General features: G+C 29.6%; 6 protein-coding genes and 1 long non-coding RNA gene across 9 annotated transcripts; 5 read left to right on the plus strand and 2 right to left on the minus strand.

Annotated features, from left to right (window-relative positions):
* Nucleotides 1-14,719: 14,719 nt before the first annotated feature.
* On the plus strand, nucleotides 14,720-16,690 carry LOC126265109 (uncharacterized). Its single transcript, XR_007547654.1, has 3 exons — nucleotides 14,720-14,891; nucleotides 16,247-16,300; nucleotides 16,356-16,690. It is a non-coding gene; the product is annotated as an uncharacterized LOC126265109 (long non-coding RNA).
* A 7,121-nt stretch (nucleotides 16,691-23,811) lies between these two features.
* Nucleotides 23,812-25,559, plus strand: LOC109599878 (transient receptor potential cation channel protein painless-like). Its single transcript, XM_049965760.1, has 3 exons — nucleotides 23,812-23,855; nucleotides 24,035-24,079; nucleotides 24,131-25,559. The coding sequence occupies exons 1-3, from the start codon at nucleotides 23,819-23,821 to the stop codon at nucleotides 25,492-25,494; spliced, it is 1,446 nt and encodes a 481-aa protein (XP_049821717.1). The 5' UTR covers nucleotides 23,812-23,818; the 3' UTR covers nucleotides 25,495-25,559.
* A 525-nt stretch (nucleotides 25,560-26,084) lies between these two features.
* LOC126265105 (transient receptor potential cation channel protein painless-like) lies at nucleotides 26,085-27,371 on the plus strand. The gene is made up of 2 exons (XM_049965761.1): nucleotides 26,085-26,118; nucleotides 26,174-27,371. The coding sequence occupies exon 2, from the start codon at nucleotides 26,176-26,178 to the stop codon at nucleotides 27,361-27,363; it is 1,188 nt and encodes a 395-aa protein (XP_049821718.1). The 5' UTR covers nucleotides 26,085-26,118; nucleotides 26,174-26,175; the 3' UTR covers nucleotides 27,364-27,371.
* A 3,821-nt stretch (nucleotides 27,372-31,192) lies between these two features.
* On the plus strand, nucleotides 31,193-33,442 carry LOC109599877 (fructose-1,6-bisphosphatase 1). The gene is made up of 5 exons (XM_020015927.2): nucleotides 31,193-31,485; nucleotides 32,141-32,285; nucleotides 32,337-32,664; nucleotides 32,728-32,906; nucleotides 33,196-33,442. Exons 1-5 carry the CDS (start codon nucleotides 31,316-31,318, stop codon nucleotides 33,382-33,384), a joined length of 1,011 nt encoding a protein of 336 aa, XP_019871486.1. The 5' UTR covers nucleotides 31,193-31,315; the 3' UTR covers nucleotides 33,385-33,442.
* A 513-nt stretch (nucleotides 33,443-33,955) lies between these two features.
* On the minus strand, nucleotides 33,956-35,417 carry LOC126265106 (uncharacterized). The gene is made up of 2 exons (XM_049965762.1): nucleotides 35,264-35,417; nucleotides 33,956-35,210 (listed from the first exon to the last, which is right to left on the minus strand). The coding sequence occupies exon 2, from the start codon at nucleotides 35,189-35,191 to the stop codon at nucleotides 34,100-34,102; it is 1,092 nt and encodes a 363-aa protein (XP_049821719.1). The 5' UTR covers nucleotides 35,192-35,210; nucleotides 35,264-35,417; the 3' UTR covers nucleotides 33,956-34,099.
* A 223-nt stretch (nucleotides 35,418-35,640) lies between these two features.
* On the plus strand, nucleotides 35,641-36,845 carry LOC109599882 (coatomer subunit epsilon). The gene is made up of 4 exons (XM_020015931.2): nucleotides 35,641-35,794; nucleotides 35,853-36,302; nucleotides 36,366-36,590; nucleotides 36,650-36,845. The coding sequence occupies exons 1-4, from the start codon at nucleotides 35,690-35,692 to the stop codon at nucleotides 36,785-36,787; spliced, it is 918 nt and encodes a 305-aa protein (XP_019871490.2). The 5' UTR covers nucleotides 35,641-35,689; the 3' UTR covers nucleotides 36,788-36,845.
* Nucleotides 36,846-45,262: 8,417 nt separating this feature from the next.
* LOC109599880 (trans-1,2-dihydrobenzene-1,2-diol dehydrogenase) lies at nucleotides 45,263-47,307 on the minus strand. Of its 3 annotated transcripts, none has more exons than XM_049965765.1 (4): nucleotides 46,732-47,307; nucleotides 46,086-46,661; nucleotides 45,630-45,739; nucleotides 45,263-45,569 (listed from the first exon to the last, which is right to left on the minus strand). In XM_049965765.1, the coding sequence occupies exons 1-2, from the start codon at nucleotides 47,182-47,184 to the stop codon at nucleotides 46,119-46,121; spliced, it is 996 nt and encodes a 331-aa protein (XP_049821722.1). In that variant the 5' UTR covers nucleotides 47,185-47,307; the 3' UTR covers nucleotides 45,263-45,569; nucleotides 45,630-45,739; nucleotides 46,086-46,118. The 3 variants fall into 3 exon arrangements, with proteins under 3 accessions (XP_049821722.1, XP_049821721.1, XP_049821720.1); XM_049965764.1 differs by having other exon boundaries at nucleotides 45,802-46,661; XM_049965763.1 differs by having other exon boundaries at nucleotides 45,791-46,661.
* Between the last annotated feature and the right edge of the window lie 6,507 nt (nucleotides 47,308-53,814).

The raw sequence follows: 53,814 nt of genomic DNA on the forward strand, positions 1-53,814 counted from the left end.
TAAATTAACATAAAATTATTCTTTTTATTTAATTTATTGTCTGTTTTTTTTCGATTCAGTATAAAACGATAATAAATATTGTATGGTACTAACATCATTTTAGAATTATCAAAAACAATTGTTGAACATAAAATATTAATTTGCTTTAACATTTTATTTAAAATCCTTGAAGTTCTTATTTAATCACATGCAGGCTTAGAAGTTTTATTTAGTATAATATAAAATTGATATAATATTTGTGGTTCTGACTAGTTTGTGAATTTTTCTCAAGTCAGTAAATATTCTTAATTAGAACTGTTAATTGTAATTAATTACAAATATTATATAATTGTGATATAAATTATCACGATTAAAAAACATGCATTTAAGTTAGTTTAGTTTAAAATTTGTCTCTTCAAAACTTCTTTTGGACTCATTACAAAAGATAAATATTATTTAAATATTTTTAGTTACACCCTTAATTTATTGCATATATTATTATTTATTATTCTAACATCAATTTAAACATAAAATAGTAATTTGCTTTAACATCTATTATATTTTAAAAACTTGTAATCATTGGTTACTAAATAACCAAACAGTTATTACCTTCTGATGAATTAGAAGCAGGCTTAGAAGTTTTATTTAGTATAATATTAAATTTATATTTTATTATAGTATGATTTATTGTCTCTTTCAGTTTTTTTTTCGGGTCAGTACTAAACCATAAATCCAAATATTTTTAGCTGAAACCATTAATTTTAATCGCCTATAAATATTGAGATATTCTAACATCAATTTAGAATTATTAGGAATAAATGTTGAACATAAAATACTAATTTGCGTTAAAATTTAATTTAAAAACTCGTTATTGCTTAGTAATTAGAAGCATACTCAGAAAATTTATATAATATTTTATATACCAAATAATAATATTTTTTAATACCAAATTAACATTATTATTATCATTCTATTTGACGAATTATCTTACGAATTCAATAAAAAATAACGCATACAATAAATTGAAACACTAAGCTACAATTCGGTAAAAATAAAATTGGCGGAGATTACTCCTAATACCTGCCTGCTCAATTTAAAACCGGCAGAGGAAATTAGTGGCTATAAATAAAATGCATTAGAGGTTGGATTAAAAATTTATCAATGCTAAACAATCCGTCGACGTTGGCGAACCTTCAATTTCATGGCAACCAAATCGAATTTCCTGAAAGGTCAATTTATGGACATCCGATATTGGATAAAGGGGAAAAAAGGGACACTTAATTCAATCTCGATGTTTTAAAATCAAATCTAATAATGTCCAGTCTGATAAACTGGTAGATATTCTGAGAGATAGCTAAATATACTGTCAATTACCAAACAAAGGCCTTCTTTAATATATTTACAACGTTTCAACTTCCTCTTTTGTGTGTTTAACTTTTTAATATCTGGGGCTCGTAATTTTAACAGTTATGTAAAAGAGTCTGGCGCTTCTGCTGAAGTAATTATTAATTTTGTAACTAATTTAATAATACTTCTTTTCAAATGAGAAACTTGAAATTAATTCGCCGCCCACAGTTTTAATAAAATATGGTGCATGGAATGGGATGCGATTGCATGACCCCACAAGATAAATTTCTTTAGAAATAAATATTAATAATATCACGTAGAAGGTTTACTTGGCGTTTTAGGTTCGGGGCGACGGACGACCGTCCTTTAATCTTTCCCCTCGGAACGGCAAAAGGCGCATTATTTAATTAATGTTATTTCCAGATTTCGTCATGGAGTTGCTTGATGTATGTCGTACTGGGAAATTGATTGATTTATTCGGTCAATCAGATTAAGTGATATGTTTGGAGATGTTTATTGCTCTTTTGGTATAGAGTCATTCTAATTTTATTTGTGTATGTTAAGAAACTATTTTCCTATATTTTTGTTATTATTTCAGAAAGATAAACTAATTTATGGTTAAAAATCCAAATTAAAATTTATTAGTTATTTAAAATTGGTGGATGCGCAGCATTCACCATAATTTGAACAGAAATATTTTATAATGAATACATTATGGTAACTAAAAATAAATGGAATCTGGTAATTTAATTTTTTAAATTTTTTAAATAATAAATCTGATACTGACATTTTTTATGGTAAATTTTAATCACATTTTCACATTCGTGTATTTCAGGGTGCTTTTACATATTTTACTACTTTTTATAAAATTCCCAAAAGTAAAAAATTGTTGATAAAATATATGAAACAAAATAAAATTGTAGTTGTATATTTAAACGTTCTTCTCTTTTTGAGGATAATCATGGATACTAAATATTTTTAAAATTATTATATGTATACATCAATATTTATAGACAATTAAAAAGTTAATTTCAGTTAATTTCCCTAAGATATTGTGAAACAACGAAGCACCTTTAAATAGAATTTAGCTCAGCAATAGCTGTGAGCAAAAATGTACTTTATACTACTAAACGAATTTCATCTCATTCCTGCGAGAAGCACCGCTAATAAAACCCCGAACAATCCAGGGGACCGAGATGCCGACGTCGTGTCCTGCCCGGCCTCCGGATTCCTGCAACGGTGTGTGTGAACCCGGCATGTCGAATGCGGCAACGTCGCCGGTCGGGCCGTCTTATCGACCGGGTGCCGTATCGGCATTACGACGTTCCTGCTCTCCGCGGCGTACTATGCAGGAATCAGGCCTTGACACCAAGTAACCGACTAAACCTAGCCCGCTGCTCTAGCTCTAGGACGTAACTAAATAAAAACTTCGTTCTCCCGGAGGAGAACCACTTCCTCCGTTCTACATTTTCTTTGTGTATCTATTAAAAAATAATGAGCGACTTTGCACCACTGTTCTCCTTAATTGAATTGTTCGTCCTGTCTTTTCTTCAACTCTACGTTTAACTGAATATGTAGGACTTTAGTCTGTGAATAGCCACCCATATCTTAAAAATTTATCTTTTTGTCTTGTTACACATTGTATATCAAAACAAGCAAAAACAATGTAAATAATTAATTCAGTGAACTAGAGAATCAGTTAACGAATTGATAATGGAAGTAAGAAAAAGTATTTTATGAAATTTCATATGTAATTGATCATATCTTTAAACCGGCGCATTCGCCAAAATTTGCTTTAGTAAAAATATTTTCAATTTATAAAAAAGATAAACTAAAACTTGATTTCGTGAATTAAAAGAAATATTCATTAATCATGATGACTCAGATCTTTTAAAAGTTCTGCTTATTTAAGACAAATGAACGAAATCTAATTCGCTTTAATTGTTTTTAACCCTCTCTTCATTTTGTGTGAGCCTCGCTATTATTACGCTTTGACTTTGTAATGGGAGTTCTGAACAGAAACGTATTTTCGAAATGTTACGACTCTTTAACTGTCATCTCATTAGAATTTATGTTGAATATTTAATTTTATCACAAATGTATAATTTTTCAACAACCACTTTAATCATCTGAATATAAGTAGGAAAAAGCAACAAACATACATGTCAAATCGAGACTTTTTTAATTCAACCTGAAAATTGCTGATGGACCGATGTATTATCGCAGTAAACAAGCGTGGTGATAAATATGAAAGCCAGTAGTTTTCGCATTGCATACAGATAGTGTATTATTGATCTGTCTGACCTGTAAAATTAGCTGTTACTATTCCTAGTTCCGCCGCCCTGTCCGCGCATCCCCCGCCGTCTGCTCCCGGAGATGTAGTTTCTGTATGACAGAGGCGTACTACAAATTACACAGTGGATAATCTAATTGGGAAACACAAACCGTATTATATCATTTCAATATAAGCCAAGCGGAGTCATGAATTATTCATGCATTGTCACCAAAAGGATTAATATTTATCTAGTAACATAGGACTTTTAGTGCAAAAGTCACGATATACAATAATTTAATTTACTCTAGTGTCAAAAGTTAATAAATTAACGAGGAAAGCTCTCTAATAACTTTAATAAAACAAAAATTAATAGGGCACCAAATTTAAGAACGCTAATAATTTATAAATATTTTACTAATTTAATAATTTTTTATTGACAAGTTTAATTAATCATTTGTAATTAATTAATTTTTATATGTTCCGAATACTGTGAACTTCTTTTGAAGTAAAAATTAATATTGTTCATTATGATGATAATAAAGCATCACCTGTTTGTGAATTAAATTGTGGATTAATAATAATAAAATATGCAACCAAACAATTACTTAAATTGGTAAACAAGAAGAAAATTACCAAATTATTAATATCTATCCAATATCTCATGTCATTATCAATTTGAGCACCTCATCGTAAGCTGCAGGCAGTTTGAATTATAATGGTTTATTGCTCCATTAGATTCCACCATAGGATCATCCATCTCTGTGCGCTTCTGTTTACACATTCCTAGATAGAAAGCGGAATTCTGTCTACGTAAACACATTGCTTGTTCTGTTGCAGCTTTGGAACAGTACATGCAGCTATGCAAAAGATCTGTGCCGACTGTGACATTTGTCTCTTAAGATGTTGCCTATTGTGTTTTGTGTTTGTTTACTTTTTGCTTGTCAGGAGAAACAAAATTTACACCCTTTATTTAATTAAAGTTACCGAATGCTACCTTATAGTTACATTGTGTTTAGTTTCACTTCACATAAACCTAAAAAAAGTCTGGCGCAATTAAGTTAAAAGTGTTGAAGTTAATAAAATTTTTACGCAGGAAAAGTTATCTACAAAAAAAGACATTTAGTAAATTATATAAAATACAAACTTTTAAATAAGAATGGTTTTAAACTTAATAATGCATCATTTTTTAAACAGGCTATATCATTTCAGATTGACATGTTGGCTAAAGTTGGCGGAAGTTTTGGCTAAGCCATTGGCAATTCTCATTTTTCAAACGACGCCATCATGTTAAATGCGATTTTAAAAAGCCATCATAAAACTTTTTCCTGAAATTTTTTCCGGGAGTAAAGTTTTAAATTGACGTGGTCTCATCTCGCATTTATTTTAAATTCTTAAAGTATAAAAATATGTAAAAAATATCTATCTAAAAATAACAATGGTAGTTTATTAGTCAAACTAATTAAAAAAGATTATTTAATTTTTTAACAAGAAGTTAAAGTTGAAGTTTGAAGTTTTATTAAAATAAATATTTTGCAATAAGTGTAGTGTTTTCTTTACCAAGTGAAGAACACTTACTGACTAAATGTGAATATACCCTTCGAGCATTTCAAACGGACGATGACCCTTCAGAAGGGGAAGTTCACCCTCAAATACGAAGGATGGAATGGTCACTACTTGATCTACGTATTTCCAATAACAAAGTCAAATACATTGAGAGTGCAATTAGAAATTTATACAAAAGGGAACATCGACGGGTCACTTACTTTTATTAATATGTCTTTCTGGATAAATAAATTACTTTTATAGTGAGTCATTTTTGAAATATTTTTTATTTTTAAAGGAGAATCGCCACATTTAATGAAATTTGAAAAAATGTTTTTTATTGTCATTTCTGATCTTCATTTGTGATATTATGATGTTATGCTATATCAGTTTATATTAATATTTATTATTTAATACTAATTCGATAGATATTAAAATCTATATGTTAAAAATCAGGTTTCTATTCGCTCTTTATGTAAATATATTTTTGATGAGACCACAATCTTTCCTCCTTTAACTTTAGTTTCTCGTAATGCGTTTGAAGTTTCCCAAAACGATTTACTTTTATACGGTGTGAAATGCTTCTTCTGTAGCAGGGAGTTTATACGAGTTTGGAATTACAAATGCCTATTATGTCGTTCCACCCTAGTTGGTTTTTTTTGTTTTTTCTCCAGACAGGATCAGGACCCTTCCAGAGTTGATTTACCCTTAACGCAGCGACGCTCGCACTAATATGATGGAAGGGCCTCCCTCTTCTTGCTTATTGCCGCTGTATTTATTTGTGGAGGAAAATAAAAGCGACTCATGGTGATAACAGATAAATAAATAAACGACTTTTAAACAAGACAAATGTCAAGCCCTCGCCGACAATATTGGTGTCTGGCTGTCCCGTATATCTACGTAGTGGTTGCACATGGCTGAAGGTCAACGGAGGCAAGTTTAAGGTCAGGAAACTTTCAACAACTTTAAAGCTGAATTGTAAAACATTGGAAAAGTTTTATCATTTTATCATCACTTAACGCTTTAATATTTAATTGAAGTATTCAGTGAACAATTAAAAAATCAGTTTAACGTTTATGTTCGTACTTAATAAACATTAACCTCGTTTGCAACAGAGGGGTTCTCTTGATCTATTTATCACCACAGAGCATTATTTTACAATAATTTGGTATAGTAGTACGTCGGTTTGGAGGAATTTCATTAGAGTAAAGGTCTAATTATATTCCATATGCTTAAGATTCCTTGGGAGCCTCCCTAACAATGTGTTTGGGACCCTTGCAGGATGCTGATGTAATTTCTTTAATGCCATTAAACTGTTAACTCGCTTTATGCTCCGACAGCAACCATTGTTTTTGTTGAATATCGACAACATTAATTATCCATTAATACAATAAAAACTAGGTCACAGATTTATTATTAAAGAGAGAAAGCTTATTTAAAAAATTATGGTAGTTCTCCTCCTCCAAAAATTTCTCTTTATTTTTTGGTCGGAAAAAGTTTTATGTGAATGTATTCCGTATTTTTTTTAACGGAATTTTATTCTAGAGGCCATAAATATTAATTTTGTATTTATGCACCACAACCTAGGTTAACGTTCAAATAATGACACAAGCATAAAATAAATTACAAAATCGATAAAGCCATCAATTTTATCGTTGCATGTTGGTCATAATTGACAATTCTAAAAATAATATTAGAAGGACTATTTCCGTTCAGTACATTGTACTCGTGTTTATTTACACAATACAAAAAGAACTAGTACATAGTCATAATTTTTAGCTCTGTAAATAATTTAGTAAGTCTGCTGCTCATGGAATAATGGGAGGTACGGAAACACCTGCGGTACATTTTACATTGTTAGGGCTAAATAAAGTATAGATACAAAATCATACGAATATAATATTTATTCACTGTCTTGGGGTAGTACAATTTCAATTTGTTTATTTTATATGACAAGAAAAAAACTATATAAACTAACAATATTTATACTAACATTATAAAATGATCTACTGAAATCAATATCAGCTGGCCTCCGTGAGGCTATACTACTTGCATCAAAAGTTGTCTTCCTGACAAACTTGATGTGATTTTGGATTTTGTCAAAAAGTTCTATCCCAGCCTGTATATGAACTCTGCAATAAATATTAGCACACATCAGATATAGCGTTGCAAATATTTAAAACCTTTTTATAACAATACATTTACACTCTTGCTTATTTTACTTTGTAAAACTATAATAAAGTATTATATTTATTACAACAGACAAGATTTGGCACTCTGTAATTATATCATATTTTCATTTATGAAATAACATGTATACTGTTTTGAAGGGTTGAAGTCATATATTTTTAAGGGTAACGCAAAAGACCGAAAAAAAAACGCTATTTTTAGATTGCATAACTTTTTTCTCAGAACTTCGATTTGCTTCAAATATTTTTCAGATATTTATTATATTACATACATATATATAATATGAGTTTATATTTATTATTTTTTTCTATATTTAACAGTTTTTATTAGTACATTTTTAAATTAAAATGATATCATTTATGTCACCATACATAAGTGTGCAGTTATCTTCAATATAAAAAGTAATAAATTAATAAAATAATTTATTTATGAGATACCACTGATCCATTAACAATAACGTCACAATCAATAATAGCTCGTTCAATGTGTTAATCTTATCCAGTCTGGTGCACATGAAATTGAGAATTAATTATTTACACCATGCTGTCTGTTGTCGTCTGATTTCAAATCGAATTAGCATCTCAAGGACGGTTGTGTCGATTCGGAAAATAATGGAACCCCTCAAAGATTTTCAGAGAGAATCAGTGGAGTAAAATAATTAATGAACAATATTCTAGTTAACGTCCCAAGGGATATCACAAATTTTAAAAAGAAATTCATATCGTTTCTCGTACAAAAATTAATTAAATTAAATATAAGAAATAATTTAATAAAATTTAATTTTGTCTGTTTCTGATTAGAAAATCCTCTTAAAGTCCGGACCTGATACAATTTGTAAGAAACGTAACAAGATAACGTCCAACCAAACAGTCGTCTCAAAATTCACACAAAGTATTACCTTTTTATTCATGGATTGTAGCCGTATTTGCGTGGTTATTCCAGCGTCTTGAAATACATTTACTGGCATGCTACCCTACTTTTATTTGAAATGAAACAGTCAAAGTAAATCTCATACACAAATGTGTACAGCTATTATTAGACTATGTTTATATATTATTTCACTTGCAAAATCAGGAAAATTTAAAAAAATAAAATAGCTTTAAAGGAAACACAGTTCAGTGCATATAGGTTTAAAAGTTGTATTCGTCCCTGTAAACAATCGAGCTATATCAAAGGAACTGAAAAAAATCCAATCCAAACACGACGAAATATCCTGCTGATTCGGACTATTGTTTCAATAAAATATGCCATAATGGAAAGCAGGTATTTGAAACTTGCAAAGAAATTTGAAATTCAAATTTGCAGTGGCTTATTCAAAACACGTTTCCAATTTAACTTCTTTTTCTGCTTTTCATTGGAAGAGGAAACTTCAATTCACTAGCGGGTTGTTAACGTTACTCGCAAATTTACGAATGCTCATTGTCATCACTGATTGAGATTTTCAAATTCTGTTTTAGTTTAAAAAGGAAAACAATTTGATCATTCGAATCCTAAATAATTTTTATTAACGCCAAACGTTCTGTGGATAAAGATCGTAATTTAATGGGACCATGTTCCATTGAGTTATTGATCGTAGCAAAACTAAGCACAACTTCCAACAACGTACATTTTTCTTTTTATGACTGCAGTATATTTGTATCGCAGCGTTTCTCCCTTCATTTCCTAATGTTACATTTACGTGAGTCCAGGTAGAGACAACAACAGTGTAGTCACATTTAATATTAATGTTTCAGTTCCTAGACGAGTTATTCTATTGTTTCAGATGAAATTGTTGAAATGTATTTTGAACAATAATTTATAAGCAATGCTTATTAAATAATAAAATAAGGTCGACATGACAAATTTAATGACTTATTTAAACATTGATAAAGTCAAAACGATTATAATATCTATTATTTGATCCTTTAATTTTATTTAAACATTGATAATGTCAAAATCATTCATAATATCTATTATTTGATCTTATACTAATATAAAATATTGTTTGATGAAGTAGTTCTAACATTGTAAATTGATAAACTGATATACAGTATCGAGCAAAAGTAGACAAACATTTTTATTTTTTAATCTTTCGTTTATAAAAATATAAGAAATTGATTCATTTTATGTCAACAATAAAACACTCAAAGTATAAAGTTTTAAACATATATTAATAATTTAATTCATCTTCGAATATAAATTTAAAAGAAAATTAACTTAATATGAGGGGGCAAAAATAAAAATACAAATTTGTTGTTTATATATTAAATTATTTTAATATTTGGTGTCATATCTCTTATTTTTTATAACTTTCAAGCATCTATTTTGCAAAGTGCTAATAAGGTTATGAATTTAATCCCTTGGAATTGAATTCCATGCTGACACAATTGCACTAAATAATTCTTTCGAATTTTTTTTTATGTTTGGAACGAATTTCGTTATCCACCATGTCCCAAAGATGCACAATGGGGTAAGATCCGGAGTCTGTGCTGACCATTGCTATACCATTTTTGCCGTATGTTTTGGATCAATGTCATATTCGAGTCGCCATATAATTGGCATGTTTTCCTCCACATACGGTAACATAGTATGCAAATTAACTTGCTTTCGTCAGAAAAGAGTACTGAATTCCACTTGGTAATAATCCAGTTTAGATGGTCATGAGAGATCGCTAGACGAGCCTTTCTGTTTTTCTTTTTCGACTGCAGTACAAACGGAGTCTACCACGGCAAGTTGTTTAATTTTATTGTTCACTTCGTTGGTCGTTTATTAGGTCTGCCCATCTTAGGAGCACTAACACAGATTTTCTTTGCAGAAAATGTTTAATTGTTTTGGAAATAACTGACTATTTATTTCTAATTGTTTAGAAATGTCACCTTACTTAACTCCAGTTTTATACTTCGATATTCTCAACTGATTTAGTAAGCAGTAAGTTAGTACACTTAACTGTTTCTATACAAAGTAAATATTAAATATGAGAAATAAATCAAATAGATTTCATTTCATCATGTCTCATAGCTTAACTGACACTTAAATTAATTCGGTATTCAAATATTAAATATTAAATATTTTATTTGTCAAAAAGACATCCGAATAAATAAATATTTAAATTTGGGCATAGCCGTGGTGGTGATAATATGCTACAATTTTTATTAGATTAATAATAAGTTACAACAAGAACTTAATTTTTAATATATAAAGAAATTTAGATGAAAATTTGACACAAAAGGGATCCATTCAGTCCGTTTTTATTATTTATTATGAAACCACCCAAACCCAATTACATGGTCACGCCACTGATACGTCCTTGAGCAATTTTCCCAACCGATGCGGGATGAGGTCTCCAGGGAGTCGCGTTAAAATATTCAAATAAGTATACAGATACGCACTCTACCTCTAACCGAAAACTTTCCAGAAAGAAATATATCTTCACCCTTTCAGTCCGAGCGTCATTCTTTCAATGGGACTACGCACTGAGGCCCCTTAAAAGGATTTTATAATTAATACTGAAAATAATGAGAACCATAACGCTGAGTAAGCAATGGTTTTAATTTTGTAGCGGTTGGTTAATGTCGTAAGAGTTCATTCAGAATAAGCACGAAAAAATAATTCATACTAATCAAATGATTCTATAATTAAACAAAACTTCAAAGTTGTAGTTTTCAAAAAATTGGAAGAAATTGAGATACAGCGTAGGTAAGTCAAAATAGCATTTAGGCTTTACAGCTTGTACTCCCATAGAATTTTGTCACTAATGTATATGATAGTGTAATAAACAGCGTTGTTCAGTCGGCAACGCGTCGCAGTTGTGTAGTTTTAATTGCAGGACTTAATGGCCGAATCGTGCAATTAAAGGGATAGAGAGTGTGAATTATGGTCTTTGAGCACCTGGTGCATCCTCCTTGAAGGGGTTGATCCTCGTTTAACAGTTCGCATTAAACACTTTGCTTAATTGCCTCATTTAGTTAAATTACTTAGTCACTTATGATTATCATTTTTAGCATCAGTTAAGTCCAATGAATGTGATATTGTTGAATAAAACTTATTACTCTCAAATATCCGTTTTCAGAATTAGTTACTATTAGTTGAATGAATGTTTTGTGAATCCTTGTATACATAATCAGTAAATTTGTCAATTATATTTTTCATTAAACATACAAATGTGAATAATAATTAATAATTTATATTTACAAGAATTCAGTGTAATTTAAATACAACTGGGTTTTAGATGGGTGTCAGGTGCATACAAATCCGCATGTCTGAATATAAAATAAATGTGTGTAATCCCCAGACAGGATTAACTGGACATATATTTTACTACCCTGTGATGTTCCTGGTCAGTCTAATCTCGGGAACCTTTCTGTCACTGGGAATTTTATTCGATTTCGTTTTATTGCTGTAGGCTAACAACAGACAATTTCCACAAATTGTGGCCCTGGATACAATAAAAACAATAAATCTATCAATGGAAAGGGTAGTTGGAAAAAATGGAACTATTAACACTAACAACCGCTAAAAACATAATTAAATTGTGGGATAATTATGTTAGAAAAGTACAAGGGTTTGATTTTAATTAGGCTGGTTTGCTTTTGTTTACTGCAATATTATGGTTCACCACTCGAAATTTGTAGCAATATTCTTGCTACTGACATTGATTGATGTTGATGGTTTGCACCATTTTCGGTTGGCTGGCGTTCATTTGAACATTCCGGTTGATAATTTTAATGGAAATGTAGTTTCAGAAAGTAATTTGTAAGTAATTGGTCACTGTTTAAAAATCTGTCAACTTTCAAATTACATATATACTGCGTGAAAAAAAAAGATAATAATGGGTCGGACATCCTCTTTGATTAAGACACTCACTCATTAACGCGTTGTGGCATCGATCTAACGAGATTATCGTCATTTTCTTGTCTCATCCCACGCGAACTGAATCTGATGCGTTAGTTTATTAAGAGTTCGTGGAGATATATTCGACTGGAGAATGATCTGGACATCTGGGTGGCCAAGGCAGTGAATTTTATGTAGGAAAGAAGATAAGACTCCAAAACGTCATCTACATGTTGCTGGGACGACATATTGCCTCTAATGAAAACTAAACTGCTACCATAAACAATACCATCCCATACCATTAAACCTATACTGTTGTAAAGATGCCTCTCCATAGCAAAGCGAGGATCACATCTTTATCCATGTCGCAGTTTTACTAACATATGACCATCATGTATTATAGTTTGTTGTTAGAGGTAAAACAAAAAAAGGAACGACGGTATTGTGGCTCTGTGATAGCTCTGAGTCTTCCGGAACATCTTGCTCTACCTTTTCTGACCTCTTCACTCCATGACTGCCAATATAGCATTGTGATACATTTCTGTTCAAACGTGGTATTTCTCGAAACGAAATTCTATCAAACTAGCTTAATTGGGTAAAAGTATTTCCTTTTCGTATTCTAGACATGTTAAGTGTTTAGTATAAATTACTGAATGAAACAAATTGTGGCAGAAAATAAGTACACGCTTGTTTGCGATATCTTAAAGCAAAGAAGAAAAAAAACAAAAAGCCGACAATACATTTTATTATTATTTAATATGAGCTTATTGCTCAATAAATAAAAAATAAATAAAAATTCTCAACACGGAGAAGCTGAAACATTTTATCAAAAATATTTCTGTAGTAGGTAACGTCATGAAAAAGTTTATATATAATTATATTCAGTGACCTTTATAATAGCTTTTATTCGTAAAAAATATCCCAACTGCTTTATATTTATATTACATTATTTTCCTACATTCTATTTTCTCGTTTTTTCGGGGACATGTGTCGAAAAAAATCATGTCGAGACTGTTTATCCAGACGTATTGCCTTTATTAAAATTTTTAAAATTATCCTTTGAAATATCTCTGTAATGGTAAATACGATGAGCGTCGCAACCATTTAAATTAAATAAGGATTTCGGAGCAATTCATCTTATTTTCCATTAAAACGGGCGTTTCAACAAAGTTTTAAAAATGTCTGTGAGAGTTCTTTTGAAATAAACCCTTCGCAGAATTTATCATTTAAATGAAAGAGCAAAATGATATATTGAATTTAAACGAGTAATTACTATATATATATATATATATATATATATATATATATATATATATATATAATTGCATTGATTTACATTAAGTTTAAATTTTTAAATGCATATTTCTTACATTGTTTAAGAACAGATAATATTGAACACCGACACAGATATAACAAAAACATTTTCACATATATTATATCCCTTTCATTTAACAGCAGATCCGTTTTTGCGCGCAGTGGAAGTGCAGGCCATAATTCAGTGCGACATATATCACGGTGGCAAAACGAAAAAATCAACCTTTTCAAATATCAGAGATCCGCTAAAAATGGCGTCCGTGCAGGGCGTTACAAAAAAATGAGCCAAAACAAAACAGCAGTGATGTATGCCACGTAACGCTGGTGCAGGAAATGCAACTGGGAAGGTTACAACATATAATCACAGAACGTATATCTAACAGCAGCACGGAAGGTTACTACCCTCACCTTGTCCGGGCCGATGCGTCGCGGCGTAGTGCCAATCGGGCAAATGTTGCGTTACATTCACCCCAAGCTATTCGAGAATTTCGATGTAATGTATTTAATTTTGTAGAATGTACAAAAACTAACGCAGGCAAACGATAGTGCGATTTAGATGAGCCTTGAATTTGAACAAAATATTTATTTATAATAATTAGTATTATTAGTTCTAGTGTGTCTTGGATTAATATTAACCTAAAATATCCATAAAAAATACGTTAACACTTCAAATTTTTCATTTTTAGATAGTGTGTCTAAATTCATTTTATAATGATAAGGGACTCGTATAATATATTAAAATAGACTTTTAATTTTGTTATTTGTACTGAAATCATTAATTGCTTATATTTCTATATATATTTGTATTTTGTATTGATAATTTAAGTTATATAATAAATGCTTTACGTAATGAACATTTTAATAATTTCAAACCAAAATATATTAATTCGAATTTTAAGATGAATTCATCTTTATCGTATGTTGATCGATATAGTATTTATTCTGATTACCGCTCAGAATATATCAGTCGCTACGTGGACTGCACCTATTTAAAAATTTACGTAATTTATTGCTCTCAGTGAATATGGAAAATACCAGTGAGGAAAATATTCCTTTTCAATCAGGTAAATTTTTTAGTAGTTAATATGATTTTAGTTTAATACAGAAATTGTAGTTCAAGAAACCCCAGGAGACATTAATAATAGAAATAATAGTATAAGTGACGCAGCAGAAGGTAAATTTTAATATAACTCAGTGATTTTTATTTATTCACTTATTTGTGTATTTACTGATAGATGATACTTTATCACAACTTCAAAAAGAACTTGATAATATGGTGATCGAAAATCCAAGGGGATCGGATAAGATTGATATTCATTTCAAATATTCTTTAAAATCAGTAGAAGAATGGTCGAAAGATATATTTAACAAACCAATTATAAATCATCCAGTGATATCAGTTTTTCTTAGACATTTATGGTTTCGTGAGTGTTTAGTAAGTTATGCCATATATTTGACATTATACATTATTTTTTGTATTTTACATGTTACATATTTAATTTCCTCAATCGACAAAATTTGGAAATATGTAATTTTAATATGTATATGTACATTATTGTTTTTGTTTTTCTTAGTAGAACTTGCTCAGTTATATTGCAAATCTATTAGTTATTTTATGTGTTTTGAGAATGTACTAGAATTAGCTCTGTATATTTATACTATATTATCATTATGTCACGTGAAAGATAACTTTGAATTGAAAGCATATCCATTCGGATACAATATTGGTCTACTATTTATAGTTCTATTTTGTATAATTGGAGAAATTCCAAAATTGTCTAAATACATTATTTTGTATAAAAAAGTATTAACTAACTTTATTTTACATATGATTATGTATTCCTTAATTCTAATAGGATTTTCTTTAATGTTTCATGATATTAATGTAAACGAAACGGGCAAATTAAATAAAAGGAATATTAGCACTTCTATATTTAATATGTATATTAGGTTCTTTGGTGAGTTTAATTCAGATGAAATAAAATTCGAGACTCTACCGTACCATTATATGGTAATGTTCTTGGTATGTCTGTTGTGTGTACCGATGGTTTTAAGTAATGTATTAATTGCGTTAACTATAAGTGATATGCAGTCAATAAAAAATGAAGCAGAATTGTCGGAAAATTTGGAAAGAATTAATAGCATTTCTTCGGTTAGAAAGTTGAACGATTTGCTCGACAAAATTACGAAACAACGAGTAAATATACCTATATTAAAACATAAAGTTGGTGAAGAAGAAGAAAATACAATAATTACAGCTATTTATGAAAATAATCATTCATGGTTTCATATACTTTTTAAGAACATCAAATCACCCAGTTCAATATTCATAGGTAGTAACATCTGGAAAAATTTCAAAGAAATTAAACAATCAAACAAAAATCAAAATACGTTGGAATATATGACGAATCTATTAATGAATATAAACGAAAACATGTTAAGACGAGAAAATTAATTTTCACAATAATAAGTTTAAAATAAATCATAATTACAATTATAAAAATTTGTAAATAAAATATATAAATATATTTGTAAATTGTTTTATTTAAAACATACATACAAGACTGCTACTAAAATAGTAGTGAAAATAACAGTAGTGTCCCCCGCAAAATCAAAAATTGCCTGACGGTCATCTTTTATATTTTAATTACAGCCCAACATTCACATAATCATTTCACGTATTTACAATTTTTTTTTTATTTAAATGATAAGCAACAATTAATATTTAATAAAATATTTTATTTTAAATACATGTAAATAATGATGACTTTCATATTATTTGTGTTACAGATCGCCAAGAGAAAATTAGCAATGATAATAATATGACGACAGACAAAAATAAAGGTAAATTTTGACTTAATATCAATGAGTAAGTAATATTTTTTAAATATATTTACAGATACTTTATCAAAACTAGTAGATAAATTAGATAAAATGGTGATCATACCGAAAGAAGGAACAAATAAAATAGAAATAAATTTTGGAAATAGTGTTGTTTCTTTGGTGTCAATAGAGCAGTGGTCAAAGGATACAATTAAAAAATCAATTATTAATCATCCAGTAATAACAATTTATCTCACACATTTTTGGTACCGTGAATGTTTCAAAATATACTTAATGTATTTAATTTCTTATATTATTTTCTGTATCTTACATGTTATGTATTTATTAGGATATTTAAAAAATTGTTTTGAATTTGTTTTCTTGATGTACATTTTAATATTCCTTGTAATATTCATAGCGGTAGAAGTCGCACAATTTTATTGTAAACCGCTACAATATTTCTATGACATTAATAACTATTTAGAGCTGTTACTGGTGTTTTATACTATAGAATCACTTATGTTAATTAAAGAAATGGACGAAATTCACTTGCAGGCTTATCCATATGGATATAACGTTGGGCTTTTATTTATTGTTTTGTATTGTATAATTGGGGAGATTCCAAAATTATCCAAATTCATCATTCTGTACAAAAAAGTGTTATGGAACTTCATTAAACATATGTTTATGTATTCTCTAATATTAATAGGATTTTCTTTAATGTTTCTTACATTTAACGTAAATGATCTAATGGGATTGAATCAAAGAAACGTTAGTTCTTCCATATTTACTACATATATATTATTTTTTGGTGAATATAATTCAGATGAAAGAGAATTCGAAAGTATGCCTTACCATTACATGGCATTTTTTCTGGTGTGTTTATTGTGTATACCTATGGTGTTAAATAATGTATTAATTGGTTTAACAATAAGTGACATGGAGTCAATAAAACAGGATGCAGAATTTTCAGAAAATATGGAAAGACTTAACAGTATCTCATCTCTCAGGAAGGTACAAAATTTTTTAAGAGATAATGAATACATGTCAGCATGTTTAAAGAATCTTTGTAGAAATTTTATTAATATGTTCATATTAAAACATAAAAAAGATATAGAAAAGGGTAGAGAAAATGCTGTTATAATAGCAATTTATAAATATAATCATTTAGGGTTTATGAGGTTTTATAAGAACATCTCATCTATGTCACTCTATATAGACTCTAAAATGTGGCAAAATCTATATGCCATTACTGATTCAGACAAAATTTCACTTGAAACAATTTTTTATATGTTAAATAAATTAGATAAGAAAATTAAATAAAACAAAATTACATATTATATTATACTATGAGAATTGTAAATTATCTTAAATTAAATTACATTAATTATGGTACAAATTAATTATATGAGTTTTATTTTATTACATTCAAATTTTACAAAAAATTATAATACCGATTGTACAGGTAAGTAGGTAGTAATAATAATTTTATATGTATAAAATAAACTTTATAAACAGTGAAACATGAGTATAATATTAACAATATATTTTTAAGCAAAATATTGACAATAAGACACAGCTTATTGTTCGATGTTATATAACATAACGTTTTGATGCAATTCTACAAGTTCATCAGGCAAACTCAATACGTTTCAATTCTACTTATATGCACAAGAGAATAAAGAATATGCAATATGTCTTCATTACAAGTACATCGTCCATTCCTTGCTTAACGTCGGCTGAGTCGATTAATAAAATTATTAATACCGCGGGGATTTAAATGAAGAATACTATTAAGTTAATTTATCATATTATTTCAATAACACATACATATATCATTACTGCAATATGGGGTAGGCATCACGTTGATATCATATCTGATACAAATCAGAATGAATAAAAATCCATTAATCCGATAAATTTACTTCATTTTAAAAAAGTATAGTTTACAATTAGTTTATAAAATTGTTCCGTATATATGTTAGCTTACGTCATCACCTTTACCGATGGACCGATGCGACGTGCTCACATCTATTTAGACTAGTTTTGTTTTATAAGCAAATCTGAAGTATTTGTTTACATTTAATAATCGGGGCAGTTCTTAAGAAAGAACCAGGCAGTCAAGCTTTAGATGTCGAGGGTTAAACTACGTTTGTTGTAATAAAGCGTATTATTGTGAATTTAGTGTTTTAATCAAACTAAAAAGACAGATTAACAGTCGCTAATCTATCATCAGAAGTGGGATATCTTCTCGTGAATTATTTCCGGAAGAAAGGACCTAAAAAAATTATTATTTTTTTTTTTTTTTGTGTTTCTTTGTGAACGAACAGACAATGGTGAAAGACACAAACGCGCAGTGATTCCGAACGTTGTGAACATTACCAAAAGTGCATCGGAGAGAGATTAGTAGCAAGAAAGTAACAACAGATTCCAAAAACAAAACATGGAAATTTTATCGACAATGGCCAACGCCCAAACTACTCAAGCAACATTGAAGATGGCTGCGCAGAACGTTTAAGTGTGGCTGCAGCGCAGTTTCGACTTGTAAGATTTAGAAATTGCATTTGAGGAATATGACTTGAATTTGTCAGGAATGGACGAGTGGGTTACGAAAGAAATAAAAGAACAACCGAATGCCGTTTGATCTCATAAACTCTTCATCAGATTATCAGAGCGCCATCGTTAAAGCCCTTGGACCACTTAAAGACGATATTGCGTTTGTTTATGTTGATGATGTGTTGTGCCCTCTCGACCCATTCAAGAATGTCTTAAGAACTTAAGAAAGGACATTGACGCCCTTAAATATACAAAACTGTAACTTTTTCCAAACATCTGTGAAATATTTAGGTGTGATCGAAAAAGGACTGGCTGGATATTTTAGACATCTTGTGAAAAAACTTTGCTACTTTAACAGCACCGATATCTGCACTGTTACGTGATGGAAAATCGTTTGAATGGACATGTAAATGTGAAAATGTATGATTGACTTCTTATCCGATTTTCAACATTTTTGATCTGGAATTGTCAACCGAACTACATACAGAAGCAAGTTCGTTAGGATTAGATGTCGCTATTAACTGTCGAATAGAGGAAAATTGAAACCAAAGTATCACGGACCCTTTGAGGTAACGCATTGTTTACCTAATGAGAGGTACGCACTCCGAAGGATTGGCAACCGAGGTAGAACTACAATAGCGGCACATGAACAGTTACGAACCTGGCCAGATACAGAAATTCTATAAGGTATGATGGATATAGATTTATTTAATAAGATTGATGTGTGAATGTGTGTAAAGGTCCCTGCTTAGTAGGCTGTTTAAGGTCCCTGTGTATCAGGCTATATGTGAAGGTCCCTGCTTAGTAGGCTATGATTAAGGTCCCTGCTCGGCAGGCTATTTTTAAGGTCCCTGCGTCGCAGGCTATGTTTGAGGTCCCTACTTTGCAGGCTATGTTTAAGGTCCCTACTTTGCAGGCTATGTTTAAAGGTCCCTGCTCGGCAGGCTATGTTTAAGGTCCCTGCTCTGCAGGCTTAGATTGTTGTGTTCTGGGTCTGTGAGACAAGCGGGTAATAGACCTGGTAGTGGTTGAACCGCCTCTGAGCTCCTGGCTAGAATATGGTATCTTTTGATAGCACTTGAGAGTCATGGGTGTAACAGACCTGTTGATGGTTGAGTCGCCTCTGAGCTTCTAGTGGTTGTTAACTGTGCCACATAACAGTCTATTTTGTTAAATGAAATAAGGTTTAGACTTAGTTCTTCGAATATATTTTGAGCTTGTACTGCTGTTATAATGTTTACAGATTACCGGTGTCAGGTGAATCTTTGCAAAACTGCGGAAGGTGCGAGGACGCCCCACATGTCAGGAAGGCCGTGTTAGCTTACGTCATCACCTTTACCGATGGACCGATGCGACGTGCTCACATCTATTTAGACTAGTTTTGTTTTATAAGCAAATCTGAAGTATTTGTTTACATTTAATAATCGGGGCAGTTCTTAAGAAAGAACCAGGCAGTCAAGCTTTAGATGTCGAGGGTTAAACTACGTTTGTTGTAATAAAGCGTATTATTGTGAATTTAGTGTTTTAATCAAACTAAAAAGACAGATTAACAGTCGCTAATCTATCATATATATATCGACAGGATAACCACACGAAAAATGACACATCCAGGAATGGAGCATGCAGGTAACATTATTACATTTTAAGCATATGTAAATGTACCAAAGCAACACATGAGAATTAATTGCTAATTAATTTAAGTTTTTTATTTAACATTTTTTGTCAAAGTTTTTCCTACTTTGTGTTGGTGCTAGTTTTTATATGTAAACTTTATAATTTCGTTAGATTTGTTATGTTAGTTTTATGTACGTTTATTTAAGTTCCTTCATATAACATTTTATTTAATCTAGGGCTTTCCGCACCGTACCATGTCGTACCTGTAATGTGTAGTAGAGGCACTGAAGAAGGTAATAACAATTGTTAAGTATTAATACTTTAAATAATTTATGAAATATTTAACTCTATTAGATGAACCCATCGCAGAGACTGAAATTTTAAGACAACTAGATGAAATTATATATTGTCACGAAAAGGAAAGAATGATAACCATAAAGTGCAATGAAATGAAAAATTTTGAAGAATTGTTTAATAAAATTATAGAAGGCACGATTGATAAATATACTTCGAAAGCAATTATGAGCCACCCGGTTACATCTATATTTTTAATACGGAATTGGCATCGTGAATGTATGTGGTTATATTTTTCTTACATATTTCTTTTTTTATTAAATTTCGCTCTAGTTATGTGGTTCATATTTCTGAATAATGAAGAAACTGGTAATTTTTTAAAATTTATTATTTTACTTACCACGATTATTTTTGTGATAATTGAATTAGTTCAGATAATATGTTATAAATATTTATACTTTCGTGAAATGGAAAATTATTTGCAAATATTTTTGTTAGTTTTCACAATATTAACTCTATGCAAAAAAACATACAATAATAAAAACGAATTAAATATAGAAGCTTTTCCATTTGGATATAATATAACTCTATTATTCCTTGTATTATTTTTTACATTAGGAGAAATTCCAGTTTTGTCAGTATCTATAAGCTTGTATAAGACAGTTCTGTGGAATTTCTTTACACATATGTTAATATATTCTACATTGTTATTTGCATTTGCTACTGCATTTTATTGTCAAAATTTGACCGGAGTTGTGTCTGCACATAATTCTAGAAATATAACATCGTCGATATTTATGACATACATTATGTTTTTTGGAGAATTTAACACAGATAACATACAATTTGAAAATTTACCTTTCCATTATATGATAGTGTTTGTATTGTTTTTACTTTGTGTACCATTGGTTCTTAGCAATTTGTTAATTGGTCTAGCTATTAGTGATATGACAAAAATAAAAAATGATGCTCAATATTTCGAAAATATTGAAAGAGCTTCCTCTATTAAAACTGTACGGTTGTTAGATAATAAAAAATATTTTAAATATATTTCTATTTTTCTTAAATTAATTAGATTAAAGCCCTCAAAACAAACAAAAATTGAAAAAGAAATTAATATTATTAACATTTCATTTCCTAAATGGATGTTTTCGATTAATGGTGAAAATGTTTATCTTAGTAGTTCCATATGGAAAACTCTTAAAAGAAAAAGTAAAGCACAATCGGCAAATGAACAAAGCGGAAGAATTGCTGACACCAAAACCATGAATGAAAAAGATGAAAAGATCATACGAAATGTTTTAAAAACTTATATAAAAGATGAAAATACGATAAATGCAGCAACTAATTTACTATCAAATATTTGCTATATGGCTCAAGAAAATACAATAAATGCAACAACTAATTTACCATCAAATATTAGCAATGTAGCTCAAGAAAGGGAACAATAATTGTATTATTATTATTATAGAAGTTCCACAATATTTAAAAAATTCCTACGATTTTTATTTTAAAGTTTTTCAACATGTACTTTTTATTAGGAGTATTAGCTAGGAGATAGATAATATAAAATAAGATGTTTAAGCAAAATCAAATGTTATTTAAACAATTAAAAAATAAAAATTTTATAGTAGTAATTATTATTTTTTGTAATAACACTATAAAAACTAATAGAGCCATTGTAATCTTTTGCATTTTTGTTTGTAAAAATATTATTAATATTTAATAAAGAAGTTTTAAAATTGGCGGTTAATTTACTATACCATTTATAAGTAAACTAATCTTCAAGATAAGTAAACCACTTGACCATAATTCTGTACGTATATGTTTCTAATTATGTAAAAACTTAGATGAATGTATCAACATGTAAACAGTGAAAATGAGCTTTTCAACTGAAAATCATGGTAGCAACGGTACGTAAATTAAATTGCCTCTGTCCACATCTCAACCCCTTGGTTATTCATATTATTTTTTAGATCTCTCTAAATAAGGACGGAATTTTGCTTATTCTACTACACCCATTATAGGTGAGATTGTTTATTTTTTATACACATTTCAAGTTTATGTGCAATTAATATTTTAGATATGACAGAAAAGGAGTATCTAGATTACCTGGATAATACTATTATATAAGGTGTAAAACGATGGAATACTGGTCATAAGCAGTTATAACCGTTTTGTCCTCGCATATCTTAGTTTAACTTACTCTATCATAATTGTTTCCTTCATTTTCCAAAATTAATTTTAATATGTTTATCGTACACTGTTGTAACGTGTTACTCATGTTAAATTGATGTTAGTGTTTCCATGATTAGATATTCAGATATAAAATACTCAGAGAAACATGAGTATAAAATGAACAATACATTTTTTAGAAAAATATAAAAGACACTCATTATTGTTTGGTATTACGTCACATAACTTTTTAATGCAATTCTAGAAGTTAATCACGAAAAGTCAATAAGTTTCATTATATTATATGCTGAAATGCCCATTTTCGCCAGAGGAATATAGATTTCAATATATTTACACAGGAAAAATAGACATGAATATATTTATTACAAAGTAATTTCCAAATTTTTCTATCCAGTTAATTGAAATTGTAAGTGTCTTCATTTCAAGTACATTCTCCTTTTCTTGTTCCTTTAATGTCACTGACGGCTGAGTCAATAAATAAATACCACGGTGATTTAAAGGTATTATCATAGTGCAACTTATTAAAATATAGTGGAAAAGATAAAAATATAAGAAAATTAAATAATTGTTTTTGACTATTATTACAAATAAAGCGTTAAAAATAAAGTATATCAATAAAATCAGTGTACAAATACCATATGAACAGTTTTTTCTTAACTTATTCTAAAAATAAATTTTTAGAAGGCCAATTATATAATTGTATGTTTGAATAACACATACATATATCAATTCAGCAAATATGGGGTTGCCATTACTAGATATCGTATCTGATATAAATCAAAATTAATAAAAAGCTATTTTACAGATAAATTAGTCTCATTTAAAAAAAACAGAGTGAAGAATTAGTACAGTTTGTAAAATTGTTCCGTACATAGAGACATGTTAAAATTCTTAAAACCAGAGAAGGACCCTGAAGGTAAGATTATTTAATTATAAGCATACGTAAAGGTGCTGAAATAATTAATATTCTACTTAATTTGTGAAAGTTATTCCTAACTAATTTTTATATGTAAATTTTATAATTTCGTTACTGTTGTTGTTTTAACTTTATGTACGTTAATTTAAGTTTCTTCATCTAATTTTTTACTAATCTAGGGCATCACGAACTAGAGACTTCAGTATGTAGAGGCGCTGATGAAGGTAATAACAATTGTTAAATAGTAATACTTAAATAATTTATGGAATATTTAGCTCTATTAGATGTAGATAATGATGAATCCATCCCGGAGACTGAAATTTTAAGACGACTAGATGAAATTATATATTATAGTGAAACTGAAAGAATGGTAACCTTAAAGTGCAATGACATGAAAAATTTTAGTGAATTGTTTAATAATATTATTGAAAACAAGAGTGACTTTAAATATTCTTCGAAAAGAATTATGGGCCATCCTGTTACATCTATAGTTTTAACTTGGAATTGGCATCGTGATTGTATGAAGTTATATTTTTCTTATATACTTCTTTTTTTATTAAATTTTGCTTTAATTATGTGGTACATATTTCTCAATAACGAATTAATTGGTACATATGTAAAATTTAGTATTATATTTATTACAATTATTTTTGTGATAATTGAATTAGTTCAGATAAGATGTTATGGACTTTCATACCTACGTGAAATTGAAAATTATCTACAAGTAGGTTTGTTACTATTTACAATATTAACCCTTTGCTATAAAACTTATAATAATAAGAACGAATTAAATATAGAAGCTTTTCCATTCGGATACAATATAACTCTATTGTTTCTTGTATTATTTTTTACATTAGGAGAAATTCCAGTTTTGTCAGTATCTATAAGCTTGTATAAGACAGTTCTTTGGAATTTCTTTACACATATGTTAATATATTCTCTATTGTTGCTTGCATTTGCTAGTGCATTTTATTATCAAAATTTGACCGGAGTAGTGTCTGCAAATAATTCTAGAAATATAACATCATCGATATTTATGACATATATTATGTTTTTTGGAGAATATAATACAGATAACATACAATTTGAAAATTTACCTTACCATTATATGATAGTGTTTGTATTGTTTTTACTTTGTGTACCGTTGGTTCTCAGCAATTTGTTAATTGGTCTAGCTATTAGTGATATGACAAAAATAAAAGATAATGCTCAATATTTGGAAAATATTGAAAGAGCTTCCTCTATTAAAACTGTATGGTTGATAGATCAAAAAACAAACTTTATTTTTAGGTATATTTCTAAATTTCTTAAAATAATTAGATTGAAACCTTTAAATCAAACAAAAATTCCAGACAAAATTAATATTATTAACATTTCATTTCCTAAATGGATGTTTTCGATTAATGGTCAGACAGTTTATCTCAATAGTTCCATATGGAAAACTCTTAGAAAAAAAAGTAAAGATCAATCTGCAACCGAACAAAGTGGAAGCTTTTCTCAAACCAAAACTTTGAACAAAAAAGATGAAAAGAAAGTACGAAAAATGTTAAAAACTTATATAAATGATGAAAATAAAATAAATATAGCAACTAATTTAATATCATATATTTGCGATATGGCTCAAGAAAATGAACAATAATTTTATTGTATATCATCTATTTTCTAAAAGAATCTGTAGAAGTACATGGAGGTACAACATTTTAAAAATTCCTGTGACTTTTATTTTTAAGTTATTTGAATGTATTTTTTATTAGGAATTTTGTATTAGCTAGGAGATAGATAATATAAGATAAAATATTTGAGCAAAATCAAATGTTATTTAAATAATTAAGAAATAAAAGATTTTACATATAATTTGTAAATTCCAAAGTAGAATAAAATATTTTTTTGTAATGAAACTGTAAAAAAACTAATATAGCCGTTGTAATCCCTTGTATTTTTGTTTATCATTAATATTAAATAAAGAAGTTTTAAAATTGGCGGGTGATTTTATTAAAACATTTATAATTAAACTATCAATTATCTTCAAGATATGTAAACCACGTGACCATAATCTTATAACGTTTCTAATTTTGTAACAACTCAGATCAATGTATAAAAACATAAATAGTGAAAATGTACATTTCAACTGAAAATCATAGTTGCAACGGTACGTGAAATAAATTTGATTATCTATCCACATTTCAACACCATTATTCATTTAATTTTTTAGATCTCTCTAAACAAGAACCAAATTCCACTTATTCTACTACTCCTGTTATAGGTGACACGTTTATTTTGTATAATGGTTCCAAGTTAGATGTACTATTATGTTTTAGATATGACAGAAAAGGAGTATCTAGATTACCTGGACGATACTATTACATATGATGAAAACGGTGGAACGGTGGTCATAAACACAAAAGATTTAAAATTTAAACAAGCTTATGAAAAAATTTTAAATCTCTCAAAAAATTTGGCCACGAAACGAGTTATGAACCATCCAGTTATAACAGTTTTATTAATATGGAATTGGCATCGAGAGTGTTGGAGGTTGTATCTCTCCTATCTTTTAATTTATTTAACTTACTTTATCTTAATTGTTTCTTTTATTTTTCAAAATCATGAAATCAGTACTAATTTACTAGTTTATTTTATCATAACATTAACTATACTTTTTATGTCAATTGAATTATTGCAAATGTGGTGTTATAAATGGTCATATCTTGTTGAAATAGAAAATTATTTACAAATATTACTATTAATTTACACCGTACTGACAATTTGGAAAAAAAAATTTACTGATTGTAATTGCGACATATATGTAGATGCGTTTCCGTTTGGATATAACCTGGCATTTTTGTTCATTGTACTCTTTTTCATATTAGGAGAACTTCCAGCATTTGCAGTGTCTGTAAATTTATATAAAACGGTCCTGTGGAACTTTATAAAGCATATGTCAATTTATTCACTACTGTTACTTTCATTCGCCAGCGCATTTTTTACTCAAAATTTAAGAGGTAGTATTTCCGATTATAATCCTCGAAATATCTCTTCATCAGTTTTTACAACATATATTATGTTTTTTGGAGAGTTTAACTCAGATGACATCGACTTTGAAAATTTGCCGTATCATTACATGGTGGTATTTCTATTGTTTCTATTATGTGTGCCCTTAGTGTTAAGCAATTTGCTAATTGGTTTAGCAATAAGTGATATGGAAAAATTAAAAATGGATGCACAATATTTCGAAAATGTGGAAAGAGTTAAAGCTATTAAAATTGTACGCCTGCTAGATAATAAACAATTCGTTATTAAAGTTATTGTTAAATTTCTTAAGTTAATTAAAATATATATTCCAAGAAAAGAACTCCCTGAAAACATTAAAATAAAAGCCACGTTTCAACATCCAAAATATATTTATACTATAGAACACAAGATTACTTATATTGATTATACCATATGGAAAATGCTTATAAAAAGAAGTAGAATAACAAGAGATAAACAGATTAAAACCCGCATTGCCTGAGATATGGTTTTGTCGCTTTTTATAAATATATGGTTAACAGTTAATAATGTTACATGTATATTATTTAATTAATTTTTTAAATGTATTAATAATAAATGTACTATAATATTAACTAGAGTGTTCTTTCTATACATGTCTATAAATGTAAATAAAGAGCCTTGTATTTTAATTATTTTAACATATATTTTGAATATTGTAACGTTTTATCTTTCATGTCAAAGTGATGTGAATGTTTCCATTGTTAAAAAATTCGATAAATCAACAAGTACAAATTTTGACTTCAAATTCCATTTTCACTCTTAAAATTATATCCTGAATAATTATTTATAATAACTTTTCTCAATATTTCAAATGCATCGCTAATGAGTTGGGATTATATCACAACATTTGCAATAGACATCTTAAATAATAGAAGTCATGCCGTTCCAATAGTGTATCAAATTTAATTGTCTGTCTTTATCTTAAGGTGACACACTTAAGATAAAGATGAACTTCGTTCGTTTTAAGATGATAAATCAATTAGGGACAGATTGCTGACATGTATACACAAATCAACATTTTGTCACCTTCAACCGAGTCGTTTAAAATATGACCAAGTTGTTTTAAGTCCCGATGAGGAAGTGAACACGGAAATGCAAAAATAGTGGCGCACGTAGAGAGTATTTCGCCGACACGCGTCGCCCCAGCGTATACGGTCCTGGGGGCGGATTTAGGGGTTGCCGGATCAGGTGAACGACCGTCAGCGACCCAGACCGACGTCGGGTGGCGGCGAACATCGATCTTCAATGCACTCGGCTTGCGCATTACGCCGCCGCCGATGCTATGACTTCGCGCTGGTGTCGATGTGCCCGGAATTTTTGCATTCGTTGTATAACATTGAACTCGCAGTCTGCCAATGATGATTGAGCTGCACTTCCACATCGGACCCAGACAGCATAAATCGATTCCAAAAGTATGAAATTGGAAATTAATATTAAAAGAGGATGTCCAATCAAAATTATATTTTATACATCTTTTATTATTGTTATAATATTTAATACATTTGCCATAATTACCCAGTAAGAATTTTGTACGCATTATAATTTGCCAATAAGTACACATAAATTGACTGATAAGATTTTCAGTACAATCTTATCTTATCTTATATAATAATCATACTATTACATAATAATCGTACTATTATTATCTGTCATACATATACATCTATAAATAATACAGCATTTTTTACACAGATATTCGTTAATTTGAATTTAACCTTCTCTAAAAGGTTTTAAAACGAATTACATTTCCTTATTGAAAGGAGCTTCCACTTAAAAGTTTTGCAGATCCAAAAACAGGGATTCTAACTTTTTACTTTGAAATTCGTATCCAGGATTTAAAAAGTTATAATGTGTCAGAATATCAGTTTTCTACAAGAATAATTTTTTTTCTTAAAAGACAATTGGATGTATCAAATTTAATTAAAGAATATTTATTTATTAATTGTATTTTCATTAATTTAACCTACAGGGGATTTTTGATATTATATTCATTTAAATGTGATATTGGAAAAATACGGCGTAGTGTAGCACAGATTATTATTGAATGTTAATTTGGAAATGCCCTCCTCTTTATAACATTTATCATTTTGTAACTAAATCAAAATATTTTTTTTTTAATTAATTTAAAACAAAATAAGTTACAGAAAGGGTATACATACATAATAAACAAATAGTAACAAATTTATACATAGGTAAAAAATTAATACTAGGTTAGTTAGGTTACCTAACTATTTGTTATAACTCCCTTTAAACGGAGAGGCATAATTATAATGACAACGGCCATTTGAAATTAAATTCTTGACTACGACTTCAATTAATACCCACATTTCATTTAAATTTGAAGGTTTTTGGTTTATCGAGACTTCATGCCATTCCATAAGTTTTCAATTGAATATAGATTTGGACTTTATACTGACCAATCGAGAACATCAACCATGACCAATTTTGAACTACCTACAAGATCATGATAAAAATTCATGTAAATGGAAAATTATCATTGTCAAATGGTTCTATTACATCTCTCATGATATCTATACAACGGGCAATGTTCATTAATTATTTACTGTAATAGCACTATATTATGATAAGAAAGTAACCCCAAACCGTAACATTTCCTCCACCATGCTTAACACATTTTGAAGTGCAAACTTTTATTTGGAGAACGACGAACGAATTGTTTATCATGTGGTCCTATTCTATTAAATTTGGATTTATCACTACAAAGTACTCTTCATCAAAACTTTGGAGGATAATTGATATATTTTAGCACAAATTTATACCAACATATTTAAATAGTCTGCTTTAATACCAATGGTTTCTTACTTTCTAATTTTGTTCATTCAGTCAATGACTGATTGTTTTACAATACGCACCAATATTGTGGCTTAATTAACTCATTTTGATTTAACAAACAAGTATTTCATTTATTGACTCTTCCAATATCTGTCTATCTTTAACTATTTTCATGAATATCTTAAGCTTTTAGCTAAGTCAGCAATATTTAGCACTTAATTTTTCATGATATTATTATTTCCCTTTTCTATAGAGTGTAATGTTTTTTCTTCCCACTGATAGTGAACTTTGTTTTAAATATATTTGAATGTGCTATTTCTTTGTTCAACCAAATGAGACTAACATGCGTGTTTAAAGTAATATCTCCGTCATTTTTAAAATGTCTGAAAAAAGTCAAAAATCATATAGAATATTGAAATATATTTTTATAGATACTGAAAAAAATTTTAATAATAATAATTTTCTTGTCACCATTGTATACTGATATGTTTTGCTTATTATTTATGCAATTTTATTGAGATTTCATTTATTCATATAAAAATTAAGTTTTTCCAAATTTGAAAAAAGATTTGTTGTATGTAAATCTTGTGAGTGTAAGTTCGAATAAACATTAGTACATTTAAGTAATAATTATACTACAATTTGTTTATATGTATATGATATATCAACTATTTCAAATTCTTGAAATATTTTTTAACTGTTTGTAATTTTCCGAATACTTCCAAATAGGTATATATAGAAAAATTTAAAATGTTCATACTATTGTCGCCATCTATGTTCTGTTCTTTGTAATACTGTTTAAGGGAATAGATTTTCTCTTTCATTTAAGTTTAGTTCATTAAGTTTAAATAGATAAAGTGATGAATTTTAATAGAAATATGTAAGCTAAAAATTATACGTATATGTATCATGTAGTTTATGACGACAATGATATGACATAAAATATAAGAAAATATTTGAAATTGGACCTTATCATCATTTAACCTAAATAAATTATCTCACAATCAATATTTGTTTATTATTAGTACATAATATGTGACACATACAACTGTAACGACATATGTTCATATACTTTGAATTCGATTTATCAAAAAAGTATTTATACAAAACATTTTTACGCAAGCTTTATACTGTAGTTTAAAAAATAAAAAAATAATAATCAATTAATTATTTGCTCTTTTGAATTGTTATTACTTGATAATAAAAATGTTATTTCGTTTCGATTTTAAGTTTTTCATATTATTTTCATTATTAGCCGTTTGAAAATAATATTGGAATAAATTTTGGTTACATTTTATACATACGAGCATATACACGTATACACATTTATTGTAGATATGCATACAAGTATGTCAAGGCACTCTCATAAATTTATTGTGTCTCCTACGTGCAAGATAGAGGCAGTACGCAACCTGTACGCCCCGTCAACATTCTCTAGATAACCTTTTATTTTGATAACAGTCAACCAGTTCAGGAAAATCGCTCTGAAGGTTACTTTCCTCGCTATTTTTATCGGCGTTCCCCCCTACTGCGCCCAACAGACACAACACTGTGGTGCTCAGTGAGCAGTGCTCACAGCAAAGAATATTCTAAACCACAGTGAACTGCCAACTTCGAAGATGAGTGGTCAAGCAATCGACTCCAACTGTATCACGTTGACGAGGTTCGTCCTCGCCGAACAGAAGAAGGTGCCAAACGCCACGGGCGAACTCACCCAGCTCCTCAACTCCATCCAGACCGCGGTTAAAGTTATCAGCAGTGCCGTCAGGAGGGCTGGAATAACCAAATTGTGAGTTGGCTGATGTGCTCATGTTTGGGTTCTTAATGTGTGTTTGGGGAATCTGTCGGTTCAAAGTCCAGTATCCAAACTTGTTTTCGTAACCTTTACTGGTTGATAAACAATGCGGTTAAATTAAGTTGGCACGTTACCAAAATCCGAGTAGTATTTTGAACAGACCAAACATTTTTGTAACAATTAAGTTTTCTTTTAAAGAATCTCAATATTTAGGGTTAAAATTAAAATTATATTTAATATTTACAATTGTAAATAATTCACACAGTTTTTTTCAGATTCTTTAAGAAAACGAACATGTAACGATTTAAATCATCATTATTGAACATATTAAAATATAATTATTAACGACCTTTAAGTGGTAACTAGTTTATTTATGTATTTACAGAGAAATTTTAGAGAAAGTAAATTCTGTGTTCCATTAAAATAAATTAATAGTTCAGTTATTGGTCATTTATAGATAACACGAAATAATGAGCAAATATAATAAATATACATACAAGAGTATGCAAGAATAATCATTTTATTTTCACGATTTTTTTATAATCGAAAAAAATTGGTTCTGTTTGTGATGAATTAGCATTAATTGGGACCGTTTTATTAAGGGTAGAAACTATTTGAATAACTTATTTATATTTGTTACTTCTGATAGATTTGGGGCTGTTGGTGAGACTAATGTACAAGGCGAAGAAGTAAAGAAACTCGATGTTTTGGCAAATGATCTCTTCATTAATATGCTTAAATCGTCGCTTACTGTAGCCCTACTGGTGTCAGAGGAAAATGAAACAGTCATAGAGGTACTTATACTTACACATTCTTTAAAAACTCTCTCACACTTGATATCTTAGGTGGATTTCGAGAACCGTGGTAAATACATTGTAGCCTTCGATCCACTCGATGGTTCCTCGAATATCGATTGTTTGGTGTCCATTGGATCAATTTTTTCAATAACCAAGATTGAGGACAACACTGCAGCCACAGTTAAAGATGCCCTTAAGCCAGGCAATAAGGTTGTAGCAGCTGGATATGCATTATACGGCAGTGCCACCATGTTGGTATTGTCCATTGGTAACGGAGTTAACGGATTTATGTTGGATCCATCTATTGGAGAGTTTATTCTGACTGAAAAGAACATGGTTATTCCTAACAAGGGCAACATTTACTCCATCAATGAAGGTACTCACGCATTTTGGTGATTATTGCAAACGTGTCTGGTATATATTAAGAATATATTTACAGGATATACTTACTTGTGGGATGAGGCTATCAAAGAATATGTAGATAACAAAAAGGATCCAGCCAAGGGTAAACCATATGGAGCTAGATATGTGGGTTCCATGGTGGCAGATGTACACAGGACCATAAAATATGGAGGAGTTTTCATCTACCCTGCCACTAAACAATCACCAAAAGGAAAAGTAAGAAAATATATTGTTAGCATAGATTGATAAAATTCTATAAATACAAAATTATCTTTTTAAAACATATTAATGACATGCAGAATTTACAAAAATAATACAGTTATACAATAATAGCAGATGACAAACATTGATAAATAATGGTATTAGTCAATAAATTGAATAAACAAATGTTGTGTAACACATTTCAAAGAAACTATGATATGAAATTTGTTTTATTTTAAAAATTTGGCCCACAAGTTATATAGTCATAAAAATAATTTATGTAATTTATCATTACTTTTTTCAGTTACGACTTCTGTACGAATGTATTCCAATGGCATACATTGTTACTCAAGCACAAGGAAAAGCTTCAAATGGAAAAATTCCTATTTTAGATGTGATTCCAACAGGTCTCCATGATAGAAGTCCAATAATTCTGGGTTCAACTGATGATGTTAATGAGGTGTTAGACATCATAAAGAAACATGAAAAATAGTGACCTGGACTGATTGTTATATTTTGAAATGTTAATAAAGTTTTTATTTTTATATAAATATTTTCTATATTTATTATAAATAAATAATTTAAATATATAGACTGGCACCACAGGTATAAGTGTTTCACAACTTATCCGAAAAATTTTAACCACATACTCACTGTTACAGAAGAAGTCCATTTTAAACAAAATTTGATAAATCGACTACTTGTACAACAATGGGGTTAAAATTTGTCGGATACGTTACGAAACACTATATAGAAGGTTGAAAAGAACGGTGTCCTAAAATTGGATTCGGCGGGCCAAAGCTTGCATTTAAATCAAGGGAAACAATTTCGGAACAGCTTTTATAGATGGATTTAATTATTTTTATATATGTATATAAATTATTTTAAATCTATGCTATCACGTTTTAAGTTTTTCTGAATTGAACATTTAAACAAATTTACATTAAAATATAATTCCTGATCGACGTTGCCGTGACCATGCATCTGGAACACCACACTTTAATTTTATTAAATACACTCATAAGCTATAAATAAGGATAAGGGATAAAATAATGAAATTAAAATAGATATGAAATTATATTACAATTATAAATGAATACAAAATAAATTTGCTTAACACTATATCACATAAAAGAGAGTTATTTAGTAAATGAAAATGAAACTACTCAAATATATAATTAGTAATTATATACTTAAGTAAGCAACATTTAATTGGACGTTAATGAACTGTTCTCAGAAAATAATTTTGATATGTAGCTGTTAGAATTTTTCAGTACATCAATTTTGACATTAATGTTCCTAATGTATCTTTCTAACATTTTATTTTCCTTATCAATATTTGATTTCAGAATATTCATATATAGGGGCATGTTCATAGCATCAATTCTTTTCTCTAACAATACTGCTAAGCTATGAAAATATATTTTTAAATTTAGGTCCTGCTCATTTTTATCAATAGGTACCTTCACAGTTTGCTGATCATGTCTTAAAATCCTATTTTCACTTAATAGATTTTGTTGTTGAACTTGTAATTTTTTAAATGTTTCACAGATGTTATTGATTATTGGAATATTATCTTGGAATTTTGATTGTAATAACACAACACTAGACACTTCATTCACAGATAATTTCTTAAGGTTTTCATTTTTTATTCTCTCCTCTCGCAAGAGTTCATCTAATTCTTTATCTTGTTTAATCATAACATTAGCTTCTTCCTTAGCAGTATTTAAATCCTTATAGAAGTTTACAGTTATTTCTCTAGCTTCAGAATTATTTTTTTCAATTTCAGCACTTAAACTCTCTTGTACAAGTTTCATGTTCGTTTTATTTTTGGTTGTGCTCAAGAGCATTAGCATTTCTGGATGATTTGTTGATAAACTTCTAAACATAACCAATTGTGATAATTTTAGCAGAAACTTAACAATCTTTTGACCATGTGGAGAAACAAAATGAGAGGCCATCATTACAGGAATATCTGCTTGTTTATAAGATGCATTAATATAAGTTATGTATTTTATCAATTCCAAACGAAATTTGTTTTCCCGTTTAATATCATATGGAGGCCAAGAAGGAAGTTGTTGTTCAGTAAGAACAGGGTCTAGTATGTTTAAAAGGTAATATACAACTTCAAAGAATCCAGCTTTGTTAGTTTTCACAAACATATCCCTTCTGAAGTGCTTAAAGAATTCCTTAGATGGTGGATAATTTAATATCAGTAATGATAGATTCCCATGCAACATGTCATGTAATTTATTTTCAGTCTGTCGGTACATTTTCAAAGTAGTCGTCGCGTTCAACATTTTGAAAAAAAATGTAAATCTAAAACGAAAACTTGGTTTAGTTGTAGGTTATAAAATTGATAATTGACCTACCTCTTAAAATATTATAAATATTCACATGTGCGGATTGTTCGTGGTAGTTATAACTCTAAACAATCATATAATATAAATTAAATTACTTATGTTATTTTTGTTAATATATACAAATTAGCCGTTTACACTTTTAATTTAAAAGTTTTATATATAAAAATTAATATGTCGCCCTCTATACCTAAGTATTGTATTTATGATGAGTACCGCGTCATCTTTTAACAGACATACGAATCAAATAAAATAATGTTACAGTAAATTACTTACAATTTCAATTTAAATATTTTATGATTTATTTAAGATTCACACGATTCGTTAACTAGAACTTAAAGTTTACTACATAACAAATATCTATTTTGTATTAGGGAAAGATACCTTCTATTTTAATAAACATAACCTAAAAAGGCTACGTCAACAATTGTTGTCAAAATGTCACGTCAGCAGCAAGATGTGGACGAATTATTCGATATTAAAAACTATTTTTATATTGGAAATTATCAACAATGTATAAACGAGGCAACAAAACTCAGAAAGGTATTTACAACACGTTACAATGAGATAACAATTTTACGACAGTCGTGAACATTTTTAGCCATCCACCCCAGAAGTGGCCATTGAAAGGGATATCTTTACATATAGATCCTACATGGCGCAAAACAAATTCTTAGTGGTGTTAGATGAGATACATGGAGCCTCTCCTGAAGAAATTCAACCACTTAAATTACTTGCTGAATATCTGCACAATAAACAAAAAAGGGAATCTGTTGTAGCTCAACTTGAACAAAAGTTATCAGGCAGTGGAAATATCAATGACACTCTTGTGTTGGTTGCTGCTACCATTTACCAGCATGAAGGCAATTTTGAGGCTGCATATAGAGTCTTGCATTCATCTGAAAGTTTAGAGGCAATGAGTTTCATTGTTGATATTTTGTTAAAGCTTGACAGAATTGATTTGGCTAGAAAGAAATTAAAGGAAATGCAAGACAAGGATGATGATGCTACATTGACTCAATTAGCACAAGCTTGGATCAATATTGCAGCAGTAAGTTATTCATTACCTCAGTTACATTTGTTAAATTAGTATTAATAATAAATATATATTTAGGGTGGTGAAAAACTGCAAGATGCCTATTACATTTATCAAGAATTAGTGGACAAATATGGATCAACACCTTTATTGTTAAATGGACAAGCAGTAACATTTATTGGACAAGCAAAGTATGAGGAAGCAGAAGCTGCTTTACAAGAAGCTTTGGACAGAGATGCTAATTATGCTGATACTCTTATTAACATGATTGCATTGAACAGACAAATTGGCAAAGCTCCTGAGGTAGAATGAATAAATTATAAACTAATAAACTAAACTAATTAATAATTAATTTTTTTCAGATTGCAAATCGTTATTTGTCTCAATTGAAGGATGCTCATTCAGACCACCCCTTTATTAAAGATTTGAATCAAAAAGAAAATGAATTTGAAAGAATATGTCAGCAGTATGTACCAACAGTTTCTGTTGTTCCAGAATGAGTATTAGTTTTAATTATGTAATATAGGTATACCATTAAAAATAAAATTTTATAACTAATATCGCAAATTATTTTTGTTATTATACCTACATTGTATTATATGTTAATAAATTTTTGTTTATAATCATAGATAAATGTAATCATCCCGTTTTTAATATTAAACGTTTAATTTAAACAATTGTTTTTGAAAAATGAGAAATCTCCTAGTGTTCTTAAATTATATGTGCAATAGAACATGTACTAAGAACTGCCTGTGCTAATTATTTGGAATTGGGTGTTTTTGAAAAACCACTCTCCTAGTTCCATCAAAAATAAATTGCGAAATTTGATAAACTGTCTTAATTAAATATTGTGAGTCAAAATCGCATAAACGAATATTTGAATTGAATGTAAAATGTTTCGGAATTGAATAGATTACAAAGTTTTAATGGTTTGACACATTTTCGAAAGTTATCAAATCATAAACCCATTCATGCATGCGACCCGTTTTAATAAATTCAAGACCGCACAACTTCTATGATATCATAGATAAATTATGAGACACATCTCGAAAGCGGCTCATGCAGCCAAGAGTCGAGTATAAATGAAAACAAATGAACTCTGAGGGTTCAAGTGTCTTCTATTAGATGACTCGATTTGTCAAAATGTCGCATTTGCGACTTGCAGGACGCTCTCGATTTTTCACAATTCCCGTCTCAAACACCCATAGTCTCGTCTACGTGTTTTCCTACCTAGAACCCGTGTTTAATTTCTTGTAAAATTAAAACAAAACTGTTTTAATTTCGTCATCCGTTTTCTTTTGTTCCGTGCGAATGAACCAGCTTCACGAGGCAATAAATTTAAAAAGACAAATTCAAGGTGGATTTTATTTTATTTAAGCCTCAAGGGATTACGAAACGAACGTGGTGTGTCAAATACAGAAGTAAAAATAATTTGATGTAATTTGTCTATTAAATGTATTATTATTATTAGTATTGAAAGTGCAGTAATAAGTATAATAAATGTTATACGATATAGTATATACAGGCTTATTTACAACATATTTTATACGCTATTCGTAAATATGGGGAAACTTATATTTAACATAAAAAAAATGAAATGCACTTGGGTAGTCGCTATTAAAACTGCGGTACATAAAGCCTTTGTGAAATTAATTAAATTTATTGGTTAATTAAAGTAGAGTAAGCAGACATGCAAATACGAATATGTGTATGCTCTGATGCCGGTGCGTTTGTATGAATATTCAAGCGTCGTCGCCTTGCCAGGACCCACTGTGTGATTTACATGCTAAACTGTTTAGAAGCAGCAAATATTAATAAGCAAATTGCTCCCACTATACTGTCAGCATCTTGATGATGGAAATCTTTGCAATTTATTGATATCAATTCACGATCTGGCAAATCTGATTTACATCAATCAAATTTTTTAGGCGCATGAAATTAATAATAAAATTTATTTTCAAGTTACAATTACGAAAATATTCAACATGACAAAATAAAATTTATTTAATGAATTAATTTAATTTATTCACTTATTTAACAAATAGTTTCAATGTTGTTCTTGAAAACAATGTTTACAAAAAATGCATTGAAATTTTAATTAATTAATGAATAATGCTCAGAACAGAAGAAATTCACAATTTGATTGTTCCTCTGTAAAAGATTATCACACTTTATCGTAAATCCGCAAAATTAAATTTTAATGGTTAACGTTTTGTACTGTACTAAAAACGGGAGCACGTTTACAATTACATCAAATAGGGCATTCTGTAAAATAAATGTGCAGCTGCATATTCACATGCAAGTAATGAAAAATTCATGTTTTATTTTAAATTGCGTGCATGCAAAAATAATGTAAGTCCCGTTTTAAAAAGCTTTTGCTCTATTTATTATACGAGAATAATGTTTTAAATGTTGGATAACACAATTGTACTTTTCGAGTATGTTTCGAAACTTATTCTTTGCCACCTGAATACTAATCAGAATACCACGACTGAACAATGTATTTACAAAACATGCTTTGTTTCGTTTTTATTTTTAATATGGAAGTTTTGACAGAACTGTGGTTGTTATTCAATAAAAGTCTATTGAATATTTTGAAATGTAGAAGTTTTTGTTCGTGTTTATGTAATAATTACAAAAATACATCGATACTGATACTGATTAAATGAACAGATTTGTGGAATATACTGTAATTGGACATATATTGGTGGAAGAGCGCCCACCACAGTTATCCATAAATTACGATTGAAATTAGGTTTTGAAAGCCAGAGGCGTAAACTTGATGGTTCGCCGTTTCCCCTGGAGTTTATTTTTATGAAAGCTTTCCACTGTTCTTGATTAGGACTAATGAAGTATTCAATTAAGAGTTTATGATTCAGTTAACGTTGTAGTTGCCTATTTGGAAGGGATGTTCGAAATGATTTTCATTCGTATATTTGTACAGATACAATTTAGGAAATATCAATGCACCCAACCAGAAGCTTTTTACGTTATTTATTTTTTAACTTTTATTTATACCTATCTGCCCTTCCTCCACATCCATAAAATATTTATCTGTAATACAAAAATTTATACTTTGCTTGTTCATCGGAATCTGCCTATAAATCATTGGCAAGTTCGCCTTAAAATTCAATACGGCAATTTACACAAACATAAAGGACTTAATATTTTTCCTTTGCGGCTGTAGCATAATGAATGTCTGAAGGCACATACCTATTGAAAAGGTCTGAGAATTAGACGATAAGACGTTCGAATTCACCGAATTGTTCGGTGATATAAATTTTGGTATTCGTTCCAGTCGGTAGAGCGTTTTTTCATTGAAACGTGATAGGCAGTACAAGGGTAAATTTTTGTCCTCACTCACTGTGATGCACTTAAAAAAACACCTTTATTTTGTTTATTTTCAGATTTAGGTTTCAGTTATTGTACGCTGTTAAATTTGTTTAATATAGAGCAGTGGTGGCCAACCTGCGGCTCGCGAGCCACATGCGGCTCTTTGAAGGATTATTTGTGACTCTCCATAAATGTATCCGAGTTCCCTTTTCATTCTAGAATTATCAAGAATAGTAAAATAAAAGTGTATAATTTTTAATATTTAAATTCAATACACATATTTTGTACTTTTTATTTATATGTTTTCAATAAATATAATTTCTGTAGAACAATTAAATGAATTTGAGCTAATTATATAAATACTTGAATGTTATTTTATATTTGAAGATATATTTTTACTCTTAAATTATAAATAAATGGAATACAACCTGTATTCTTCCAGGATTCACACAGTCACGAATTTTGATGAGGTTATATTTATTTTTGTCATATATATTTTTATTATATTTTATTATTTATTTAAAATATTATTTGAATTCTCTGAATATTAATTCCAATAAATAAAATTGGAATAGCTGATGATGATTTAAAATACCGAAAGAAACTAAAATTTAACTATTTAATTTTAGAACTGGGTAAAGCATTCTAAAAAGTATTTGAAAAATTAGTTTTGTTGAGGTGGCCGGCACCGCGTACCCTGGTAATGTGGGACTAGAAAAAATAAGGTGCAAATAATCATCATATTGAAAATAGTTTTCACTTTTTTAAAGCACAATAATTAAATTGACAAAATTTCCTAACTGTGAAAAGAATTTAAAGTATTAGCAGAACTAAAATAATTTATTTAAAAATATTAAATTTTGAAAAATAAATACTGTTGTTATAAAAATAATAATAATTAAATATATATTCAAAATATAAATATTAAACTTAAATAATTTAAATCCTTAAACGACTATTGAATAAGAAAACTTCAAAAATTAACTAAGAATTTAATTTTTGGGAATGTTATAACAGATGTCTTATAAATTAGCTTGGACAATAAAATGAGAGTAAATATTTAATTTATATCTCATATGTGAAACATGACTATTCATGACGACTGCATTTGGCATTAATTACTAAAACATCTTGATTGAACTTAAAACATCAAAGTAACAAACTTTTTTTACATTTTCCTATAAAATTTGATAATTAGACATTTTCTTTCTCCTTCTATGAGATTTACGAACGACTGCTTCACCATCTGAACTTTATTTTGGATCATTATTCTGTTATCATTATTTTCATATAAATTTCCTTTATGATATTTTTTATCCAATATAACGAACCTATACAAGAGTATGAAAAAGTGCCCCATTTTAATGTTTTCGTCGCCATAATTCACAGTACCTTTACCTTCACAGTATTTTTAAGGTTATATCCTTCATTGTTTCCTCGTTTCACCTACCGCTTCCCATCATATAATTTTAGTAAAGGGACCAACTATACTCATTTACTGAGTTTTGTACTCTTTTTTCACAAACCGTACTCTTTTCAAATCCTGTACTCTGAAAGTACTCATTTGGATAATTTTATACTCATTTGTATTTCTAAAACATTTTTTTAGATTATTTTATTTCAATTTTATTAATTAAATATATTCATTCAATTTTATTAATTAAATAGTAAAATTGAATGGAAAGAAGTTTCTTCAGCAGTCGAATTCGTAATGAAGGAAGTAAAAGACAATTTTCTCTTTGAAGAAATTCAAAGAGTAAATTTATATTTAAATGAAGAAAAATTGAAGAAATGGAACGATGAGTAAATAGAACTTGACAAAAGATGGGTAGAAATCTTTCGGCATTTTAGAGTAGAACATATCCCACATGAAAATTTAAGTTTTAATAGAAATTTCCTTATTTTGTAATGATTATTGGAGCAGTGAGAAGTCGCAACTTTCTGTAAAAACATTATCTGTCGTCTTAACAGTCAAATTTAATATGCAAAATGAAAGTTGTTCGGATGTGGCTACATTATTAGACGAACATCCTCATCTAGCAAAAAAATCCACTCTGAAGTTTTTATCGTTTTTTCTTCTTTTTTGTCATCTATGAAATACTTGCAAAGTGTACTCCTTTTGAACAAAAAATAGTTGGTCGCCTTACATTTTAGTCACGTCACTATACAGGATATTTTTCCAATTTGGATTGAACTTCCCATTACAATTAATTTTAGAAACCTTCAATCGATCATTTATATATTTTTTTCTTAGGTTTGAAACTTTTCTAGTAATAGTATACTTCTATTATTGACAGTTAGGTCAGTCATTTTTTTATATTAGATTATGTGTTGGATCTTTTTGTGGTTGTCTTCCAATCCGTTTATCAAGTCTATGGTTCATTTTCGTCTCTTTCCTCCCGTTTTTTGTGGTTTATTGTTAGGTGTTGTTCTTTTAAAATTTGAGCAATGATATTTATTTATTCATCAAGTTTTATTTAATCGAATGAAACTATTAACATATTTACAACGCAATAAATAATTTATTTTAAACAGTCGTTTTTATAAAATTATACTCTTATTATTTTGACCATAAATGTATATAATGTTAGTAAGTAATTTAGTAGAATAAGAGTATGTACGAAAAAACTTTTAAATTTTTGATTATTTATTTAATTAAACTAATTTAATAATTTCATTTTATAATGTAATATACGGTGCTGAATAAATATTTTAAATTACATTTTCTGATTAATGTACACGCATTAAATCCTATTAAATTTTAATAAAAGAAAGTAAACAATGTGACTGTACCTTAAGCGTGTCACACTATTTATGAATATGCACTTTTTGTTTACTATAATAATGTACATAACAAATAAATATTTCGTTTTTTTGTTAAGATAGATTTTGTTGATCCAAGGATTGCCGTCGTGGCATGATTTCTGGAAAACTATTCTAGAGTTTAGCCTGAAATTTTAATGTTTCCACAGTCTGATAAACTAGACTGGTGTCTTGTTAGTTCCCACAATCCCCTTTCTCAAAACTTTCGTTACTCAACATCCTGTTGAGGTCCTGCTTTATCTGAAAATCCTCTTTTCGCCAAACTTTGCTTCTCCAACCCTAAGTAATAAAACAATAATCATAGTAAAAAAGTTTCTACACGGATATTGAGGTGCTATTTTAATATGCATGTGTAGTTGACACCACTAAAACATTTGCGAATTTTACAGCAGTAAACTAACATAATCTATTTTGTTTAATTAAATCTAGTGGAATTTAAATACGGATACAATTCTAAAAGTGAATGAGTTCTACAATAAATATCCCCGGTAATGGCTAATAGTACACTGGCAGCATATGTTCACGACTGGAGATTTATATGAAAAATGTGCTAATGCATCAAGTGGAACTAAAAATCCTGTTCAGATGTAATGCAGATATGCACGTGAGAACCGCATACAATGAATTCTTTATTTTCTTCTTTGTTTTCCTCGCAACACATATTTATTTATGACTTTATTAAAGGATATAGCTTAACAGTTGCTATATTTTTGAACGAGGAGTTTATTTTAAATATATAATAATATATATTTTATTATAAGTGAAAAAGTGAATTAAGGAATATATGTACGAAAATATAATTGGTATTATTAAAGCAGTTGTTATTCAAGACATGCAACCAAACAAAATCCTGTTTACTTGGGATTTTATTATTTGCTTTTGGTATTCTCTGCTAAAGTTACAATCCTGCAAAATTAATTTAACCCACAGAAAGGATCGAGAACAATGCGGAGTTATTTCCCTTTGTGCCGTTTTCATAAATAATATTAGAACTAGTTTTTCATGAAATTGAAAAAGGATTAAACCTTTCCATTCAATATTCAGCTATTTCCATTTAAACTCAGGCGTACATATATAAAAAGTCAATAACTGCGGAATAAAATTTCCCTGGAGCGCGTATAAAATCCATATACATTTTTATAAAACCTAGCACATAATCGATCATTACGTTATCAGCAGAATGGGTCAGACACCAAACAATTTTATGTTGTTCGAAAATAAATATAGGAAATAGAATTAACAATATCTAAAATTATAATTATAATCTTTTGTTTTGCGAAAAGAAACATACTATTTAATAAATATACCGTATATCTTTTTTGCACACCAATATCCGTTAGATCTTATTAACATGTTAATCGCATTTCCTCTTTGCATAATTTCTTTAATAATTACGTAAAAACATGGAAAATTGCTATAAAAGAAAATGTTCCAATGTGAAAAACAAGCCACTCTACTTCCCTAATAAATATTTTAGTAATAAAGCTTTCATAATCGAGTACTAGCTGCATGTATCCTTATCTTAATTGGTAAATATTTGCATATTTATCGTTTGGAACAAACTGACGCTGAATCAAATGTTTAGTACCTAGACAGACATTGGGCGAAGTGATAATGAAGATTATTGTTTTAGTTGGATAGTCATGTAGAAAATTGTTTTGATAAAGAATTAATATGAATTTGTGTGTTTTTAATTATTAGCCGACAAAATTAAAAAATTGTTGATTTTTTTCAATACCTCTTGGTGTTATTTTAAAGAATTTTATAATTGCGTTTATGAGTATAATTCACTAATGTAGTACAGATAGATAAACAAACCGTTAATATGACAGTTGCCAATTAATTGTTTGCGATCCCGCATAAGAAAACGCTGCGGGACCGCAACCCGGGGATTGTTTATTAACGCGATTGGAGACGGTGCAGAATTAAAATTTAAAACTGCGAGAGATGTAACATGTAAACCGCTATCTTATCCAGGTGATTTAGGTCCAGCAGTTAAATACGACAAGGCACATGGTGGGCGATGGGCGTCCATACCACACCTCACTATTAGTGCGGATGTCTTGCGTTAAGCACATCTTATTACGGTCAGGAACAACCACCACTGGCTTGTAAATTGGGCCGCTGCTCCTTATATATCGCCACTCTTATCTGCTATTGCTTTGTGTCTCCTGTTTTCTACTATGTGTCGGTTTACTTTCATAAATCCCGTGGGGCTTAAGGATCCGCTGCTACAAAGCGGGGGTCAAATGTTAAAATTTATTTTACAAGCCTTAATGGCTTCAGATATCCCAGAATTCTCCCACCGCCATTATTTTTAAGAACTAGCTTGTATTACAATTGATCATTAATAAGTTTTACTTACTTTTGGGATAGTACTACACGTATTCAAATTGGCATGCATGTATGAAAAGTACATTTTCAAGGAAAAATTGTGATGGTCAAATTACTTTACTGCCGAAGGTATCAGTTTACAAAATATCAAGCGCATTAAGAAGATATCTGCTGGGATAAGGTTTATAAATTTGTCGTTTTGCAATTGACCATTTGCAAGTGATTAACCTTAATGGCCCGCATATCTGCTGGGTAAAAGCAATAAATAGAATGCAAATCTTGATAACGAGACTGATTTGCAGTACACGAGAAAGCTTCACACATCGCTACCCTCCTCGCTGGTTAAACCAACGACAAAGTGGCTAAAGAATCACATTAATGTAAATTGTGCTAATAAAGGTAAAACTATATAATTGATGTGTTTTTTAAATTTAGTGTAAACAATGTTAGAAAATACATAAAAGAAATTTTAATTTAAATCACAATTTTACTACGAATTTCTTTTATTAATGTCACCTAAACAAAATATTTGAATTGATGATTTCGAAAAGAAATATATATTAAATTAGGCGCATTTTGTCATTCTTGATTAAAACAAGAATAACGATGCACCTAAAGCAACCGAAACACCCGTGCAATAAATCAGAGATGACTATTAAAATTGGAAACCGTAATCAGTGCTGCGTGTGACTTCTGTTTTTCCATTGAAGCAATTTCGAAAGCTACCGATGGATTTCAGATTGTAATATCGGCATTTTGACGTATGTTTATGTGGCAATTAAAAACAGATAACTGAAAAAGGTTTCGATTTTACAACGAGACAAATTACATCCATATATCACGTTTTATTACAAGTTGTTTGTTATGCAGCGTCCTTCATTCCAACTTTAAATTAAAATGATATTGAAATATTGATCATCTCAACGGTTTAACAAATAGACATTGCCAAAATTTTCAACAATCTAAAAATAAAATAAAGTTAAGGCATTGCAATTTTCATCCAATATACTTACTTGAAGCATACTTGATTAAAGGGCTGAATAAAATTGTATCCGAGACGTGTTCAGTTAGATTTCCATATCAAAGTATTCGATCAGTAGAAAGTTACTTAATTATATATAATGACGCGAAGCCAATGCTTCTTTGTAAAGGAAATCCCATCATGATTACGCGTTTATAAACTCTATCAAGTATATAGAAATTGGTATTTCACATCAAAATTGCGAAGATTTTGCTTTGCTTTACATAATTTAAATTAACCATTTAGCATTCTAACTAATAAATTCATACCGGCGTGCATATACATACCATGGTGATAGGCTTTAAATTTTAAATACTGGACTAAATATCCAAATCGTATTTAACTTCGAGTTGTTTTCTCCACATTTCCATCCAAGCGATTATTTGCAACGTACAATTGTGGTCATGTACTTCACTCTCCAGCAAACCCTTTTTGATGCATTTTTGGACTTCGTCAATCAAGTAAATGAAAGCTACAGTTCGGCTTACAGTTTTTTCTCCACCTGGTAACTTGAATATTTCCTCTCTTCCATTCGGTAAAATAACTTTAGTTGGGAACCAAAAATGTGGAATTCTAATGGTGCCTTCTGTACCGACAATAATAGCTTCATTTGGTAAGTCGACTTTGGTGTGGACCGATATATCAACCGTTTTACCTTCGGGATAATGAATAATACAACTGGCGGATTCGTCAACTGATTGAAGACCTAAATGTCCGGTAGTTATTACTTTCATCGGAATTTGGTCTTTAAATAAATTTTGTTGGAATGTTAATCCGTACAATCCGAAATCCATAATCGATCCTTTATACATACTTTTTAGATCTAGGTTTCTTCTATTGTACATACTAAGTCCGAAGGTTACCTAAAATTTGATAAAATTCAAAATGTATTGAAATTGCTTACAAAATTGTTTTATGTTTTTTTATATGCACCTGAACAAACATTAGTTCCCCAATAATGTTTTCTTCAATGATCGTGTCAAGAAACTTCCAGGCTGGAAAAAATTTTGTCCACATAGCCTCTATCAAAAAAACTCTTTTCATTTTTGCTAAAAGAGTAAGTTCCTTTGCAGTTCTTTTGTCATAGCTCAGTGGTTTCTCACAAACAACATGCTTTGAATTGTCCAACATTAATTTACAAATTTCGTAATGCAAACCATTATGGACTGATACATAAATAACGTCCACGTCTCTATCTTTGGCTAGTGACTCGTAACATGGGTAACCCCTTTCCACATGATAAAGATTTCGGAATGTGTCGGAAGTCTCTTGATTTGAGGAACCTACAGCAAATAAAATGTGCTCCTCGGTAGGAAATGTTTTCAAAGCCTGGGCGAAGTCATGACTGGCTCTGGAACAACTTGCTATTCCCCAACGAAGTACCATTTTCACCACGCGCTGATGTTGTTATTGACTATAATTTTACTTAATCTCAAAAGATTACCGCGCCCCGTTTTTAAGAAAAAAAAAAAAAAAAAACACAAAAAAGAGACGTGAAGTGAAAGTGTTTAAAAACGTGACATTTGACAACTGCGAATGCCAAAATTCTCTCAAAATAGCTCCGATAGTATTTGTGAATCAATTGATTAACTATTCCCATGCTTCATCACAAAAATATTAATTAAGGGAGCCAAAATTGTTTTAGCCTAACTTCGTCGTCGTTTTGTTGGCAAATTATCAACAACTAGAAGTTTTAATTAGTAAAAAAATGAGTTTGGAATTTTTAATTAGAATGGAGGCTCTATAATTGACCCGCTCGTTATTTGCTTTTGATAAAATTCAAATTTGCATCCGTCATAGTGCACACAATACCTTCATTAATTATGTACCAATTAAATTGCCATAACTTCTGTGGAATACAATACAATTTACACGCTAATGAATGTACTTCACAGAGCTTGTTAATATTATTATAATTATTTGCTAATTCAAAAAATTATATATTTAAATTTTCGTATAAATCAACTTGAAAGAATAATATTAATGTAATTGAAATTAAGTATTGATTGGCTGTTTCTAGAGCCTCCAAAAATATGGAAATTTATTTTATTAGGGTGTAAACATCGTGTCTTATTAGGCCTCCAATCTCGAGAAGGGTTTTCCTGAATAACAGAAGTCAATTTACCACTGGTGATTTATTTGGTCCTAAGGAAAATAAAAGTGAATAGCTAAGTTAAATAAAGTTCGCGAAAGTTAACAGAATTAAGGAACATAAAAAGTAACACAGAATTCTACTTCTGCCTTAATCATTCGAAATGAGTCTGTCACTATGTTTGAGTTGTCCCAAATTGAATTCGGAAGTCAATAAAAGTAATTAGCCGATGTTTAATGGAACTTTCAGTTTTATGAATTTTATATTTAAACAATACCATTTGATTTCCATTGCATATTTCCACAGTGGTGACAAGTACTATTAAACATCATTTGCATCTAGCCGCAGTTTGATGTCAAATTTTAATTATGGTGGCTTTTTCCAAATTCACATCAAATATAATTTCATAACGTATAAAATCGTGGTTAAAAGCAAACATAAACATTCATTAACGTGTACATTATGGTGTGCACATCATATTAATAAAATGCAATAATGGACGTACATACATTCAATATGTAATCAATTTAGTTGTAAACAGTGTGTACATTTCTAAATAAGAGTGCTCGTCAAATCATTCAAACAATCAAATTTGTTATAATTAATGTATCGTATTTGGAATATGGGGTTCAATCATGCGAAACTAATATATTACTAAATAAATTCGTTTACATTCCAAGCTTCATTAATTAAAGTTTTGCTAAATTACGGCTTTGTAAATAAATTAGTTCAAACAGTTACGAATTCAGCGTTTTGGACCAAAATTGAAACACACTAGGGATCCGTAGTGCGGAGCAATTTTCACGTATTACTTTAATGTTCCCAGACTCAAAGATTGCATGCTCAACACGTGTTTACTTTAATTTTATCGTATTCTAAAGTATAACAGCTTTCGAACTACCGATGTTTTTATAGAGGAGACCATTCCAATTAGGAAATGCCGTTTAAATGTCACGTTTCGACATTATTTATGTATTTTAATATTACGGATGGAATTTGGATAACTAATAATTTCATTATTTTTTATTCATCTGTGACATCTCAAACAATTTTCTGTGTTTTTTCAGTATTTGGTAATTGTAGAATAAAATTCTCAGATAGATGATGAGATTAAATCCAAATAGCCATTAAATCATAACAATTTGAGACGAATGAGATTGAGGCAAGTGCACAAACAGCGTTAGAGCCCTAGAATTATCAGTAATGCAGATCTCGTGCCGGCGCAAGGACCAAGGACATTCATATGCTCAAAGCGGAATGCACGTACACTAAACTGGATTAGGTTTAGCAGTTTGGTTCCTTTCAACCAAATCACCAGCCTAACAGTTCAAACTGGATAATTATCGGCTTGCGACGGTGATCCTAACAGCAGGAATTTAGTTAAATGAGTTCGCCAGGCACCTACAGAAAGATATTATGAAAAATGTGAAATTTTATATTTCAAAATATCGACCACATATGCAGTAAGTGGTTAAACATTATTTTATCTAATGATTAATCTAATGATCTAAATTAATTAACTAATTTTTTTTATACTCTAATCTAAATTTTTTTTTATTCTCTAAAATGTTAGTTATATTTTCTTTCATTGATTAAATGAGTAACGTTTAATTTAACATTTTTTATTTGTGTTTGGATTGGTTATTATATCATATTGAAATGCATTTCATCGTTTCTTCAATATATAGTGAAACGAGAAAATTCTCGTGGTTAATGAGTTCAAAGAAATAATTGTCAGTGTGTGGGAACTACTCTAAAGTTTATTACGTTAAAGGATTTCAAGAATATTAATCGCCAAAGGCAACAAATATATTTAGGAGACAATGTTTCTTCATTACTCTCAACAGTTAATGTAAAAACCAATACGACGCCGAGTAGCACTAGATCCATTTGATGATTTTTTGTATTTACGGATATTTTAATTAGCCGGACACATTTCGGGAGCATCTTGTATATGTACGATCACTTTTTCCAATTTTTTATAAGGGGACGTAGAGGTATTTTTCATAGATTTTATGTGCACTATTATGTTGAGATGCTTTACTGTGAACAAGTAGTTTGATATTTACTGAGTTTTCAAATTAATAAGTTTCTTTTTTAATTGAGGAAAGCTGGACATATCATCATTAACATGACCCTTCCATTTTCTTGCTTCTTGGTTGATGTGTGATCTTCATTTTCAATTGCAGCCACCACTTCCAATTTTGGCCACTTGGATTTGTGCATTTAGCACGATTAGGTTGACACATAAATTCATGATGAACAACATTTTTTATCATCCTTTTAAAACACCCCGTAATTTGCCACTCCATAAAATTGTCCTTATGATATGGATGATCTTTGTACTAAGATGTAATGAAATAATTAATAAATAATTTTTATTTTTTTCACATTATTATAACACATTCTTTCTCTATTTAGCAGTATTAGCTTTCGTTGAAATGATTCTCACAAACAAATAGCACTGACTATTTTAGATTGCGAAGCACTGCACAAATCCACTTTTTTCTTTTACTTGGTTTCTTTTAATTTTTTTATGGAATTATTTTACTAGTGACATTATTATAGATTTCAAATTAACATGACAAATTTAAAAGTTACTGTAGTGAGCTTTGTGACACCATGATGAAATAAGCGTTATGGTTAAAGGTTAACGAAATAATTAAAACGATTTCTGACATAAGCACAACCGTCATTTTTAAATAAATGAAATTTAAATTCAACACTAAAAACTACTTTTAGTAGTAGTGTAATCCTGAGCAAATCAAAATCTACTATTTATATTTTAGTATAATGTTTTTTATAGGCTCAACAAGCCCTCATCCACTGACAGTTCTTTAACTAATTTTAATCCAATTTCATCTAGGCAACGATAATAATGGATTGTTTTTTGATATTTGAATTCTTCAGTTATTGATTTTTTCGTAGCTACCACATGACCAGTTTTTCTATTTTCTCTATTAATACATGAAACGATTATTTATCTATAAACTCTAGTAATTTCTACTGGGTTAATTCGCTTTTGGTAATATAGAATTATAATTTTTCTTACAGCGTGTGATACAGTCTGACTAAGACCCATTATTATAATAAAAAAGCAAATAAACGTTGAACTCAACTGCAGCTCACATGGAGCTATGAATACTATAATGTAAGATGTCGCTATAATTTTATCCAACGAAAAATGTAAAAACAATTTTGTAAGGAATAAAAGTTTATTTTCCAATTGAATAGAGGATACAACAATAACAGAATTAATAAGAAACATTATATATCTTGACTACCAATTCAAGTAATATTTGTTTAATATATTTTAACAAGTTGCCATAATTATGGTAATTACAATACCTATAAAAAATTATAATTTTGAAAATATATAAATAACTTTTCTATAGTGTTATTTGTTATAAAATGATACCTGAAATATCTCAAATAAAGTAGACCATAAGAAGGTTTTAATTCCAGATCAATTTTAGTATGTTAATGTAAAGATTACAACATTACCCAATTATCAACCAATGTAGGCAAATCTTGTATGAAAATTTGGAAATACAAGGCAATAACAGAACACCGCAATAACGGCAATTGCTAATGGCCAGGCATTCGGTTTCAGGTATTTTGCACATTTGCAGTAATATAATAAAAGAATAAGCTAAACCCGATTACAATTAGGAACCGAATAGAATTGCGCAACCCAATAATGGCAAATATTCATTGGTGTAACAGAGTAATATTCGGTTGCAATAACCTGCATTCCCTTGACGCATTTGATTGTGCTATTTCCAACTGTGTGCTTTCCATACCATTTAGAGAACATACTATAATCTAATTAGATGTAAGAGGATCACTAATTTGTATTAAATTTCTAGGTGTTACCAGAATAGTGCACCTGGCATTATAAATTCATTCTAAAATGATTGATACAATAGAAACTCCAGAAAGACATTATTTAACGAGTAACTGCTCATTAATTGCTTAGAATAGATGTGATTCATAATATTACATTACGTAATTATGTAAGTGGAATAATTTAAGTTTGTAGGCACACGTATGTTATTTACTTAAAAAACTGAGTCAGACGTCGGAATTACACGGGCAATTTGTTATCGGGTTCGGCGTGTAAGCCGGCGGAGCCATGGAAGAGTCCCAGAATGTCAGGCTGAAAGTCGCTGTAGTCCAAAATTACGAGCGTGCATCGCACCTTGTCGCGGGGAGTTTCTCGAGGTGGCAACCGGATTTCGATCTTATCTAATGTCCCCGGACTTATTTATTACGGCTAAATGCCGGCAAACCGTGATTCGGTTTCCGAATAACTGCCTAATCCTGACAGCATTAAATTACGATAAATCACTCATTGCTGAAATCGGAACGTGAATTATTGGCCGTTCGGTTTTTAAATGGGGTCTGCCTTCTGCAGGAATGATATGTGATATACGTCGTGCAAATCTTAATTAAAAATGTTTCCTGACTACCAATCTGGTCTTAAATCTCAACGTTTATTCAGGTTGTCTAAATTAAATTAATATCTAATTATTTTCCCTCTGACTTTATAATAAAACTTTCACTCCTCGGTAAGAAAATTACATTTTCTCATCGACTATGCCACTACATTTTGCTTTCAATAAGTGTAAATTTGAACGAAACAATGATTCCTGTTTATCAGTGTAACTCCCGATAATTGAAGGCTTGAGAATTTCGTACCGTCATTTGTAGCCTAAATCCCGCAGATATAGCTGTTGTTCTCGGCCTATAGGTTATTCCATTGGGTCCGAAATTTTGGCGTGATCGCTTTTTAGAGGACCCGGTCCGGGACTTTGTTTCGTAAATTGCCGCATAACGGACAATTTATGGGAATTTGCACCGGCCGGTCACGACTAGTGTTTGAGGTATTTCGGATTGTCTCAAAGCCCATTCATTGTTTCAACGCTCGTTGGCAAAATAAACGGGTCGTCCGCTCGTAAATAAGCGATCCTCAGCCAAGTTGAGCAAGTGCTGTTGACTGAAGTTGCATATTTATGTCAGTATTTTAGTTGGTTAAACCTGAATTATTGGCCACACTTGCAGCCTGGTGTGTCGTTGTAAATGATTAACACAACTTCCAGTATGTGTGTGTATGTGTTTAAAACTGGCTCCGAGGAATTTTATTCCTTGCAGCTATGTCGGTGCAGGAAGTTAAATTAATTCATCGTATGTAAGCCATGTGTGTGGGTTCACACAAATAAATTTTAGCTTCGAATTATTATAATAATTATAAGACTTCAATTGTAATGATATATCTGTTTGAAATTGTTTATTTAAATATTTTATCATGCAGCAATAACAGTTCTTTATGTAATTTCAAATAATTTGGGTAATTTGTTATGGAAAACTGTTTTAATTTACATAATTAAGGTTAAATAATATTCCAATAATTTTGCGTAGCTTTCACATGAAATATTTATTTGTATAATTTATATTATACTACTGTTGAAATTTACATAAAATACACGTTATAAAATATCATACCATCAAATATTGGAAAAGTAACTCTTTGAATATTGATGTCTACATTACAGCACTAATTTCATATAAAACTCATAAATCATTTATATTTATGTTTTTATTGGTATTTATAGCTATTTCTATAATCATAATTAAAAATTATGTATGCATAAACTTTTCTAAAAACCTTATTTTTCAATTGATTAATGAGCATAATTCAAAATATTTTTCACTTTCAAAATATAAATAAATTAATAAATTAAATATATGATAAATTGTTATTATTAATTTAGTAAATTAATTAATTGTTCACTTTATATTCTGATACGTTCAGAAAGAAATTCATATCACAAACATCCATCACATACAGTAAGTACATGTATAACAACACGATACAATTACTATTACTTGTTACTTATTAATCTATTTATTGGTACATGATG

The sequence above is a fragment of the Aethina tumida genome, chromosome 3 (genome assembly GCF_024364675.1).
Source record: "Aethina tumida isolate Nest 87 chromosome 3, icAetTumi1.1, whole genome shotgun sequence".
NCBI classification, from domain to species: Eukaryota; Metazoa; Arthropoda; class Insecta; order Coleoptera; family Nitidulidae; genus Aethina; species Aethina tumida.

Bases quoted from the DNA above. Each gene is read 5' to 3' on its own strand.
- LOC126265106 (XM_049965762.1), bottom strand. From the start codon at position 35,191: ATGTTGAACGCGACGACTACTTTGAAAATGTACCGACAGACTGAAAAT.
- LOC109599880 (XM_049965765.1), bottom strand. From the start codon at position 47,184: ATGGTACTTCGTTGGGGAATAGCAAGTTGTTCCAGAGCCAGTCATGAC. The intron at 46,662-46,731 runs GTGCATATAAAA...ATCAAATTTTAG, and splicing joins GGGAACTAATGTTTGTTCAG to GTAACCTTCGGACTTAGTAT.
- LOC109599877 (XM_020015927.2), top strand. From the start codon at position 31,316: ATGAGTGGTCAAGCAATCGACTCCAACTGTATCACGTTGACGAGGTTC. The intron at 31,486-32,140 runs GTGAGTTGGCTG...TACTTCTGATAG, and splicing joins AGGGCTGGAATAACCAAATT to ATTTGGGGCTGTTGGTGAGA. The intron at 32,907-33,195 runs GTAAGAAAATAT...TACTTTTTTCAG, and splicing joins AACAATCACCAAAAGGAAAA to TTACGACTTCTGTACGAATG.
- LOC109599882 (XM_020015931.2), top strand. From the start codon at position 35,690: ATGTCACGTCAGCAGCAAGATGTGGACGAATTATTCGATATTAAAAAC. The intron at 36,303-36,365 runs GTAAGTTATTCA...ATATATATTTAG, and splicing joins CTTGGATCAATATTGCAGCA to GGTGGTGAAAAACTGCAAGA. The intron at 36,591-36,649 runs GTAGAATGAATA...AATTTTTTTCAG, and splicing joins AAATTGGCAAAGCTCCTGAG to ATTGCAAATCGTTATTTGTC.
- LOC109599878 (XM_049965760.1), top strand. From the start codon at position 23,819: ATGTTAAAATTCTTAAAACCAGAGAAGGACCCTGAAG. The intron at 23,856-24,034 runs GTAAGATTATTT...TTACTAATCTAG, and splicing joins ACCAGAGAAGGACCCTGAAG to GGCATCACGAACTAGAGACT. The intron at 24,080-24,130 runs GTAATAACAATT...TGGAATATTTAG, and splicing joins ATGTAGAGGCGCTGATGAAG to CTCTATTAGATGTAGATAAT.
- LOC126265105 (XM_049965761.1), top strand. From the start codon at position 26,176: ATGACAGAAAAGGAGTATCTAGATTACCTGGACGATACTATTACATAT.